General features: G+C 44.1%; 2 protein-coding genes across 4 annotated transcripts; both read left to right on the top strand.

Moving 5' to 3' along the window:
- The first annotated feature begins 28,941 nt into the window (after nt 1-28,941).
- Nucleotides 28,942-39,600, top strand: GGCT (gamma-glutamylcyclotransferase). Its single transcript, XM_087770302.1, has 4 exons — nt 28,942-29,179; nt 32,653-32,798; nt 35,956-36,091; nt 38,076-39,600. The coding sequence occupies exons 1-4, from the start codon at nt 29,063-29,065 to the stop codon at nt 38,220-38,222; spliced, it is 546 nt and encodes a 181-aa protein (XP_087626428.1). The 5' UTR covers nt 28,942-29,062; the 3' UTR covers nt 38,223-39,600.
- Nucleotides 39,601-40,001: 401 nt separating this feature from the next.
- Nucleotides 40,002-67,884, top strand: NOD1 (nucleotide binding oligomerization domain containing 1). 3 transcript variants are annotated; one of them, XM_087770257.1, is made up of 12 exons: nt 40,002-40,198; nt 48,225-48,563; nt 50,455-50,629; nt 51,874-53,677; nt 55,695-55,778; nt 56,838-56,921; nt 59,009-59,092; nt 61,143-61,226; nt 63,358-63,441; nt 64,080-64,163; nt 66,185-66,268; nt 67,702-67,884. In XM_087770257.1, the coding sequence occupies exons 2-12, from the start codon at nt 48,348-48,350 to the stop codon at nt 67,772-67,774; spliced, it is 2,856 nt and encodes a 951-aa protein (XP_087626383.1). In that variant the 5' UTR covers nt 40,002-40,198; nt 48,225-48,347; the 3' UTR covers nt 67,775-67,884. The 3 variants fall into 3 exon arrangements, 2 of the variants coding, with proteins under 2 accessions (XP_087626383.1, XP_087626390.1); XM_087770264.1 differs by lacking the exon at nt 40,002-40,198 and adding an exon at nt 40,373-40,434; XR_015707519.1 differs by lacking the exon at nt 67,702-67,884 and having other exon boundaries at nt 63,915-64,163; nt 66,185-66,249.
- The last annotated feature ends 791 nt before the right edge of the window (nt 67,885-68,675 follow it).

The raw sequence follows: 68,675 nt of genomic DNA, 5'->3' as shown, positions 1-68,675 counted from the left end.
ATAGTCCTCAGTTCCCTCCCAAAGCAAGGACAGAGAGAGGGGTTTCTCGAGAGGTGACACTGTGGGTGAAAGAATGGTATATCCTTGCCTCTTCCAAAGGGAACAAGTGCTTTCTCAGGAGGGCTTTTCTCAGCCCTCAGAAATCGGCAGCCCTCCAGTCTCATGGCTACCTCTCCGTTCAAGTTCAAGCGTAGTGGCACCACTGGTTTTGTAGTTTTGCCGGAGTTCTTACCAAACCCAGACAGCTCGGTGGTGGTAGCGCGTACCCAGAAGCCCACGTAAAAGCAGCGTCCCTGAGGTCCCGCTCCCATCACCTGTCCAACCCTGCGCCATCGGCTGCCGCCGAGGGTCACCCTGCAGCCTGCAAGTGTGGGTTTGCCAGAGACACGAGCTCTGGAAGCACGGTGAGACGCTTCAGCCGCTTCGACACCGTTTGCTTATTGTTCTAGGATTCAGGTTCGCATGATGTAAAAAACTAAATGCACCACTTTCTCATAATGATCTTGATGAATTACGGTATCTTTGCTTTTTTTAATAAAGAAAGGAGAACAAGAAACCACAGCTGCAGCCTTGTGAGCCACCTATAAGCATCCTTCCATAGTCTACTCATTTTGGGAGTGGAGGTAATTTCCTCTTTTTGATGACAACACATGATTAAAGCTGGTTTAATGATGATCTTGGTGGATCAGTTTAGCTATTTGTAGCACGTGAAGACAAAGCCTCCCAACCCTCCTGATTCCCTGTCTGTTGCATGTAAAACTCCTTTCTTTTTTTCTGTACCATTGCCATTCCTGTGGCATCTTTTTCTTCTCCTATCCAAGTGTATTTGCTTTAATGCAATTAGTCCAACTGACTGTATTGGTCTGCTCTGCTGCAGCAGAATCTGTCTCCGGTGTCCATTTAAAATGAGAAGTTAGCTGGATTGCTTACTCCACAGAAAAGCAAATTTTTTTTGCTACCATCAAACATAAACATTTTGAAATAAAAAATAAAACGTTGACACCCACTGCAACCAGTCCTACAACTAACCCCCACCAGTGACTAAAATTTAATGCTTGCAAAGAAAGCAAACCCTACCTTCTATATCATCTGCTTTTACAGAAACAGACATAAGAGGTTCTTTTTCTTTCTGCATCATTTCCAAGAGCTGGGCTATTGCAGGAGCTGCTTTTCTTGTGACATTTATTGCCCTGCTAAAGCCATGATAGCAGTACAAGTGATACGGGCTATAAAATCCCCCCAGCTGCTTCAAGGTCCTGAATCAAACAGACTAGAAACAAGATTCCCCTCCAGGCCTGCCCAGTGTCTGTGGCACGGTAACTGGCTTCATCGGTTGCTCCGCTTCAACCCTGGGGACCCACCTTAGATCCACTGCTTTATCTGCTTTTTTTCCTAAGCCTACCCCTTTGGCTTTTCTTCAGTTTCCTCCTCAGCCCTATCCTCCCTTTTATAGTTCCCTTCACCTGATCCTCAATCCCTTCCTCGCTCCCAAGCCGTAAACTTGCTGCTATTTTCCCAGCCTTCGCCAAGCCTGTAGCATGCATACCTCTCCTCTCCATCATTTCCTCTGCTGCAGCACCTGTTTCTTCTCCTCCTTCAAGTATCCTTGTCTGAATGCATTTAGTGTAGCTAACTGTATTGGTTTGTTTTGCTTGGACAGAATCTGCCCCAAGTGCCCATTTAAAAATGACAAATGAGCTGGATTGCCGACAGCCCCAAGGGAAAATGTATTGCTTTTAGCGCTACCATTGAGCACGAATATGTGGAGTTAAAAGACTGACTGACATTGGCAGATTCATATATGAATACCAGTTGCTATGATCAATAGCAAATCTCTAGAGACTAAAATATCACAGACATGAATAAGGTGTTTGTTACAGACACATTTCTGCAATGCATTTATGGTTTCACATTTACACAGGACACACAGCAGATACTGCTCCATTCCCCTATAGAGTGACAGCAGCAACATCAGGAGAGGAGATGGATGATTATATATCTCAAGAGACCACAGAACCACATCTGCTCTTTGTGTAATGCTCATACAGCATTTGATGCTGGAATATTAAGAGGCCTCAAAATATCCTCCGAAGAGACAGCAATAGGGTGAATTGGAGAGAAATGTTAATGTAGAAATGGAGGTAAGAAGACACTGGCGGCTGCAATAAGATGAGCCTGTTTTCTTGCATGGTACTTTGCCAGCTCATAGGAGCAACATCCGTCCCTCGTTTCTGTGCATTCTTTGCAAGGTCCAGTAAACAGAGGGCTTTTCCTATTCCTCCTAAGCTTTCCCTGCTTTTTTCACCATTTGTGTTGACGTCAGCAGAGGGGTGTGATGCCCTTTAGCTCAGTTCATCACTTCCATCAATCTTCCTGGACACTTTCTTCCCGGGACTTTTCATCAGTGTTGACAAAGACCCTCATTCACTAGGTTTCTGCTGCCAAACACCTCCTGTCTTCATGTTCACCTCTTTACCTCAGGATCAACTGTGAGAACTGGCAATGCAGGCAGAGCTGTCTGAAGAATTTGGGACCCTCTGGGCCAGCAGGAGTCAGGACATCTAAATAAAGTTTCTAGGCCATTTTTGTGACCAACATTTTATTCCAAGTCAAAAAGCACTTTTTCTGTTTGTTTAAGACAAATATATTATGCATCCAAAGAAGAGCAATGAGGCTGGTGAAGGGTCTGGAGCACAAGTCTCATGAGGAGCAGCTGGGGTTGTTTAGTCTGGAGAAGAGGAGGCTGAGGGGAGACCTTATTGCTCTCCACAACTACCTGACAGGAGGTTGTAGCGAGGCGGGGGTAGGTCTCTGCTCCCAAGTAACAAGCGATAGGACAGGAGGAAACGGCCTCAAGCTGCGCCAGGGGAGGTTTAGATTGGATATTAGGAAACATTTCTTCACCGAAAGGGTAGTCAGGCACTGGAACAGGCTGCCCAGGGAAGGGGTTGAGTCCCAGTCCCTGGAGGTATTTAAAAGACCTGTAGATGTGGTGCTTAGGGACATGGTTTAGTGGTGGACTTGGCAACGTTAGGTTAACGGTTGGACTTGATGATCTTTAAGGTCTTTCCCAACCTAAATGATTCTGTGATTATAGCAGCATACCTTGTTAATTGCCAAATTTAGGAAGATAGCTTCTTAGGTTTTCAAGCAAGGAAGTCACAAACCACATCTGAAATCTACATTTTGAAGAATGTCAGATGTGATTCTCCTCAGAGATCAAGAATAGAGTTTTTTGCTTCTTTTACACTAACTTTTAATGATCTTTAAAAGCATCTGCTGCCCTATAGTTTTCTATCACTGACAAAAAAAACAACAACCCATAAAGCGAATTCACACCTATGGCATGAGAAATTCAATTTGTCCCTCTTTGTTTTGAACAACAGCTGGATATAGGCATTGCCTTTTCTCTTTCGGAGTTTCACTGACAGCTTCTTCAAAATACCTTAGACAGCTACTTGTTGGTTTATGTTTTTATTCCTTTGCTGCAGCACTAAAGCTAATGATGTGTCTTAGATTCAGCTTCTGAATCTTCTGTCACACATATGACTCTGCGGTAATAACAGTTTTCTGGTCCACATCTTCTTCTTGTGAGGTCTTGAAACAAATAAGAATGTAATTCTGAAGCTGAACCAAAATGCTTTCTAATCTATTTATTTCTCTCCCTGAGACTTAAAGCTTTATACCTTGCATCTCTCACCCAAAGAATCAAGAGCTGCTTTAATCAATTAAAAACCCTCAGGGACAGCCTTGATCACATGCTTATGAGCCAGGACAAGTTGTAGGCACAGGAAAAATAAGCATGTAATTAGGGCAGCAGATTGCTGAGACAGCAGAAAAAGACAGCCCTTTGTCTAGTTTGCTATGCCCGAGTTTTAGAAAGCCAAACTAGCTGCTGCGGCAGGAGAGGGTGTGGGGAGCCATGCTACGCTGCTGGAAGGAGAAGAGCTCGCCAGGAGTAACAGTGACTGCTCCCATCCCTCTTGCTCCCTGCCCTTAAGCTGCAAGCCAAGCTCACAGAGCTTTATAGCAAACTCATTCAATTTTGTTTTAGCCATGCCTGCAAACATATGTTATGTCCTGACATATATATTCCATTGTCATAAAACTGACCACAGGAATCTGATATAGAAATACCGTACCCTTACAAGAAATGCACTGTTTTAGTCAAACAAATGCACCATCTCCAGTGAATGGGGATAAATTCCAGAAACTACTGCTTGGGACTCAATCCTTTAAAAATTGCTATGTGAAAAACTGCACAACACGGAACATTTCTGTGAGGCTGACAACTCTAAATGAATAATGTTTCACTTCTCATGGTTCAGATGTAATTGCTGACAAATTGCTAGTTCAGCAGAAGAGATTCATCCCCTATGTTTTCAAAAAAGTATGAAGTAGTCCTTGCAGCAGCATTTCTGTCACCTTCTTGTGCTTTTCCAGGAATGGACCGAATTGGCTAAGTTACTCTGAAATTCCTAGATAAAATCCTTTCCATTGCAATTCCATGCAGGTCAGGTTATCTCCTTGAGTACAAGATCTGTGGATGAAAAAAGTTCTATTGCAACTCTTTCCAAGTCCACCTGCCAGTATTGTTATTCACTGTTGCATTCATTCACTAACTCTGAATCAATGTAACAAGTTCTTTTTGTTACTTTCCATGCGCTAACATTAAACTGCAATTGTTTGGGATCGTTCATGGGCTCAGAAATGCAATTATAGCTATTAAAGTCAGTTGTACAGAACAAGAAGCCTGTGGGAGAAAACAACCAGCACACGAAGGAGTAGAATGATCCCTGCAATAGTCATCATAACAACTATTTCTAATTTGCGGAGTCACCCTTATGCAGTTCATGCTTGAAAACAACCTGCACTAAATAGCTTGTTTGTTCAGCAACTGAATAAATACAGGAACGCTTACTAAAATCACAGTTTCGATTCTAACAGATTGAAAAGCTTTTTGTTATCCAGTATGGGGGAAGAGAACTTTTTGCTAACCGGAGTGGAAAGCTGGGTCTGGTGGAGGGCTTGAGGTGCACATTGATTGGGACGTTCCTACAATCTTCACTGTGTTTCATTGTCTTCATTCACCTTTGCAGTCATAGGTACAGTACCATCTCTCCAGTTCACGATAGTAAGGGTAAATAACACACCTGATGTGAAAAATGCACCCCGTTTTGGTAAATCTGTGATTTTTCCTTTTGTTCATTCCTTTTGTTCGTTCCTTTTGTCTCCGTTTTGGAGCCCTGAATATTTACAACCTGCATCAGAGCATACCACACGCACCGTTTTAGCACTGGCTGATGAGTTTATGAACCCTCTGGCTTCAGTCAGGCAGGTTTGTGCCTTGAGTCAGCCCTGGGTGTAAGTATGAGTGCCAAAGACAACATAAAATCTAAGTGACAGAGATCCTGCCTGCAGCTGGAGTCTGTTATGTCAGACCTAAGCAATAGGCCCCGTCAACCAAAGGATTAGTTGTACATGCGCAGTAAAGCCAGAGACATTAAAGGCAGCTGATGTATGGACCAGCCAAGTGCTGTCTCTCTCAAACACAAACACTGCAGTTACTTGCTTGGCCACGTCAGCAGCATAAGCACAAAATAAGAACTAATTTTGTACAAACGCTTTGAAAGCTGGTGTCAGTCTGCCTAGGTATTCGTTTCTTCCTCTCTCTCCCCAAGTCAGGCCTAGTGGTATCCTGTCCCGCCTTTCGTCCTCCGAAGCCAAATCCACCTTTTGGCCTCTCAGCATGACAGTCATCCTGCTCCTTCTTACCCATCTTGCTTTGCTCCTTGCTCAGTCTTCTTCAGCTCTTCCCAATGGTCATGCTGTTCTGGTGAAATGGTTTTCCTCCTCAAATGACTCACCCATATAAGGCCTCTCTCAAAAATGTTTCCATCTACCAGTGGTGGCAGATTCCTTTAAATAAAGTCAGGACAAAAAAATCCTCTCTGTAAAAAAGCCTATGTGTGCCCATCTGCTGTGGACATATGAAGAGTGACAAATGGGACATGTTGTACATCAGCATGGTCAGAATAAATGTTTTTTGTTGTATCCTGAGTAAGCATGAAGATATGAGTGCCCTTGCAGCTGTGACGGTTTAAGGACATGGGGAGGACAAGTCTGTAGATGGAGGCAGTATCTTGTACTAGGCCTTGTATAAAGATGGGATAGTTGGAAAAAGTAGACAAGCTTTGAGCCCTCCAGACCTTCTGCTGGCCTGAAATAGCAACAGTAGACTTCAAAGCCAGAGACGAGTTTAGAACAATTGCTTGGATTTTAAGCAGATAGGTCCCTGGTAGACTGTTTCTGAAAGCAAAGATAATTCTTTGGAGTAAAGCAGACATTAGCAGGGGGAAGATAGACGGCAGAATGCTTATTTCCTGGGGAAATAAGAGATATGAGAATATGTCGTACGAAGGAGAGGTGTAAGGAAACAACCATGTGCCATGAACCTAACTTTTCTGCTGAATGCCTGATTTCAAAAGTTTTTGGATGACTGCTCAGTACCAGGTTACCAAAAACTAAAGGTCCTAAGAGTCATTGGTTCATTATAGTCATGGGAGCTGTGGTTGGTGGTCTACAAACTTTGGCAGCACTGGATAATGGACCAGGATTCAACGCACTGGGCCTAAACCCTAGTCAGCTACTCTCTAACAACACGCAGGGCACTGTCCTCCGATCTGCCCCCAGTCATGGTCTGTCCTGTGAGCTCTCTGAGGAAGGGATTATCTCTGAAGTGGGAGAGGCACGGTGCCAAGAACAGTGGAGCCCTCATTTGGCCAGGGTACAGGGCAGAACTGTGACAAAAGAGATGAATCATCATAAACCTGAAACGGGGCTCCATGAAGCCGCACGTGCTCATAGTCCAGCTGACTTTGATTAAGATCCATCAGCACAAGAGCTGACCTCCCTGGGGTCACTTCACATCAGTGCAAACGATTATCACCTACATAAAAACAAATCTCTTATCTACGGTTTCAAAGCTATTTTATTTGCCAGGAACAAATTAGCTTCATCTAGAACTGTATATATACAGCTTTTTATGTATACATCTAGAACTGTATATATACAGCTTTTTACATAAATCTGTATATGCAAAGTTTTAAATGTGAGAGGCTGCCAGACAGGCATTTTTACTTCTATCTGCTGAGCAAGGTTAACTGTATTTCGGGACCATGCTTATGCATACTTTAATGTTGTATTTTTCAGTTTGCTTCTTTTCTTCACCTCAGTAATTCAACCTTGCTTTCCCAAGACTAATACAAAAGAACTACAGACGTACTGGACCAGACAGAAGGTGGATGTGTCTTGTCTCTAAACATCGGTAGGAGCAGATGTCTATGAGAAGGCTGTCGGGACTGGCCTACCACACACGGGTAATTCCTCTGAAATACCCCCTCAGCTGCTGCCGTCTCCGGCCTTAGAGACTTATTGAGCCAGATATCTATCTGCTCTAATAGCCCCTGATGGACCTCTCTGCCCATGAATGTATTTGATGGCTTCTTGAGCACATGCATGTGCAGCAGTTAAATCCACAAGGTGCCTGTCTGTTTCTTAGAAGTTCAACAGCAGCTCGAATGCCAGAAGCGGTCTAGTTTAATTGGCTTGGCTCCCTCAGTAAGTTCCAGACTTGCACAGAGAAACCTTGTCCAAAAATGTCTTTTTCTAATTCTCTGAGACTTGCTTAATTCTTTTATAAACTGAAGTATATTTATCCAGTGTTACAACTGTTGGAGTGCTTTTTAGGGTATATTTATGCTTGCCTACTGCTTATGATTAGGTTATTAGTTTTAGTATAATGATGAAAAATGAAAACATGAAATGCTCTAATGTTACTGCTTCAAATTCCTAAGTCTGCATGTGTAAGCCCAAATAGGACTAGAAAAGCCTGGGCAGTAATAATGGTAATAATAACAATTATTAAATCTGCAGGCACCCGGCCATTCATCCTGTTTTGTACCAGGAGGTGCAGGTCCATTATGATAACAGTAGAAAAGGCACATGGACTCTGTAAGGTATCATTTAAATTGCTATTTATTATAGCTAACTCTATAAGGAGAGAATGGTACAGATAATCTTACGTCCCATTAGCTGGTGGGAACCGCAGGTGGTATAGCATCAAATGGGCCTCTGACCCATGCACAGCAAATAGGGCAGACACCTTCCATAGAGGAGATATTCCCCCATTTCGGTCACTGGAGCTACTATAGGGTTTTCTTACAAGAAACAACTCTATTCATCATTTCCACTGCCAAACAGAAAGGATGCTCACATGAGAACTTGGTGCTGCACACCCAGGTAACGGCATGGACATGCGGGAGGCCTAATACAGGGAGCTGCCTGCAGGCTCCTCCACTACAATCAACTGCAAAGTTTACCCTGTGGCCAAGGGCTTTGTGCAGCACGACACGGGCCTGAAGGCCAGGCTGTGCGTGCAGCAAAGCGCAGCACCAAACAGGCTGGGCTACCGGGGACACCCAGCATGGTGACAGTGGAGCATGCAGAGACCAGGAATCACATTTGTATTGTGATTCCACTGTATATTACTACTGCGATACCATGCTTGTGTTGTCCCTTCAGTACGTTGCTGCTATCACTCTTCCAAATCAAAATCACATGTAAAGCCAAATATATTGAAGAAGTCAAGCCTGGTAAAGAGAATATCGGTCAAGTCTGGTCAGAGAATATTGGCCTCTGACAGCATCACGGGCAAAATCTCAGTGTGTATATATGGTCTTTGCTGTCGGTGAAATGTCTTTTTATGGGGTACATACAGCAGTCAAAAGAAGAGCTTAATGGAGCGTGATGGGGTACAGAGGCTTTTTGCTGGCTCCCTGCACAAGCTGAATTTCATCACTACTGAACTGTCTCATAATCAGATAATTTACATGTATCACTTTTAGGGCCAGACCTTGGCAGAGCTTTCTGACCCAGACCTGAATTTGAAACTTCACATCTTTTTAAGAGTCTGACTGTCAACACTTGCCTTGGACCTGATCTGTGACCCACGGGCCACCTCCTGCAGGTCCCTCTGGCCGCTCCTTTGTGTTTCTAGCAGACCTTTAATACGCACTAGGTATAACTTTGCAAGGCTTTTGGACAATCAAACACATGAGAAAACTATGTGAATTAGGGGCTTTCAGGGTCAGAATTTGACAACCAACAGGAGTTAAAAACCAGCCTATACACTTTGAGAAACATAAGATTCACTTCTGCATTAATTTGTACGCATTTGCGTGTCTCTGCACAGACTTTAGAACAACCTGACCTTATGAGGAAATTGCATCCATTCCTGCATACAGTCATAAGAAAAATCCAGCAGGAGAAGTAACTGTTAGTGCCACCTCATCCTAATTACAAACCAAAAAAATAGAGAGAGAAAGTTCAAACATTCAAGCAAAACCACAATGATTCCATTCTGGTCTCTTTCAAAAAAGGGGCTTGCTGCTGTCACCTGGGAAGGGTCAAAAATTAACAAACTTTACACCTATTGCTGTCATGTCTGCCCGCGGGGGTTCTCCACATTCCTGATGCTAATCACCAAAGGTGATAGACTGGAAATTAAGGGTCCACTGAAATGAAATGTGCTCCCCTGAATTGTCAGGCTTCTCAGTGAGACACATTGAGACAGACACAGAGGCAGCTTTCAGAAATGAGGCCAGTGGCAGTTCTCTATAGCTGACACGATATGTATGTTTATTGAAGAAACAAGTGGGAATAGAAGAAGTAGTACAGCATGCCCAGGGCAAAGAAAAGCTTGTTTGTGCTCAGCACATCAGAGAGGTCACCAAAGAATTGTTCTGTCTGAACATATGACCTCTGTACTGCTGCCAAGGGCATGGAAGCATGGTATTATGAGAAGCAGCTTTCATTAAGCACCTCATATTTCTAAGATAAAAACGACAGAAAATACACAGCAAATTTGTTGCACTCAGTTATTTCGTCCCTTTTCCCTCCTCTTCCAAGTAATATCCATCTCATCCCTTTTACCTGGAGACATCCCAGTACACTTTCCAAGTCAGAAGGGCAATTTTGCCTCACTCAGGGTTGGGTACATTCACCCTGTAATGAAACAGAAAATCCAGGCATGAAAGAAAATAATAGTGTTAAAGCTTCTGCTAGAGTTGTTTACAGTTATTCCTGTTTTCCAGAGCAAATGCAGTTGACTTCTAGGAACTGACAGCCCACTAACAAACTGGCCTATTGACACCATGAGAGGTATTTATTCTTTTGAGGTCAAATTCTCTATTGGCTCAACTCCACCAACTTTAATTGAATTCCACAGTCATAAATTTTACAAAGCTAAACTTCACAGACAAAATTAAAATTCACTCAATCTTTACAGAATTTTTTCATATGTTGAAGCTAACAATGTGAACTGATTAGTTCATGCAACAAATTCATATAACTGTTTTTCTTTAGTGATAGTTAAGGTTGCTTCAAGATACATTCTCTCCTTCTAAGGCTGAAAATGAGACACAAAGGGAGAGTCTCATGTATTCTTCACTTCACTCATAACATAAATAACACGCTGGGACTCTCCATAATTTGAAAATATAGTTATTGACTAGGAATCTGCTTTCTGTAGAGACTTTTAAAAACCTCCCCACCTAAAAGTGTTTTTAAAAACAGCCTCCTGCTGGAAGATGAAAATTTGGCAACGGAATGGGTATTTTTGATCAAAATTTTAATTCCAAAACAAAAATATCCATTTCAGCTTATTTCGGCACCGAATGACATTAATTCAGTCCACAGGCACAATGGTGAAAATGCGAAAATGGGCTCAGTTCAACAGTAGAGACCAAAAATACTCCTTTTGTGTATGTGAATCCTCACTGGCGGAGGCATGAACTGGATCTGGGTCCCTCATGTCATGGAAGAGAGCTTTTAACAGACATTACTGGCAAAAAGGATAAAACACCTGCCATCTGCTTAGCTTCAAAGGGTGCTTTTCCTCTGCCAGTTCCCAAAAAGGACCTTGACACCCACGTGCAGGAAAGAAGGACAAGCCACTCATCCTGAGTGGAACAAGGTGCTTCGCCATGACACCAAGTAAGGCTCTTCCCTCCCAGAGACAAACAGGAATTAAGACTTACTCCTCAGTATTTTCTCCTCCATTATCTGTGGCTGATGTTTCTGAGGAGGATGTCATGAACCCTGTTTGGAGGCACTTCTCTGCCTCCGTGCACAACCTAGAGAGCCACAGGGACTAACTAATGGCTGTGAGCTTCACCAGGAGACAAATGCGTGGCCGATATCTATATTCTCTGCTGGGTCTGGACTTCTACCCTTAACCACCACCTGAGCAAGGACAGTAAAGCTTGGCACCATAGTAAGTTCTCTCTGGATACAGGTGGTAAGGAAACAGCTACGGCAAAACCTCATTTTCTTCCCAGGGCTTGTGGTCTAGGCTCTTGGGTTAGACGGGTTTTGCCAGCTAGTCTGACCCCGAAAAGCAAGATAACATGGCTGGAGCAAAGAGGAAAAACAACCTATTTTTAAATAAGTGAACAAGATTTTGACTCCTAACAAATACTTGCCTTGCAAGCATTTATTCCCAGAGGCTTTTTGTGAATGCATTAGTTTTATTATCTAGATCTTCAGTGGAAGACTACATGCAGCCAGGACAGAGCTGTGTCTCCATGAACACCCAGGAGACCAGTTATTTCATAACCTTTGGAAAGCAGAAAAAGAGTTTTAAAATGGTAGCCCCAGCTCTACCTGTGCTTAAAATACAGCGAAGCTATCCACAACACTGCCTACATTGTGACTTGCCAGGCTGGGGATTGAAATGGGGGGAGAAAAAAGGGTTAATGCATTCAAGGCAAGATGTGGGAAGAGCAAACACAGGTAGGACGGTGAGCCAAGCTAAGAAACACAAAGATTTTGCTTTTTTCCAAGAAGTTTCCTTGCTGGTTTTAGAATGTTATTTAGGCTAAGGTGTTGGGGTCAATTTGAAAAAAAAAAAATTCCTTGATACGCTCCCAACATGAAAGATCTGCTGCATGTCTTGCACTGAACCGCTGGTGGACTCTAATTCCCCTGGTGAAATGTGCTCTCAGGTGCACTAATACTGAGAAACACAGGGAAGCCATCATTGACTTTTGAGCAGAGTCCTGAGGGAGGGTATGACCAGTGCTGCTTCATGTGCATCTGTCTGTATTTCCCACTTACTTGTCTGGTTCTCACTCCCTGTGCTTTTTAGATCCCAGTCACCATATCTCTGTTTCCACATCCATCTACCTGGAGCTCGGCGGGGGGGTCCTCCAGTGTGCCAGTTCACTTATGGGGATTTAACTTGCATTCTCACTGCAGTCAGAAAAACAAACTGAGGGAGCACTGCCCATGACATGTGCCAGCAGGTACTAAGACGACTGAGAATAATATATGCAAAGGTTGAAAAAGGAAGCAGATCCTACTTTGCGGTGGTCAACTAGCACAACAGAGGAACTGATCCTATTTAAAGATTCATTTTTTTAACCTGCTGGAAAAACAGGGCAAAGGAAGCTACAGAGGGCAAAGAGGAAAAGTTAGAAAACACAACTAGAAGACAGAATGAAGGGGGAAAAAAAGGAAATAACTCTCCTTGCAATGAGAAGGCTTGCTAGAGAATTGCAGCCATTAGCTATCATGGAGCTCCTAGCAATGCCTCCTGGAAATAAATTCTGCATCGGACTTGTAGGCAAAGTTCTCAATTGATATTAAGCAACAGAGCTCTCAGCTACTACAGACCAGCACAGAATCTTCCCCCACATGGATCATACATTGATTCTGAGAAATCCCGCGCCCCTTCAGGAAGGAGACAATTTTCCCTTGCATCGGTCGTGTGCTCCACCTAGAACCTTGTGTGCTCCTTGGATGTCGGCAGAGCTCCCTGCTGCCTGCTGAACTGTCAGAGCACAGCAGCAATGCTCAGGTCTAGCAAAGAACGGTGGATCAGTCGATCAGCCCTCTTTGCCTATGTTTATTTCTGCAGTGTCTCATCTGTACATTTTTGCAAAGTCTCAACTGTATTTGTGCACTCATATCAGCGCTGTGACCTTCTCTTAGCGTGAGACCGTACTCAGATAAAAAAGCATCCCAGAACATTTTCCCACAAGCTCTTGGGAGCCTCTGCTAACCTCATGCCGGTGGCACTTTAAAATGTAAAACAAACCTACCCCTTCCGGGAAGAAAAAGGAGATTTAAATCAGAACAGGGGCTGTGATGGGAGACAGCGTTGCATTAGCACAGAGACAACTACTTAAGGTTTGGCAGCTTCTGATTAATATCAAGCTTAGTCCACCTCCCAATGAAGATATTTTCCCAATTGATTTCTATGGGGTTTGGCTAAGGCCCACATTGCGCATGCTGTGGATTATTCCTCTCATCCTAGGCACTCAAAAGTACTAAACAAATAGGAATGAAGTTAAAAGGGGGAAGAAAGGTCCCAGTTTTGCCCTCTTTTTGCATGGACTGGTTCAATGGGACTTTCAGGGGGTAGATCAACTGCTTGATGTCTTTTAATTTGATGTCTTTTTTCACAGCTTTGAGAGTAGTATCATGATATACTTGTAATATCCATTCTCTCATGCCTGACTGGCTTAGTAATCGTAAGTAATAACATTGTTCCATTGAGAAGCAGTAAAAATATACAAAAGCTGCAATTTCTCTGATCACACCCCCCTACTGTTAAAATACTGAAAAGACCAGAATCTTCTGTAGAGAGGAAAAAAAAAAATCAAAAATCTAAGCTTTCTGTATTGCTGCTGCTCACTGAAATTTCCTTCTGACACCAGTTCGATGGTAACAGAATTGAGTAATATGCTCCTCAGGAAAAGATAACAAAGAATCAATGTCTAAGCAATTTCAGGATCATCTCTGAATTTGATGTCCAGCTGATTAGTTTATATCATAATGGTTCCTTCGTCCTATTTTAAGCATTTTAGAGAAGAACACTTTGTAACCCAGTTGAAATGCTTCCTCATAGGGCAGAAATCAATTTCCAACAAGGCAGCAATGACCTCTCAAATTTTGTTATGTTCACTACAGGAGCGCTTAAAATATTAATCCCAGGGAACCTACTGCAAAATTGATCAGGTTTTAAATAACCCAGCATAGCAAAAGGAGCTTGTAACAATTCATCCAGAGAAGAGAAGATTGCCTATTCCTGAGAAGAGCCTGGGAAGAGAAGATTGCCTGTTCCTCCTCCCTTCAGCTAGATTGACCAGGTCTGGGTGGCTGTGCCTATTTGACTTGGTCCTGAGACAAGGCAACTCTCAACACCTGTGTGTTGTGGAGAGAGAAAAGGCAAGCCCCTTTTGAGACCATATTCCTTGTGTGTCAGTGCTACATAGTTTGGGGTGGAAGGGATAAGGGAGTTCATTGCTCCGTTGCCTTTAATTCTCCATAGTCCCTTTGACCTTCACACAATCTCTGTTCTTGGAAATATGAGAGACTAGCTCATATATATATCTCATACATACATATGCATACATACATATACACACACACACATATTTTTAATGTATTTGTATTCTTCATATAGATTTATATGTTCCTGTGTGCACTGGGTCTCCTTGCCTGTGCTCATAAGACAGTGTTGTGCTAGATGCCATGCATGGCTTCGCTATGCTGGCTAGACATATTATTACAGTCCAAGCTATCCAATTATTGTTCATTCCTATTCATTCCCTAGTTAAAATTATTATGCACAGACTTTCTGGTATTCAGTCCTTTCTCTGTTGTTAATGCTCACCCTTTCCATGCCCTCCTGGGTCCTAAGGTCGATGGTGCCAGTCTTAAGAGGGAAGGTTTAAAGTGAGTCACCAGTGTCCCAAGTTTTTGTTGGGAGGTACCTGCTCAATATGTGTGTGTGGGCAGGGGTATCTGTTCCTCCTTGGTTTGGTGCCCACTTAGCGTTACTTTTACATGCGCTCTGTTTTTTTGTGGTCATTCATTCTTCCCTTACTGGCCCACTAGTTATTATAACTACTCAGTTTTGTTAAACTTTTGCTTAGTTTTGTTAGACTTTTATCACAAATGGTCAAACCATACCATTGCAGAATAAGCACTAAGCTATAGCAGAGGATGGTGCAGTGGCACCCCGGTGCTTTCCTGATTCTTGAGCAATGTTTTGCAGTTAGAGCTGAACAGGTTCATAACCACCCACTAAACTCCTGACAGGCTCAGAGGCCCGAGCTGTAATGTTAATAGAAAGCCTGTGGCCTGCTGCTAGCAACGGCCACCCCGTAGTTAGTGTGATTGAGAAGAAAGTCTCTTTTGATCTCCCTGCCAGGGAGCCCTCCCAAGGCAAGGTAAGCTCTTGACCTTATGATATAAGGTATAAGTGTGAATGACACGTACAGTCCATGCAATGTGGTATTCCTTGAGGACTTTCTTCCTCCTTTATGTCTACTCCCTTGAAAAGGACAAATGGTAAGAGTCAGAAGCATCATTAGGCAGAGCTTGGATATGTAGCCATTTATAATGTAATATGAACTCCTACATGACCACAATGAAGGTGTCTGTGAGAGAAAGAAATCCTCTCACTAGAAGACCCATATGGCACGGAGTGCACTCTTGGATAAAGTTCTTTTACACAGCCCCAGAAGTGGCACATACTTACCAGTAAGTCAAGGCACCTTGAATCATGGCCAAGACTCAAAAGCAGATACCAAGAAGCAGCATATCACACATAGCTCTCTTGGATTAAATCATCCTTGACTTGATTTCATTCTTCATTATACTCATTTTTCTTAACATTTTGCTGAAGTCCACTCTGCTTCTACATACAACTTTCTGACCTTTACATTAATGACCCTCATCAGCTGGTGTTTTTTTTTAATTCAGAGCAGCTCTAGCTACCTCCGTTACACTCTGCAGATCTGCATTCTAACTTACCTGTATTCTTACGTTCCTGGGCTTCATCCAATGTGCTCCTCTTGCCTAGCTATACCTAAGAGTAGCTGGACCTAGAAAACCTTAGTGCAGTTGTGCTCCTGCCTTCCAGGGCCTTGTCCCTAATACTGCAAAACACAATGTGTTCAGCCATTCAGAAATTCCTCACTCTCCTTGCCTAACGCACCTGAGTGGAGCACCAGCTGGCTATCAGATAATTTTCCAGTCCTAGCCAATATACAAAAGAAAAATGAAGGTAAACTAGAAGAGAAGCATCTGGTCTGAGTCAGGCATAAAGAAGCTCACAACGACTTGAAGAATGGAAGAAATTATCTGCTTTGTTGATTTAATGGACCAAAAATTACTAATCTGGAATGGTGTTTGCACAGCGAAGTGGTCACAAGGGGAACGTTTCTCTTCCCTCTCCCTCTCTAAAACAGAATGGATGGGGGCACTCTCGTGCAAACACTGCAGGAACAGAAATGGGATTCTCCTGTCCTGATCGGTCGAGAACTCTTTATCTGTGGCAGCAGAAAAAAATGAATGCTGGAGAAAGTATTGCACAAACTAGGACTTCAGGGGCTTCATGATCACTCTTGTGTAGTACCAATTGTTTTAAATGATCCGTTGGATTACCGCAATCACAGGTGGAATGGAGAATTAAAAGTATGGTAGGGTCACTCATTTGAGAGATAAAAGGTACATAGATTCACCTATTTGGTGTTCCAGGACACGCACTGAGAAATTTTGTACTGCTTAAATTAGAAACAGACAGACTCTGGTCTTTTTCCTCAATTGCAAGGGTGGTTAAATTCTGAGCTAATTAGACTGGATAGTAATTACTTTGCTTGTTTTAATGTGCCCTCTGTGTATCATCGTAGTCGTCAGACTGGTGAGTACTTATACTTCTCTCTTTTGCTGTTGATCATCAGAAGGAGCTCCTGGGGGCTCCAGTGTTCGCATCCATCACTGCTCAGACGCACTTCTGCTGGGAGCCTGATGTCCCTGGGCAGCAGAGAAACAATGAGCACCAGACGTTCAGGAACAGAGAAACCCCCAGGAAACCTGAAGAGAAGGAAGTTCGGTGACCAAAGAAAATTCTCACATTCAGCTGGTGAATCTGGAAACAGCAAGACATGAATATTGTCTCCACAAGGAGGCAGGTACGAAATTCCTGGTGTAAAGTCAGCTAGGGGCTTCAACTGCCTGGCCCATGCAACTGCGGGGCTCACGTGGCGTTATTTGGGTGGCACCACTGGCCTTCACACCCTGTGCCTGGGGCAGGTGTCTGAGCAGGGGAGGACCACGGCTTGCTCCTGTCCTCCTCCTTGCCATATTTGACCCAGCTGATGACCACAGGGCTGGGAGGGCAGAGGGGGAGGATGTCAGCCAATTCCAGTGAGTCACCCTCTCGCTCCTCTCACAGGGCAGGGAGTTAATACTGCTTTCATGCTCTCCCCTGCTTATACCCTGGCTTGCTCCACGAGCCATCCCACACAAAACCAGCCTTTCCTCAGGTAACATCACTCTAGCTTCAGTGGGAGTGGAAATGGAGCAACAATCCAGATTTGGGTTATAGCTGTGGGAAAACAATTTCATCCTCATGAGAGTTTGGTTATAACCACATCTTCGTATCAGCAAGCTATTTAAAGCATAAGAGAAAACATCTCTCTTCTTCTCAGCTCTGGTGTCTTAGTCTGTGTTCCAGCCAAGGAGTGCCTGATAAAGACTCAGTACTTTTCCATTAATTAAGATGCTTCAATTAGTTGAGACAGCTAATTTAAATTAGCTCTAGGAATAGATATAGCCCTCAAGAGAGCAAAGGACAATGACTGCAATTAATTCAGAATAGTTTGAGGGAAAGTTCTGCTTTAGGAAAGGCACTCAACCAGGTAGACCAAGGCATCATTGGATGCACAGCTGGTCACTTAAATGCATCAGGTTTTATTTTATTTTTTTTGCAGACAGTGCCTGTTGGTCCTTTCTGGAGTTAGAGTCACAGTTTTTTTCCCTGTGACGTGATCCCAGCTGGATTTTTGCCTGGACAAAAAAGATACTTTTGACAACCCTGTATTACCTTCGTACAACATGAGAACTAGAAAGAACACCCTGGCTGTGCCTTTCCAGTGATGGCATACTGCATTTCCCCCGCCCTGAGACAGTCGGGCCATTAACAGTTCTTTCCATTACTGCCTTTCTTTCACCACACCGAGGAACCACGCCATGTGAAAAACCAACACGCTGATGGCACATACCAGGGCTGGCTCACCCAACTTGTCAGCGCATGGAGCAGGGGTGGAAGATGAGATCAGAAGCCTACAAAGGAGCAGGAGATCCAGGGCTATAGAAGATCACCTGATTCCTCATTCAGAAATGGGCAAAGAGCCTTTCCAAGGAGGCAAGCTGGGCTAGAGGTGCACAAAACAATCATACATCTTTTCTTTCTCATTTGCACAAGCACACTTCTGTCAACAAAGGAGGGAAATGGGGAAAACAAGGTGCAAATTTTGATCGGCCGTTGTGATTATTCTAGCAATAGCTTTGCATTTTAAACTCCCGGATGTGTTTATCCCTGCAGGAAGAACTTGTTCTGCAGAACATGTAGGGCCATCTGCAGGTGCAGACAAATCTATAAATTACTGTTCTCTATACTGAAACACGCCAGTAGGCTGGCCTGTGGAAGGATTTTGACACTAGATACAAAAAAAGAAAGTGTCCACTGAAGAGTGACGTGTTCTAGCTAAACAAAACCTGCCAGAGCCAGGACAGAGTCCTTATCACTGTGGCACAGATGTGCAGATAACAGCTGCCTCCAAACAAAGTACAAATTTTAGAAATAGCAGCAGCTTCTCATCCATGTACAAACTGCTGCAGTTGGAAATTGTTTGCAAGGGCACAAGATATTTGCTTCTTCCACTGTGCTTCACATCAGATCCCAAGCCAGCGACTTGGACTCCTTGAGACTATGCTGCTTTTTTCCCAGGAAATACCACTTTGAGTTTAACAAACACATCACCCTGTCCTAACAGAAGCATAGGTTCTGCAGGACACGCATGTAAAACAAGACAGCAGATTAAATTCGGTTCTGCAGATCAGCTGATCCACTTTCCTCCAGGGAGCACATCAGAACAGGGACATGAAAATACACTTGCAAAAGTCTCCATGGGGTTAACCACCCTACATTCAAATAAGCGTGTTGCATTCCCCACTCTCCACCCTGTCAAACGTTGTACATCTCTATCAGCCCTATATGAAGTACCTCACTCACCACTTGAAGAACCCCGAAGAGCTGGCCAGCATCAATGCAAGGCTGACATTTTTCAACACATTTTTCAGTTCATCATTTTTCCAGGAAATCTGGATTTGTCTGGGGGCTGCTTTGTTGTTATTTTTTTTTTTTTTTTAGCTCTTGTGTTTTAAAACGGTAATCTGTTGAAAAACCCGATTGCTACTAAATACACCAGAAAGGCCTCTTCAAGCAAACAATTAAACAATTACAAAGGAAGATATTAAAATAAGGCTTCTGCGATATCATGGGATTGATTTAAGAGGGTTACAGGAAGCTGGAGCCTGCTGTTCTGTGACAAATGATTTCCCTGAGAAAACCCAGTAAGCAAAACATAATCACATAATGGAATTGGTCTTGAAATATCACTAGCTCCAGGGTTTGGAAATCAGCAGCCCCCAGTGACCTTGTATTTAACATCTTTATTCATGATCTAGGAAAAGAAAAGGTAATCAGCATAAAGGATAAACCAGTAAACAAGGAGGGCCTTCAACTGAAACAGAGGCTGGCAATGTCAGGTTTGTTTAGTCCACAGGGAACTCAAATGGAAAGAGCTCTGATTGGAGAACTTAAGCGAGATGTTACAGGCTACATCAAAAGCCAAGTCTGACGAGTCATTTAAGGGCAGAACAGAATGGAGGGCTGTGGAATGGGAGAGCAAGGCAAGCAGAAGCAGACGAAAAATTGAGCTTATTGATGTGATTTAGGATCATGTGAGTAGTACACATGCTGCCCACCTGCACCTTAGAGGTATGGAAGCCCTTTGCTTCTCAAACACCTCTGCACTCAGACATCAGCCCAGATCACCAAGATCAGACAATCAAGAGTGGAAGTGCAAATTGTGCCCTCCCACACCCTTCGTCTCAGAAAATGAGAGTGGTTAGCCCATCACAATGCCATCACGATGGATCACCCCATCACGAGCCGTCCCCTGGGGCCACTGGTAACGCCAGTCAGCCTTCAGGGCAACTCTTGTGGTGGCAAGCTGGTAGGAAAGCCTACTTCCCTCCAAGAAAACCAAAGTGTACTTGGGGCCCCAGAGAGTCTGGCAGTGGCTGTGGCTCCAGAAGGGATTGATCTCATTCACAAATGAACATGAGAACAAGGAAATGCCAGGACCCTGTTCCCTAGGATACAGAAAACTGTGCCCAGAAGATGAGCAAAACCAGGGAGGCTACATTGTGGAAACCTTAGGCTTGAATTCCATGGCCAAAACTGCAAGGGTAACTATTGTGCTTAAAGCAACTACAAAATCTCTGTTCGGTGCTAAATAGCACCATAGGGTGTTCGTCCCTCCTGGATAGGACACAGGCTGGAGGAAGAACCGACTTTTCCCATGTACGGCAGAATGAGGAGACTGTGAAAGATGCCACAGCCTTCCCAAGCAGCAGCTTTCCATCTACATCCCTCCCTCCCTGCACAAAAACACTGCCGGCAAACTGAAACTTAGATGGGGGTCAGCGGGACCCACGGTTTTCCAGTGTCAGGGGTTTTCCAGCGTCCTCCTTACTGCAGGGTGAAGAGAGGCTGCTGTCCCAGCTATAGGCCGTAGGAAAATCCAGAGATGGACAAAATGAGTCATGGCTGCCTGTTTTGGCTTTTCCTGCAAACCATGACCGGCCTTACAGCCACCCTGTATTCCCCGTGGAGCGAGAGTGGCACCTGGTGGTCACATCCCCCTTGCGCTAGCCACAAACTCATTACTATTTTTTTGAATGCTCGGTACGGTGGAAAAGACGGGGGAGCACTTTGTATAAAGCAGTCCTGATTAACTAGATCAGTGACAAGTGCTGGCTGCAATTATTCCTGTAACTCACTATTTTTCGACGCCCCTCGGCATGCAAATAGCACCAATTCACAATCTGTTGTTGCAGCACGCCCGCTGCACAGGCCTCTCTACCCACATCATTATGGTTCTGTAAGTGGGAAGGAAGGAATGAGCACCTGTCCTAGCTTGCTGAAAACATGTATTATTTTTTTTCCTGACTACTTAGGTAAAAAAAAAAAAAATCGGGGCTTCCTATGCAGGCAGAGATAAAATGAGCCTGTTTCCAGTCAGCTACCAAATGTGCATCCCTAGAGATGCTTAGGGCCACATGTGCCTTGGAAGAAAATGTTGTTATGCTCCTTCTGTCTGCCTCTGAGACATTCTGTGCCTTGGCAGGACATGACTTCTGTAGCTCCCTGCACTCTGCAAACCCTGTGAATAATAGATGTGCTCTGAGGCAGAACTTCTGTCAGGGGTGCTCCTCACATCACTGACTTGTCTGGCAAGCTGAATTCTTGGTGCAGAAGGGCTCTTTCTGAGGGATGAACAGAAAAATAAGCCCACACAAAGTACTGAACCCGAGACAGCCTGTTTTCATTGAATTCAGATCTTGCCGCTGAGTGATTTTTGTATGGCTGGAGTGTGAGTGCTTCATTAAAGATCAGAGACTGAGGGGTTACTTCTGACAAACATAAGCTCCTACTGGAAGATTTTCTGCAACTGGGCCACCGTCTCTCTCCTGAGCAGGGTCTTTGCTGTCTTTGAGCTGTACTCAAACTGCTGCCTTTCCCTGTTTGAGACTTATTTTTTGCCTAGCTGTATTTTTAGCCCTTTCCTAAAATTCACAGGAACATACGGTCTCAGAGATCGGTACCCCTCTGCAGGCTTGGTAGGAGTTGCCCAACGTGTTCAGCAGTCACTGATGAAGCAGTTCAGGATGGGCAGCGAAGGATGCGCACACAGTGGCGTAGGCACACGATGTGATAGCACGAGCTGCCCTTCCTTAGGGAAACACACTACAAAGTCTGGGGCTGCATGAAACAAAATCCAGCTCTCCACAGCTGTTTTTCTGCAACAAAATGATGAGAGCAAAGATGAAGCAATTATACAGCAACTGCCACAGAGCAAAAGCTACTGGGGTTGGCTTTTCTATGCGCCAGGCTCACCTTCCTGGGCACCATAACCGCACTCAGAGAGGGTGCACACACCACCATGCACCAACATAGGCAGAAACCAAAGAAAGGGTGGCTTTATGTGAGCACTACCATCAATTTTAATGAAGACTGGGATCTGCAGGTACAGCCTGTGGGTAGCTTCTCTGGCTTTTTTACCCGAGAGACCCTTGAGGTAACAGAAATGTGATGGTACACGATGCATCTCTGATGTATCCTGGAAGGTTCAGCCGGTGAAGAAAGCAAAGAAGCACTAGCTTCTCTCCGGTAAGTTTTTTCTCCTGTCCTGCTCCAAGGGTTGCATCCCTGATGCAATGGCAGAGGCTGTGGAAGAAAGAGGTAAATGAAGGGAGAGAGATGGCAGGCAGAGCGCTCCATCGCTGGGAACAAGCGCGAAGAATATGGTCATTCAGAGACAACAGCGTAGGAGTGCAAGATGGAAAGAAAAACAGCTTTGAGGGACAAAGGCTTCATTCTTTCTTGTTCCTCCTTGAGATATGCCCGCAGATGGCAGAGGAGCATTAATATTCTTGCCCCGTCTTCTCCACAGATACAGAGCTTGCCCTCAGGCTGCTCTCTTCCCCTCTTGGTTTGCAATCATATGGCCAGAGTGAGGAAAACACTGCCAACCCCCTAACCACCGTCAAGTCCTGTGCAGCTGAGCTGGACCAGGTCTTGCAGCTGGTTCAAAGATCTGCTTACACAGAAGAGCAGAACAATGGTAAGCCACAGTGTGAGCTCAAACTGCTGTTGTCACACCAATGCAATGCTGAGGGCCGACCTCTTTTTCCGACACACAGGGATTTTTCTGGTTTAGCTTATGTCACGCTGAAACGAGTTTAAAACAAGTGAAAAAAAAGTGCCACTTTTATTCCACAACAAAAACATCCATGCAGGCCACCAGCCTAGTGGACGGACTGAATTAAATTTACCAGTAATTGCTAAAACATCTCTGCCCAGAATCACTCAGTGGGGATTTGTACCATGTTTTGCGAGGTCTGTGCGGAACGAGGAGGAGCGGTACAGCCAGGGCCTGTTTTGGCATCCATGTCACATGCTTCTGCCGCAGCACGAGCACTGCACATGCAAACAGGGAAATGCTACTGCCTTCCTCCATCCCAGCACTTCCCAGGCCAAAGCTGCCCTCAGAGCTCAAGAAGGGCAATGGTGCTGCTTCTGGGAAAGCACGTGGCCACGAGCCACGTTCCTGCACGGTGGCTGGAGCTGTGAGATGTCTTCTGCAGGCTGAAGGTTAGCAGCACAGAAATGGTTACAGACACGGCAGTGCAAAAGAAGTACCAACCTACTTCGTGTGAAATACACTGCAGGGTTCAAATGTAAAGCCATAGGGTTAATACAGGACTGGAAAATACCGTCTGGAACTGAATTTATTTCATAGTTCTCCTGTGCTGAAAGAGAACAAAAGGAGGAAGAAAACAAGAGTGCTCCCAGCCTATAGAAGGTAAAAGAATGGGAAGAAAGCAAATTAACATTAAACTGTAAATAATAATGAATATTAAATATAATAAAAAATCAGAAAAAATTGTAAATGGACACTAAATAGCAGGGCTGCCTAAAGATAGCAGGATACATCCCTTTCATCTGCCAGTCTACATTCAATAGTCGTAACATTCACGGGAAAAAAAAACTTCTCAAGTACTCGACAGCCTGGAGAGACAGCCTGCTTGGTGTTTGGTGAGGCACAAGTCCCCACCAGAGGCAGATGGCAATGTGAGCTGATTCTCTGAAAGGAGCAGTCGCTTCTGCAGTGGGAGACGCTAATGCATCCTGAGACTACAGGCCACAGAAACGTCACACTGACAAAATCCTCTTGATGCAGCAAACAAAGAGATTTCAGTAACAAGGGAAACTATTTTGACAAAATCTCCTGTAACCGTTTGCTTTGTATCACTAGAGAGTTGTTATCATTCAGAAGACCTTTACAGTAAGAGAAGTAAAACACTAGGTCATAGGAAAGAAGCCAGATTTTTAATTTACGTACACAAAGATGAGCAGAAATTCAACATTAAGCTGTTCCCACTGTACACTCATATACAAGATAAAAAACTGGGCCCCAGGTACAGCCTGTGCAGTACAACCCAGCATTCTTCCTTTGAAAACTGATGTAATATTTGGCAAGATTTTCAAACCAATTGCTGAAGTCACACCCACAAGTACCTGTAGGTCCGTGAGCAGAGTGGATGCCCGCACAAGCCAAATTGACTAAGGCCAGCTGCATGCCGGGACTGCGTGCACCGGGATCTGTTTGCAAAAGCTCCCTCCTACTTTTCATGTGTCCAGATTTCATGCACACCATTGTTTGCTTTTTTTTTTTTTCAGTAGGTCCCATACGTTTTGCCCCTCCAAGAGTTAAAAGGATCTCAGGTGGCAAGAAGCCTGTCACAGTCTGTCTGTACAGACCTGGGCTCCAGGAGGTACAAGCAAAAGCAAGACATAGATAAACAAGCAAGACATAGATGGAGGAGGGATTCGCACGGCTCTCCTTTCCCTTTAGCTACTTCTTCCACCCCGAACAGCACACAGCGCGCAGTGACATCTCAGGACCGCGCTGAGTGGGCAGCAGCCAGGGAGAGCTTGGGGCTGCCTGAGGAAGGGCCCAAATATCACTTTGGCATTGGCCAGAGCCAAAACAAAAAGGCAGGTGTTTACAGGCACAGACACAGCCACTTTAGTAGCTCATCTCTCCTAAATGAATACACATGCTATTTGCAGAAACATGCAAAAACAGAACTGCAAAATGAACGGTGGATGACATTCCTCCTGGTCAGTGGGGTTACGAGCCCCGCGGGCCAGTGGCTATTCTGTCAGGCAGGGTAGGGAAGGAGGCTGGGTTTCTGCAGGACATCGTGGTCCCTGTTTTGTAGGGAAGGAACAAGCACTGCAACACCACAAGACATTGTAAAATCATTTGCATTCATTTGCATGAACATGAAATCTCTGCAGACCCCCAGACCTTGCACACCGTATTAAGAAATAACCACCAACTGTAACCATCTTGCAGCAAAAAAAGGTATAATTTCAATGAAATACTAATTGCAGAGCACATCCGACTATGGCTCCTCAGGAGGAGAGAAAAGCTGCGGGGAGGACGGCACATGCGGTTCATTTGCATCAGTTGCCCTTATTATTCCTCCAGGTTCTCTTTTTTTTCTTCAATATTAATTAAAGCTCATGCTGTGACAACCATGGGGCGGAGAGGGAGTGATGGGGAGGCACACTGAGTGACTGGCAGACATTTCAGCAGGTTTAACTTATCCCACTACATCTTATTTTTTCCCTAAACACCCAAGTAGCATAGGCTCAGGAATATATTGCATCTAGGGATAAAAACCTGATGGAAACAAATTCCTGTTTTCTCTGCATAAATAACCCTGGTGATCTCCTCCATGGACAATGCAGAAACTGCTGTGGATAGCCAGAGCTTTCCTCCATGTTTGGGAAGCTCCCAAACAGGAGGCGTACTCCTGACTGCTTACTCTGCGCAGGTTTTGCAGTTACGTCCAAGGGGAAACAATGCCTCCAAATTGTTTGGGGCTTCAAACAGGTTAACACAGGTCTCATGTCAGCAGCTCTGGAGATAGCCTGTGACTTCAGAATTGATTTAACTTCAAAAAAAAAACAGGGTTTCATTTAACACCCTCCTCTCCAGGAGAGTTAATTGTCACCTGAAAGGGTCATGAACCAGCAGAAGTGTGAGATCTAGGAGTACCACCAAAGCCGTGCAGGTTTCTACTCAAATTGGTACAGGAAAGGTCCTCCCCACCCTCCGCCCTCTTTTTTCAACTGGAAATTTGGTTTCAAAGCAAGCTCTGCCCACAGTGCCCAAGTATTTCCCTATGCACACACAGCCGTTTAGCCATGATTTGGATGTACATCAGCAGAAAGGCTTGCAAAGCTTTCCCTCCAGACCAGATTCACTTCCCCACGCCGCCGTGCTGCCTTGCCATCCGACCTGCCACACTGCACCGAGGGCACCAGGGAGACCCCGGCTGGGGCCCCTCCAAGGGTCATACCTGCAGCGCATCTCAGCAGGCCTGCCCGGGGCTGTCTTTCCCTTTTCTGGCTCATGGCAGAAGTATTTTTTGTCCATCTCAGGCCTGAGAGTATGAAAACAAAGAGCAATCTAAGCTGTGCCACCTCACAGTGCTCACAGACAATTCAGAGGCTGATCCCTAATGAACACGAACACTGGCCTTTGCATCTTTGGATTAGCAATGAAAACCTAGTTTTTTTCTGACAGTAGGTTTCAGAGTTAATGTGCCTTCTTTAAAGTATGCTTTGTGCTCTCTGTAGAGTCAGGAGGCCTTATTTCTATGAGCTGCTCAGCGTTCTGCAGTAGATACTGGCCATCTCACTGCCCACTGGCTCAGAGCACACAGTGCATATTTGGGTGCTCTGTCAGTTATATTTTTAATAAAGGCTTTAATAAAAAAAGGCTTAATAAAAGCTGTTGGGAGTAGAGGTTTATATTTTCCAGGTAGTTTAAAACCAAAGCTTACTGTGACACTGACCCACACCGTCAGTGTCGGCCCTTCCAATCCAACTCTCACATCTATCACCCTCATCAATAGTTGAGAGGCTCCATGTGCTGTTTCTGAATTGCCGTGGGCCGTGCTGGGGAAGAAATGGGCTTCAGAAGTGCAAACTGATTGGCTCAGTTCAATTAAAAGTTAATCTAAACACCATAAATCTAGGTTTTACCTCAATAGCATTTGAATTAGCATTATGCTATATCTTGACTAGGTAAAACCAACTTACACCATGCACACCAAAAACACGCTCCTGGAAATACTGGCTACTGCTCCTTGGTCATAGAACAGGCCTGGTATTCAGTACAGACCAAAAAAATGGAAACCTCAAGACATTTTAATTTGAAAATGCCTTTTTGAGTGATTAAATACTTAGAATTGCAAGTGGCAGTGTTTTAAATTAATTCTCGTCCCATAAGTTTGACTGTAATTTTGCTAATAAAGGCTTCCACATGTGCAAACCCAGCTATGAGATCAGGGACTCGGTCTCCTCATTTGTCAGTCATCTAACTTTGTAACGTGTAAGTCTCGATTTGAATAGCATGAAAAAGGACACAAATTTAAGAGTTTCTCCTTCTTCAAAACATACATGCTTTTTGAATGAAAATCAGAATTGTTGTTGAAACTCTGGAGTGTTGAGAAAGAATGGCATTTTTTGTGCAGAACGTCCAAAGATTCAACAACGTAAAAAGTGTTATGATGAAAGGCTGCTTGGGGATATTTTTTTAGAAGAAGGTTGTTTTGAGATTAAAAGGTAACAATTGCTACATGCTTCATTCCAATTCCTACATAAGATTTTTTCTGTTTAGAAAGAAACGTCAAGCTTGGCTCTCAAGGGACAGCTCACAGCAAACCCAAACGGGCAGTTCAGCACACACCAGTGCCTGGAAAACCTGTCCTCCGGCAGGCTTGGTCCCCGGGGCTGCCTGATCTTGGGCTACACGAAGCCGTGAGCTCTAGTTAAAAGCCGGGGGCCCTCCAGAAGCCTCTCCCGTGGGACCCCCACCATCTCACAGCCATCTGTGCCTGTTTTCTTGAAAGTGGCAGAAACTTCGCTATCTCTGAAAGCTCTTGCTTTCTGTCACCTCTGGTTGAAATTAGCCAATGGTCCAGAAGCTGCTGGAAGAGGAGAGAGATACACTTCTCCCCACGGAGTTCATATTTCCTTAGGGAAAGGAGACTAAAAGCATGTACCAGAAGCAGATTTTCAAAAGATACATTCAGCTACTCGCTGTCGTAAGGAGTAAGATTGAGGAACTCTTGCTGTTTAATCCTATGACCTGTGTAACAAGTGAATATGATGGTTCCCTCTCGCCCTAAAATATTTATTCCTACATAAGAAAAAAAAACCTCTAAAACCAGAAAACTGCTGGTCGTGAAGGATCAGAACCACATTTATCACTTCACGTGTTTTATGATGAATCAGAGTTTGCCCACACCTGTGCTGGGAAAACTAAAGCAGGGAAAACTAAAGCCGGGATTCAAACGGAGCGCTGCACATGTCATTAAAGGAAGGAGCTGCTTCAGCTCTCCCACTCGCTGCTTTCCCCTCCGTATTGCACCGGCGAGGACGTGCCCACAGACGGGGCGTTGTGCTGGATCGATCCCTTGCTTCACCATTAATTGTTACACTATCGTTAATTACAGCCTTCTGTGGCTGTTTTGCTGTATTGTACGTGTACATACGTATATATTGCTTCAGCGGCTTACGCTTAGGGATAGCTAGAGACAAGGGCTCCTCCTGTCCCACTTGAGCATCACTTATGGCAAGGAAAGGGAGGAAACACCTCCGTGGGTCTCCAGTTCCGCCTGCCCGCACCTTCTCGCCCTTCACTCCTGTATCTTCCCAGCTCACTCTGCTCTGAGCGCTCCCAGCTGGGAAAAGTTGCACTATTTTACTTTTCCTGGAGTACACCTAAACTTCGGCCCCGTTCACGTTTCTCTGGGAAGGCGGCCAGGAGGCTCGCCAGCGAAATGCACTGGCTTGAACTTAGCAGGGGGGACTCCGGCCCTCCCCGCGTTGGCACAGGGGGCCGCAGGCGCCGCTGGCCGACAGCCTGCGCCCCCACAGAGGACCCCTTCCCATAGGGAGCGGCTGACGCGCCGAAACGCCAATGCACCTTGCTCTACGTCACCCCGCCAGGAACCCGCGTGACGTGTACCAAAGGCGTTCCCCGCCGCTGCTACGTCACAGCGCCGCTACATACCGGCTCCCACGTGGCGGCGGAAGTAGCGAAAGGGGGCGCGGCGCGCAGGCGGCGGCCAATGGCGGGCGGCTCCGCTCAGAGGCCCCGCCCAGGCGGCCGCCGGCGGGAGGGGGCCGGTAAAGCGGCGGCGCGGCGGGGCCGTGGTTGTGGCTGTGGCGGGGGCCAGGGCCGTGGCCGTGGCGGTGCGCGCCGGGCCGATGGAGGCGGGCGGCGGCGGCTTCTTCCTGTACTACGCGTACGGCAGCAACCTGTTGCGGGAGCGGCTGCTGCTGAGCAACCCCTCAGCGGCGCTCTGCGCCCTGGCGCGCCTGCAGGTGCGTGCGGCGGGCGGCGGCGTGGCGCTGCCGCGGGCGGGGACCGGGGGCCCGTGGGAGTCCTGCTGGAGCCGCGGGCGGGGACCCGGACCGGGGGCCCGTGGGAGTCCTGCTGCAGGCCGGCGGGACCCGGTCCTGCTGGAGCCGCGCCGGGCCCCGGCCCCGCTGCCCGGCGCTGCAGGCGGGCCGGCCCCTGCCTCCCGCGGTTCAGGCGGGGGGTGCCATCAGCCGTAACGCCGTGCCGCCGGGGCTGGGGGCCGCCGGGGCCTGCTGTCCGGGCCGCCCTCGGCCAAAGGCAGCGCTTGCGGGAGTCCCAGCTGGGTGGGTGTTGTCTTCCCGGGCCCGTAAGGCTGCCAGGCAAGACCCCGGGCGTGAGGAGTTACGAAGCTGAAGGCGTAAGCAGCAGGTGCTCGGTTGGGTTTATGGGACCAGTTTCTGGCAGTTTTAAAAGGATGATGCTTCGTTAAAAAAAAAAAACAACCAAATTTCGTCCTACCCCTCTGCCACGCTGGTTGCAAGCGAGGAGCCCTGCCCGTGCTGCGCATCAGGTGGGGTGCAGGCTTTCACCCCCGCCTGCACGACTGCCGCGGACACCTCCGGCAGGTCTGCCCTGCCTGGCCTCATTCAGTGTTGGTGTATCGGCTTGGCTTTAACGGCGACTTGGAAATAGGAGCTGACGGTCATTAAGCTGTTGATGTACAGGTCTGTACAGCTGGAAGGGTCCTCGGAGGAGCAGAGCGTTGCCTGATAGCACTTAAGGGTGCCTTGAAGGCTCTCTTGGGGTAACTGGCAGGAGATGATCTACGTTAGCGTGTATGAAGAAGTTCCAAAAACTTGTAATTAATAAACTCCCTGTAGTCAGATACTTGGTGTCTCTTGGGGCTATCAGCCTGCCAGCTGAGGCCTGCTCCTGTAAAGCATGTGGCGCTTACAGATACCACTGAGGAGCTGAACGTGCCGAGAGCCCAGCACCCTGCCGGATCAGACCTTGGCGGTGAGGAGGAGAGCAGCAGTATTGCACGCTTACTTTTGAATAAAAGCAAGCCCTACCCTTCGGCTCTCCTTCTGGGTTTCAGGCAGATTCCCAGGCTGCGCAGTCGGTGTCTTTCCACGCTGCGGGTTAGCTGCCGGAGAGCTGGCGGTCAGGCGCTAGCCTTCCCGGCCGGCCTTCCAGCCGCTGCTGTGCTCCCTGCTAACACCGGGTGGCTTCGCTCCCTTGCTTCAAGCTGGAAAATCGCTGACGCTTGGGAGCGAGGAAGCCCTCGAAGCCTGGAGCTGATTTCTGTTAATTGCTCTATGGTAGTACCACGTTGGCCTAAAAAAAGGAAAAACAGCCTGTGAACAGAGTACTTTGGATGCTAAACTAGAATATTAAATTCACTTCCCTCTGTTTTTATTTTTGAAAGTTTTGTTAATCTTCAATCAAAAGCTGTAAGAAATGGGATGTGTAACAAGCACGGAAAAGGTGTGACACTGGTGCTTAAAAGAAGGGCCAAAGACCAAGCTCTTGACCCAAGAAAATACCTAGCGTGTTTGTTCCCTCTTGCCTGCAGCGCCTGCTGCAGTTGCCCGCATGGCGTAACGTGGGGTTTCCCGCTTCCAGAACTGGGGCTGACCACGCGATTTCTGTACGGTCTCTGTTGCCCGTCTCGGGTGGTATCTGACTGGTTTATATACCTCCATGCAGGTGTTCAGTACAGGTCAGGTCCAAGAAAATATAACCGGAGTAATAAAATAGAAATTGGTGCCTTTTTTTTTTGTTGTTTTTATTAACTAGACTGCTGTGAGCGTGCATGGCTCTACGGGAGCATTTCCTTGGGACTGCCCTGCAAGCACTTGTCCACATCTATAACTTCATTCTGCGACTCGACTGGACTATTTACTTGTGTGCAAATTACTCGGGCTTAACTGTCTGCAGGGTCTAGTCCAGAGTCCTCCTTGCACAGTAATCCTGCGACGCGAATATTGCAAAGCTGTTTTGCAGCAGCTTGTCGAATGGTTGATGACTACTCTGTCTAATTAAACTTTTTTCTAGTGAAATTAGTTTAATGGGGCACAGTTTATGGGGAAAGAAGATGACTGTATTGATGGAGTAAACAGTATGGCTTTGCAAGGCTGCAGATTATCATTTACCCCCAAAAAACCCCCTTAGTGTTCTGATCAGTGCTGTTCTTCTGTGTGTAAGCCTCCAGCTACTCAACTTTTGCAACCTTTTCCCCGTATCTGTTAGGACATATTACAAGAAGGTAATGTGTCTCAGAAAGTGAATATTAATATGTACATGCATATATTTCAAATCAAAGCTATCTTATAGCTTAAAGAAGGTGATCATGAAAAATAAGCAAAGCTGTGGGGTTATATAGGTTTGGGGTTTTTTTGTTGTTGTTTTTAATCCTTTTTTGCCTTTGCTAGATTTTTGTTGTCGTGGTTAAGCAGGTAGTCTTCCTTGAAGGTGGTTTTGTTTTGTTGTTTTTCTTCTCTACTGCTAGGGAAGGATCCACAAATTGACTGACCAGTAGGAGAGAAAACTGAGTGTATGGAGTCAGATGGGAAATTACACTAGAAAAACGCAAGAACCTGTTATTCTCTTTTGCCTATGTCGTAATATTTGATACTACTTGTAAGAAGTTCTAAAAGAATGTTTCAACTTGCAAAAACCTGAATAAGCTCACTCAAGGAGGCATACGCCTTGGCTTAAAAATACCCAAGAATGTTCCAGTTGAGTGATGAGATGGCACAAAACACTGGAAAATACACAGGATGGTATTTTATAATTAGGCAGTTGTATGAGTGCATGAGGACAGGACCCAAAGCTCACCATCTTGTAGGCTTTTTTACCCTTACTATTTTCCTGGACCCTGCATGGTAGCATTTAAGTCTTGTAACAGCACCAAAAGCTGCAAAGGAATGGGCACCAGGTAGGCGTGTCTTTTGAGGAATGGCGGTAGTCAGTTCCCGCCGCCGTGGTACACCTCAGCCCAGGGCCCTTCGGATTGTCTAACGGGAAGCACATCAGCACTCCTGTCCCTGCCAACTTGGACAAAAGTCAAGCTGACATTTCTTCAGCACTACTGTGTTTACTGCAGAATTGGGTATATGTGCCACTCTTGAAAAAGGGCTACCTCCACTTTCTTCTTGCCGCTAGAAGTTGTTAGCTAATGTTTAGGCCAGGCTACTAAGAGGTTTGGATGTTGATCCAGGTCTCCGCAGACCCGAGACTTTTATCAGTAGTCCTCTCTGCCAGACCTCTCTTCCCATTGTCCCAAGGCTGCTGTTTCTCACGGGGAGGTGGAAAAGGCTGACTTCAGCCCCTCGTGAGGTGGGAGCTGGATCAGATCCCGCCTGTCTTCCTCCTTCTGTGGCTCCAACTGACTACTTGTAGACTCTCCTTTAGCTGCCCCTTTCATGTCGAGAATAGCCAACAGCCGTTACCTTAAGTGGAAACTGATTCTCTGCATTGGTTTCGTTTGCAGGATTTTAAGCTCGAGTTTGGCCACCATCAAGGCAGGACAAGTTCCGTCTGGCATGGAGGTACAGCTACCATTGTTCAGAGCCCCGGAGACGAAGTATGGGGAATAGTGTGGAAAATGAACGCTAGCAATTTAAGTTCACTGGATAAGTAGGTGACTTAACTTTTGCTGTCTTCTACTATTTTAAAGAGCAATTGAATAGTAGTAGTTAATTTTTGGTAGAGAGCTGTGTGGAAGCTTTGGTGTTGGAATCAAGAAGATGCTTTGAATATGTGAATTTCACTTCACAGTACACGTATTGACTTCTAACACATTTGTGATTAAAATGGCTTTGTTTTCAAGCTAAAGCTACTTAGTGGTATTTTAATAAGGTGTGGACCTTGATTTGAAGCTGATATATTGGTCAGGCTCCTTTTTTTTTTTTTTTTTTTTTTTTTTTTAATCGCTGTCCTCACAATGTCCTGTCCCTTAAATTAGTCTAAACTCTGTATTTGTCCTGTGACACTTTTCCCGTTGCTTCAGGGAGAGTTTCCTTTGAGACCGACATCAATTTCTGTCTCTATACATCTGTAGACTCCAATTGTAGTGGAAAATGAAGAGATGAGGATGAGACTTTGCAGAAGACGAGATCTTTAATACAGGCAAAGGGACCTTTTGAGGAGGTTATTTTGTATGTCGTCTTTTCTAAGGATTCAGACTTTTGTGAACCTGAGCTGGGGTGGTTTTGTTTTTTCCTTTGAATGGGAGAGGCTGCCTGCACCATTACAATGCATGGAGGAGAATGTTCCACCTCTGCCTGACAACTAAGACAAGTTTAAGGCAACTTGAGCAAGTTGTTCCCAGGCTGAAGTCTGGAGGACCACCTGGGTAAACAAATCAAGGAGCAGCATAACTTCTTGCAGGGTCTAAGGCATGACTTAAACTTAAGCTCCAAAACTTCGGCTGGTGAAATGTGCTTATTGCAGCTTTTGGGATGCGCCTGCATGGCATGGTGCTTCTGGTACACAAGGATTGTTTGTTCAGAGCAGTTCATCACTGTCAATTAATTCCAGCAGAAATCTGGGCTAGTGAGGCTAAGGAAGCAGGGCATATTAAACCCATTGAAAGCGTTACACTAATACAGTTGTTCTGCCTCTGGTACTGTTGCAATTTTGGTTATGGTTGCACTGTGCTGTGTAGACGTGTCCTCATAGCCTTGGCCATGAAACTTGGAAGTTCCAACATGCTTTTCATTGCCTACAGTGAACCTGAAATACAACCGAAACTGTTGCCCAAGTTCTGTTAGCATATCCTGGGAATAGGCACTCTCAGCACTCTCAAGTCCTGGTTGGGAGTGTTAGTCCCAAGCAGGAGGGCATCCACCTGGTATGCTTCTGGTTGGGGAGAGCTTCATGTGTCCCTGCTTTATTATCTCCTCAGGTCCCCCTCTGTTGCTTACGCTGGCACTTATCTCCTGGGCACCTGTCTGCTGGCCTTTACTGAAATCTCCTGATTTACCATGCTTTCCTAAAGCGTAAACTTCAGAAGTATAAAGATGCTGTCTGGTAGCATCTGCTTTGACAGTAACACTGTGTTCCCCCTACGGGGAGAGCATTTTGTATTTTAACTTCTAAAGTGTTGTTTACATACTATAGCATTGCAGATCCCTGGCATTTGTTGGACGGGAGATAAACCTTAATGCTGGCTAAGATGCTAGAGACTTGAGCGCTATACTGTCACCAAAAACTGCAGGATGGACAGTAGCATTAAAGATTGCTTTTTCCCAGCTGCCCCGTTGATGCCATGAAGGTGGACTGGAAATGGAAGGAAACAGGATGGTGTTCTTGGCTTTTGTAACGATAGTCAATAGTGTTCTTCTAAGGATTGCTCCTAACCAACTCAAAAGAGCTTGCATGTGTTCCTGTTGAAGATCTTGGGATTCTTTGGCTGTGCGCAAGCAGATATATTTGTAAGCTCTCAACCAAGTTATTTCCTGGAATTTCCATGTATCAAGACAAATAAATTTCATTATTTGTCGTCCCCCCTTCCTCCGCCAATCTGGATAAAGAAGTCTGTGCTTTGTTATCCAGAAGCAGAGGAGGGAATGTGTAATTGATGCTGCATGTCGATAGTTGAAATACTAGTAAAACAACATAATATAGAGAAAACAAATGCGGGAGGGGAATCTTTTGCTTAGATGGCTGAACTTTTTGGCTTCAAATGCATTTTGGTGCTGTTTTCATGGTCAGATTTTTTTTGGCCTCTGTACTTCACAAATCTATAAGTTACAGAATAAATCGTGACTTTTCCTCATATATCCTAGCAATGGACATTACTTAACTATAATATTTTTCTTGCTCTCACACACCTATGTGACTTATTTTGCAGTCTGTTGGCCTTGAATCCGCAGTTAGCTTCCAGTCTCTACTCCCACTTAACCTAGTTACTCATGTGACGTGGCCCGTGTTACATATGTTAAATAACTTGAAATGGTAGTAAGTCTTTGAAAGAAAGATAAGTAGTCAAAACTACATTTTGATGAGCAGCATTAAAACCCATGTTATCACTCATATCTAAAGCACATCGAAAGTTAATTGTGCTATGAAGTCTGTCTTGTATTACTTAAGCTTCTTGTTTACTTCTTACTATGTCCTCAGACTTTTATTGGTGACTAAATGCTAATGGTTAAAGGGAACAAGTAGCCTTGTTTTTGAGTTTGGTTTTGTTTTCCTAAGACAGCATGATCTTGCTAATAAAAAAATAACAAAATGGGTTTTGCTCTGATCTACCTCATTGCGTTGCTGTACGCATCTCGTACAAATTAAAGGGTGTCTTGGATTATTCATGGGAATGTGCATTGCAAGAGTTGTGCAAGTTTCCCCTTATTCAAATGTAACACAATGGGCAAGGTAAAACTTTGCAATTGTTTCATTATCTGAGTGGAAGGTACTGAATGATATGTGCCTGGCTCATTAATTCTGATAATCTTGGTTGTGTTTCTCTTGTAGATTATCAGACTTGCACAGTAATTAATTCACAAGGAGTATTCTCTCTCTAACTTTGCAAGTTAACCACTAGTCATCTTTCTTGCAGAGCTGTAAGTGAATGCTGCTGCTTCTTTAGAAGCTTATTGTTGGATACGAAACAAGTTTGCACAATAAGTACTGGAATATGTTTTGCTTTATTTGTTTTGTCTTAAGTCTGTTAACAGTGCAGACCAGTGTCCTGCCTTGAATTCTGTTACAATAAATGCATATGTTTAATTGCACAATTTGTTTGAAAGATGCATCAGTTATTCGGCATGAAAGGAATATATGTCCTTTACAGGCAAGAGGGAGTTGAAGATGGCATTTATGTCCCAATAGAAGTTAATGTCCACACTCAAGCAGGAAAGGTACTGACCTGTCGAAGCTACCAGATGAAGGACTATGTCTGTGGTCCCCCTTCTCCTCAGTATAAAAAGGTATGTGTTGCATCACTGTAATTTTGGAAAGAATGAACAGAAATAGAAATGCAGTACTTCTATTTAATAACTACTTTATTTACAGTGCATGGAAGGCATGAATAACTCTAATGTAAAGGTATAACTTAATCTTTGTGCAATGTAATAGTGTAATGATGCTCGCAGAAGATTGCTAGCTCTTAAAGGCCTACTAAATCAGTTTTATTTTTTGGCTTAGTTATGCCTTACATGAAGCCTCTGTTTAACTTGTGAATTAGTTATGACTGACACAAGGATTTCTGAAGGGTGTTGTTTACATATATGCAGCAACTCTCCGTTTGAAAAACGAACGTGCTCTACTAAAAGGACAGAGGGAAGCTTCTGTGGGGAGAGTACAGCGCCTGGCTTGTAGTCTCAAGGACATGGATTATCCCTATTGTCTTATGAAGTATCTTACTATCATTTAATACAGGAGTCCACCTGCCTCCTTTTACCAGATGCATCATCAGTATATCACAGGACTTCCAGCAACATTGCAGAGCACTGCAGGGTTCCCACTTGATGGCTGGTGAGGCAGAGGTGTTTCAACACTGTTCTGCAACACGCTGACTCTATAGAGACATATGATCCAGTCACACAGCAGGCCTGACCTGCTTAGCTTGTGAGATCTGATGTGGGCCTAGCCTCGGGTGGCATGACTGCATGTCTGGAATTGTGCAGCTATTAGCAATTGCAGATAGACGTAACTGTAACATGTTGACTTTTTCTACTGAAAGCAAAGAAACAGGGCTTGAGCTTGTTAAATCCCAAGTGTGCCGCCTTCTCTTAACTGAGGAACTCGCTTCTGTGAATCAGCTTCCAGGGGCATAGCTAAGGCCAGCTATGGCAGGACTTCTGAAGAGAAAGCTTGCTTAGAAAGCAGGCTCTGCTGCTTCACAAACCTCCTCCCTGCCAACCCGCTTTCTGTCAAGACAGATCTTTAGGGCTTTTCAGGGAGTTAATACGTAGTCTGCTGCTGTGTGTCAGCTCTCACTAGTACGCTGCAAGAGCAGACCTCCAATACTGGCAACTTTATCTAGCTAAACATTCCCTCCTGCTGTTGTCAGGGTCAGTTGTTGGTTCTCTTCTCCTCCCCCTGCTCCCAGCTTTTATTTGTTTAAGTTAACCAGGCAGGAAGGCTAAAAATTTAGTACAGGTGACTGCATCGGCACAGAGTGATCTACGTCCATCTACTGTTGCGTACTTTTTGTGGCAAAGTTCCTCCTTTCTAGACACCTCATCCTTGAATTTCCTGGCTGTTGAATGCATGAAAGAATATTTACAATAGTGTCAGCTTTGAAAATCTGTGTATTTATCTATTCATTCCTATATGGGAGCTTGCTGGTGTCTCTTTCGAGCCTTGGCTCCTACAGCCCGCTCTTTTCCTCTCACTGTCACTTCTTTTCTCTTGCACCAATACTTCAGTTTATTTTGGATGTAGAAGGAAAGCTGCAGTAACAAACTCTAAGGAATTTGTGCTTTTTCACTAAGCTAAGTATCTGTTTCTGTTACTCCTATAACCTGTCTAGGTACTCACTGTTGTGCTTTGGATTCGAACAGCTTAGTTTTAAAAATAACTTCAATAATATACACTGCTTCTCACTCAGATGTGATACTAAGGCTGGCTAAAGGCATAAAAAGTAGTTCTCATCTTCGCTGGAAGAAAGAATGGAATAACTGAGTAACAGCTTAATTGTACAGTCTTGTGTGCATTAGTAACATTTCAGAATCTTAGGGGTATGCCTTAATAGTTACAAGCCTTTTCTAAGTAATTTTGTTGACACTATTAAGGTCTTCAGTGGTCTTCCAGAAGCCTTTGGCTATCTTTAGGTACAAATAGCATTATTTGGGATTAATTCTCTTGTTACCTTAAGTGGTTCTTCCCCTCCGAGTAAATGTTTGGAGGGGGTCTGTCCTTCCTAACACTATTACTGAAGGATTTTTTTTTTCCCCCATTTGATTATAGGTTATCTGCATGGGTGCGAAACAGAATGGCTTGCCAACTGAATATCAGAAGAAATTAGAAGCTATTGAAACTAATAACTATGCAGGGCCGCTGCCAATCATGGAAGAGATTGAAGCTGCTATTGAAGCAAAGAAAAGTTCTGCGTAGAATACTTCTGCACTTCCTTGGCCATTCACCTTGATTTAGATACCTCTCCTCACTGTGCTGATCAGCAGTTTCTTTATTTATCAAGAGAAGATGAGTTTGCTGTGCATCTACAGTAAGCCATTAGACATAATTTGCAGTCTGAAGACACACAGAGATTGGTAACTTCTTCGCTTTGTATATATAGCTTGAGTACATGCTGAAGTTTTTGCAGATTTGGAAATTACCTTTTTGTAGTTGTCATGCAGTGCTGCACGCAAGTTTGTGCATCATGTCCTGTTTACAGACCTTTTTAAAAGAAGGCGGCCATCTTGCCGGGTATTGGCATCTGTTGCCTTCTGAGGAATAAGGGCTGCAGGCTCAGGCCCTTTGTTTTTAAATGTTGTATACACAATTATCAAGAATTTCAAAGATTTGTTAGAGTGGAAAGTAGACTCAAAACTCTAAACCAAGACTAAACTTTTTTTTCTCTGCTGCTTCTCTTAATGGTTTAAAGCCCAACCTATCCTTCAGATGTACCTTCAGTATGGAGCTCCTGTTTCTGTTTATATAGTTAGTAAAGAAAGCAGAGTAATTTTTGGTAACTGTCTCTGTTTTTAAGTGTTAGTCCAAAAGGCAACCAAGGCCTGAAGACAACATTCAGCAAAGGGTCTCATTCAAAGCATAATGGCCACCTCCTTTCTATGTCTAGTAATCATTATAGGTGAACTGGTTAGGTATAACCAACAGATTTTGAAGAATTTGGTTCTTTTAGGTAATTCCAAGGTTTTTTAAATTACCTTTTTGACTGGCGTGTTGTAGGCCTTGGTCTCATGTCCAGTGAAATCAGGAAGTCTCCTGTGAGTCCTAGTGCTTTTGTTTGTCTATTAAACCCCAGATGAACAGACTTCACCTCTCTTTCCCCCTCTGCCCCCTGCCCCCAGCTTTGACAATCATCTCCTGCAAAACTGGAAGCTCTTGTAAGGTTTAGAGTACTTAACTTATCTTTATGGTACTCAGCAGCCCCTGTAGGTAGTCTATGGGGGACAAGGAAAATTTGACAACCTGGAAGATGTCAAACAACCAAACTTTGGCTTATCTTCTGTATGGTGTATTTTTTTTTTCTCTTGATGTACAGAGGGGTGTAAGGTCTAATCAGTGTCACTGTGCGAATGCTTAGATAGACAAATGACAAAGTAACAGACTTACCATGTCTTCTCTGCATAAAATTTTTCTGTAAACTTCTGCCAGGGGTGTCTAGGTGCTGTCCTGATGCCACACGCCCATTTCAAGAGTTGGGCACTGTGGCTGCAGTAAAACATGGTACTTTCTGTATTAGCACTGTCTGGTCTGAAACTGGGTAAATAAAATTGCAGTTACCAAACCTCTCCCGTGTCTGTTCAACGCATGCTTCAAGAATATTGGTGTGGCTTATGTAAGTGAAAGCTGGCAATATGGAAATGTAACTGAAACGTCCATTGGCTATTTGCATTTTGAATGGATGCAGTTTTGGTACGGAGGGCAAAACTGTGCACGAACACGCTCCTCAACATCACTTCTTTTGCTTTACCCTTACCAGGCTCCTTTTGGCCTTTTGAACTTTTCCATTTTCTTCTTGCAACAGTAAAATACCTATGTAAAATAATACCCTGACAGCCTCCTTGGAGGGAGCTGACAGGAGGTACTTGATGCCTCCCGCTGAGGAAAATGGTGGGAGCTCCTGAAGGCCGGGGGAAGGCCGCCTCCCCTGAGGCGGGACCCCCGGCACCTCTCTCGGGGGAAGAGGCCTTCCGCCACGTCGGTGAGGAGAGGGAAAGGCGGTGTTCGTGAAGGAGAAGAGGCCTTCGGCCATACCTGCGTGGGGAGGAGCCGCTTCCCGCCGGGGAGGAGAGACCGTGTGTGGGGCGGGAGCTGCTTCCCGGCTGGCCGGGGTGGGGGGAAGCACCCGCGGGCCGGCGACGCCCCGCTCCTCCCCTCGCCTGCGTCCCTTCGCCGCCGCGGTGAGTGCAGGGGAAGGGCCGGGAGCGGAGGAGGGTCGCCGGGCCGCCGCCCGCCTCGCTCCCCACTCACGACCGGCGGCTGCGTGCGTGTGGGAGGGCGGCCGCCATGTCGTGAGGGGTGGGCGGCGCGGAGGGACGCGGGGCTCGGGGCAGGCGGGAAGGGGGGCGTTAGGCGGCGGGTCAGCGGCCGGCGCCGGGGGAGGGAGTGAGGCCGTACATCAAAGTTTCTGCTTTTGGTAAATCAAAGTTTCTCTGTTACCGCGGGAAGGGCTGCGAGGTGGAAGGGGAAGGGCTGCGCCCCGGCGGCTCCCGCTGGCGTCTGCCTCTTGGTGAACTTCTCGCGCTCCCGAATTGAACGTTTTGGCACTTTTTCGTGTTTCTTCAGCAGGGGCCCTTCCCGCCTCCGGGGAGGAGGTGTCCGTGTGACAGGCGGTGTTAGGCAGAGAGCGAGGAGAGGGGAGCGGGGCCAGCCCGGCGGCCGGGACGGGCAGCGGTGCCCCCCGCAGCTCCTCGGCGAGGGCAACAGCGCCTTCATACAGCAACGCTACCAGGAATAAATACTGTTACAGATGCTGGCCGGTGATGTCATTTTCCTGAAGGCCGTTGGGGAAGGGTGGCGAGGTCCTGAAGGGCGGAGGAGGTGGGAGGGAGGCGGCGGGCATGGCTTACCTGCCGCGGGCCCGCGCCTGCCTCGCCTTTCCCGTGAGCGACGGATAAAACGGGGGGGGGGGAAGGCCATTTACTGGCCGTAAGCCTGACTGAAGATCCGTATCCATGCGTGGACTCAACGCCGGAGTCGTTTAGGCCTCGGTGCTTTGCTCACTTTAACGGCAAAACAGCTGAAGGAGAGGGAGGCCGGAGCGGTTTGCCTGGGCTGCGCTGGTGCCCTGTGGCTGTGGGGAGGCCGTGGCGTGGCATGGCATGGCGGGAGGGTGGCCTGCCTCCACGCCAGGGTGTTGCTGGCACCGGCAGTTAACGCTGTCCCACGTTGGTACCCAGGCAGTTCCCGCTCAGGACCCCATTTTGCTGGATCGATGGATGCGCAGGCACAACCGAGCGGTGGTCTTTGGCAGGTGAAGTGGCTGTAGCTAATTAGGTTTGCTGTTAATGACCAGAAGAAAGCTTGGGAGATAGAATTAGGAGAGCCGTGAATATGCGATTCCATCAATTGCAACTTTAATTGTAGAATTCACTGCAGGTTGAATGTGAAAATAGTAAATAATAGTAGAGAAGCGGTTCCATTTTTTAGATACACCAGTAGATTGTTCCCCGCTTCCATCTCTTAAAAAAATCCCCGAGATTTCTCTGATTGAAGAAAATTTCCTTGCTTTTTAGTAGTGGTTCCTTCTTATTTATTGAACTTTTCCCACCAGAAAAGAGTTATCAGGAAGGCACATAAAATCTTTTTGACAGGGGCTTGTTAATTCATCCAAACATTGTATATAAAGTTCTGTTTCTTTAAAAGTAAGCTGTTAGGAAATGTAGCAGCAAAACCTGTGAGGGATATGAATATTTCTGTAAAAGCCTGGGCCTTTTAAACAAAAGCTTGTCAGTTTACCAGGTGGAGGCAGAAAGAATTTCTTCTGTGTTCTTTTATATCTGTTGCTCTTCAAACAACTAGGGATGGCTACGAAAGTTTATCCTACAGTCAAAGGAAAGAGAGACAGGGGAGGGGGGGGGAAAAATCACTGAAAGATGCTGATATCAGTGACCCCAGAGCAATGCAAAATCACATGAGTTGTAATGGATTTACACTAGCGTGATGTTAACGTATGGCTCCCAGGGCATTTATTGACATATGTAGCATTGATAATGATAGTTACACAGAGATTGTAAACTGGGGTATGACGAATGTGTTTTACCTCATAGATACAGAGTATCATTTAAGATCACTACAGGGACTCCCTACAAGCTCTACTAATGCACCATTTGTGCTATGAAAATAAAAGGCTATTTTTTCTTACCTCTGGGAAATAAATACATTACATCGCTTCTCGTCAAAACATGCAGACTTTTTGTGTAGTATATGTGCCCATTTGCTTCCAACCTCTACACTTTTTTTACTGTTCTTGAACTATGTAAAATAGTTGAGGTTGTTTCAAAGGTGAGAGCTGCTGTGTGGAAATACGTTCTGTCTTTTTCCTTTGTTATGAAAGACCAGCTGCTGTGGCACACATGAAATAAGATGTGGAATATCAGTCTCTCTTCTGTCTCTCCCGGTGATAGCAAATAGTTGAGTTTTGACTGGCCTGACTGAGTCTAGATTCCCATTATTAACGAAAAAGTGCATCAAAGTCTCCAGTTCTCCTCTTCCTGTACTGACTTTGCAGTTGGGTGGCTGGCACTGTAAAACAGCTTTTCTCAGGAAACAAATCTGATTTGGAGACACAAAGGGCACAGATTTTCATGTGAGATGGGGCACTATTTTCATACAGCCACTTCCCTAAGAGTAATTGCATTTTGAATACTAGAGACAGAAGGCTATGCCAACTGGGACTCCACTAGCTCTGGGCTGGCACTGTGGTTTGTGTGTGTGCTTCGCTGTTGTCCTGCCAGAGCTGGCTGCTAGGTGCTGTGGAAATCCTGAAGATATTCCAGCTACTGGCTGCTGATAGCTAGGTATGTGGCATAGGACTTTTTTTCACAGGCAATTTAGAGAAACAGTTTTTGTCAGAATAGCAAGACTACAGAAGAAGTAGTATTGACTGAGTTTTCAGCTCTTCAGAAATATTCTAGTTTGGTCTTAAATCAGCTGCTCTAAGGAACAGCTGTTAATTGATTTGCTCCTTGTATTGCCTTTACTGCTTCATCCTACGCAATCTCCTTGGGAGCAGCCAGCTCAGTGATGAGTGAATTCCATAGTTTACCCAAAACTTTTTTTAGCTGTTCTTTAAGATCCTTCAGCCCCTTTATCTATAGTGTCTACACTTAGTATGACCTTGTTGCGTTACATGTTAATGCTAGTGATAAACCAGAGTATCCTTCAAAGCTAGAGGAGTTGCAGCACTGGAAGTTGAACAGGCGTAGCAGTTTTGTTAGAAGAAGAGCAAGGAGATCTTAGTGAAAAGAGGATGTGAGAAGGGCAGGGCCAGGAAAGATATAAATGTATAAATGCTTGCACAATGCTGAGAATAGAGGGAAGTCAGAAGAACTGCTAGATAAAAGTGCCAGTGCCTTCATGCAGAGGCCATCAACACCGCTGCAGCTTATTGACATGGATTATGCAAAACCTTGCTGTAAGCACCAATACTTTTACTGTACCTCTCACTATGACAAATCTCATTTCCCTTTTTCATTTCCCTCCTTCTCCCTGTCCTGATCCCCATCTTGGTTCCTCTTTGTTATTCTCAGTTATGCAGGCTTATGGTATGCACCTCTTGCCAGACTTGCCGTTGCTTCTTACATCCCTTCAATCCCCATTGACACTTCATTTGGCCAAGGCCCTGTCTTCTGTCTCTTCTTTGCCTTTACAATTGATGGGTGAGCACTCTGCGCTCTGGTTCTTTTTAATTCCTGGTAGTCTGTTTTCCGTCTTCTTCACTTGACCGAGGCTGCTGTCCTCAAAATGGCTAACTGAATTTCCTCTCCAACATCATTGGCAGCCTGTTGAGTAAATCATGGGGTTTTTTTATTTTTTCTCTCAGGAGCAAGAAGTCCATTCTGTTCCCAGGTAGGAAGCTTTTCCCCGTAAGTGTCTCTCCTGTTGTCTCCCCATACTAGACTCCTGCTTCGCCCAGGTATCATCTCTCTTTCCATTGCTCCTTAGGTGTTCTGCTCCTTCAGGCTTGAAAAATCTTTCCGTTTCTCCCCATGTGTATATATACCTTTATACCTTTCTGTTTATAAACCTCAATGCTAATGTTCATTTCTCTAAATAGATGTGTTCACAAACCGTTGCTATTAGAACAGGTGATCTCTCTTTTATCGTAACTTAGTGATATTTTACAAAGGATTGTAAGAGCCTCAAGGTGGACTCCACGAAAATTATTTTATTCATTAGCCCTGTTCCAGAAATGGAACAGTTCCAGAAATGAGGCAGTAGTTCTCAGCAGTGGATGCTTTTAGACCTTGGTCAGTGCACTGAGGTGTCTCACGTTAATGTATGTCTCAGTCTTTTCTACCGGCGTCCCCATGACTGATGCCACATCGGTCACAAGAATTGCACTGCAATTGAATCCAGCATCTGGAGTGCCCAAGATAAGGCAAAGAACACTCTACGCACTCTAGCACACAAATGCTTTCAACGCATATTTATAAGCTGCATAAGCATTTACCTTTAAACATACCAGATGTGTAACCTAGCATTGTAAAACTAACAGATTCTTGTAAAAAGAGACTTAGTACTTTGTAACCCTGTGATCCCTCACTGAAAAGACTAATGTTAAAGCACTATGGAAGCTGGGACTCTTTCCAGAAAGAGAGGTGATGGACTTGCAGATAAGTTGGAGACCGCATGATGTCAACACGTTGGCCTCGTGTTTAAAAAATAAAAAAACCCCAACCCTTCCCTGCCCTGCCCCCAGCAAAACGGAATCATGTATGTCAGAATCTTATGGACAGCGTGTTTCTCTAAGACAACATGCATGTTTCTCATGCTGATCAGGACTTTAGGTGCTGTTGCACCTATTACTGCTACTGTAGAAAATTTTTGTGTCTACTTTAGTCTGAGTAGGACCTGGAGTTTCTTCATAGAGCTGATACACTTTGCTACAAACATGCACATACCTGCCTTGCTTTTAACTATGTTTGGCAGGAGCTCTTTCTGTTTCGGCACCGTTTAAGGTGTTCAGCTGCTCATCTGATGTGACATTTTCTTAGTCTATGGATGGTGGAAATTTCCATTTTTTTCTTATTAAAAGACACTGATGAAAATTACTATTTTCTCCAGTACTGGGTGGTGTGGTTTTTTTGCCTTAAAGTTAATATTGCCACTGAAAATACCACTGAGCACGTCATCATGCACAGAATTCATATTGCCAGCTCTGACTTCCCTGCTCGGCATTTTTGCTCTTTCTCCTTTTTTTCCCCTGATGCTTAGCCTCACTTTATATTTTTTTTTGATTGCTCTCTTGTTTCTCCACTCTCTTGCAGATCACCCCGTGTGAAAGGGAACATGCTCTCTCCTGCAGCATACGTATGCACACCCCTTCCAATAGCAACCAGGTTCTGTACTGACTCGGACTTAGTCAGATGCAGGGCAGGCATCTTTGAGACCTTCTGATCTTTCCATATTTTCCATGTTTTTGTCCTTTTGCTGTATTTCTTCTCTCTTTTGCTATCCTCTTTGTATATGGATCTCAAAGAGTGAAGAAAATACTTATATTAGTTTTGTACACATGACAGCACTTTGGTTCATTATTATGGTTTCCTGGATGTTTGTCTCGGTTCTTCTCACAAAGTAGGTTCTTCTCACAAAGAAAGAAAATGCATTAGGATAATGTGGTCCTAGAATAACCAAAGCAAGCAGGGAACATTGGGTAGATGCAGTATCTTGAAAGAAAAGGGTTAGTATTTCTGTTGCATGTGTTGTGAGGTGCCTCTATCTCTTTAACTAAAAGCTTGTAAAAGCTTTAGAGTAAATGATGTTTTCAACATTGCTTGGTCTTTATGATAGAGTTCATTTATGGAATGAGCTTTCTTGAACAAAGAGATGTGCCAGTGTGGCTTCTAGGAAGCCGAGTGACTCAGAAATCAGCCACTTCATCCGGTGGGTCATGTGAATGGTGTAATGAAAGGTTGATTTGTCTGAGTAGATGCAGTCACTTACTCATGTGGCAAGAAAGTCAGATCACTTGGTTACATTCCCTTTGGTTGAGAGAGTTTTGCAGTTGGCTGTGATCCAAACCAGTTGTGCTGGGGATTTACAGAGTTTGCCTTTGGAGGGCCCAACTCTTAATGCAGTTACCTGCATCTGTGCAGATCATCAACCCTAAGTTAGGACATCTTGGTCTCATGAAATCAGAGGAGCTGAGCTGGTTTGCCCTGTGGTTATAACTGTAGATAGGTAGTATCACTAAAATGCAGTGGTATAACCTGTGTCTTTCCCCAGCGTCAAGCAGGAGAAGCTACGCTGATGCAGACTACAGCTTCTGGTATGGAAAACCCATAGAAATGAGTTCGTTCCAGTAGCAGGTCACCTAGAAGAATCTGTGAGCTGGCAGGGCTCAGTTGTAACTTGTCAGGGGAGTGCTGGGGAGCATGTGGAAAGTTTGCTCGCACTGTAAACGTCTTGGGAAATTGTGAGAATTTTGTAGCAGCACAGCTGGCACTTTTACAGAATTGCTGAAGAAGGGCTTTGTGTTTTGTTTTTATTAATACGATTGTAATCAGAATCTAAGAACATTCTTCCAAATATCCCTTGACCTGCTGAAGCAACAGCAGGTTTTTTTACCTGTTACTGGAGGGTGCCAGTAATTTGTATTAATCATGCAAATTCTCATTGTCTATGTGGAGGTGGTTCAGTTGTGGTCTTGCAAAAACTCTGCTTTTTGCACGGGAAATCGTATGTGAAGGTTTGTACCTAAATAATACCTAAATTAACTTATTGTTGAATTGTAATTACAATATAACTTCATGCCTGCTATATGGTATATTAACTGCAATTTTAAAAAAAGCTCTTTAGTAATACAATAGAGAGCCATCTGATCCTGATTCGTACTGCTTTCTTTTTTTTTTTTTGTAAAGAAAAATGGGAATAAACGGCCATCTAAAAATAGCTCCCAAGCGCTGGTGTAGAGAACAAGAGCATACATCGCACATATATTTGTAGACAGTGAGAGAACGTTCCTGCTAAAGAGTATGGTTTCTAAACAACATCTCTACAGCAGTGAGAGGGTTTCCTGATCCCGTAGCTGTCTGAGTTAATGATCATGTGGTGTCTCTAGGTGTACATACAGGGGCTGAGGTCAGGCATTCAAGCCTCAGTGTTTGCACAGGTTTTAAACTGATATCTTCATTACAAGCTGTATTATGTGCAATCTCTTGCTTTTATGAAGATAGAGGTGGGTTGGATACCAGGATGCTGCCTTCCAGGCCTAGTTCATCATATGGAGAAAGAATCTGCGAATTCAGTTATTCTGTGCAATTCCTGCGCAAGGAGAGGTCTAGATTTTTTGTGTGAATCGCTAGAGACGGGATCTTGTATATTTACAATCACTTATTTCAGTCCTTTCTCTAACGTTATTTTTCAGATTCTGAAAAACTGTATTTTTAACTTTCATGGTTACTCACTTGAATTTGATAAGATTAACCAAATTAAACAAATGCAATGATATTTTCGCCGTTTCACGCGCTGGCTGAACCAGTAGCTTTAGAAGGTGTGAAGTGCGCTGTGCCCTTAAGCAGTGTATTAGCTCTGAAATCTAAGGCAGCATTTTCACTGTTAGCATCATTTTACTCTTGGCTGTCTTAACAGAAACATCTGATCAGTGGTTTTCCCACAGTCTCACTACTGCCGCTCAAACCTGGTGCCCTGAAGCTAAACGCTTTTTCCTAGCTTAGCTAAAACTGTCTCAGAGTTCGCAAGGCCTTGCTTACAAGGACAGTTATCATATTGGCAACACTTTATACAGGGTCTGTTGTTGTAACAAAGGAAAAGCAAAGTGAATTGCTACTATAAATTAATTCTTCCTACAAAATTAATTGCTATGAACTATAATTTTATTCCATTTATTTCCTTGTCCAGATATGTTTGGACAGATGCCCTGCTTTGTCTATTGAAACATGAAAAGCTAATAAAAAATATTAAATTATGCACTAAGAACAGGCAGTTAATAAAGCAGCGTTATTTGAGGCAAGCTACAGTAAAGCTGTGGTATTAGAGGGGAGACTGCATGCAGTAGATAATTTTTTTCCAAAACCTGAACAAATAACTGGAAGTACCTGAGGAAGAAATCAGAAATTTTTCTTAATAAAGTTGGCCATGATATTATGCAGCGGTTGAAAGTATTCTTTGATGGCTAATTGAAGGATGTATCTGTATAGGATGAGATTTTAAATTGAGGTTCTATACAATTACTTTTTACAGGCTTGGTAATGTGAAGGACAGATTGCCTGTTTCCCCAAAGTTAACTCCAAGCTGACTTCTCACTTCAAATGGACAGTTTGTCAAAGATGAGGCTAGGTGGAGCAGCTTCTTGCTATCTCAACTATGGAAGGCCAACTTTGTGCTAACGTGGAGATTTCTGTGAAAAAACCTCCAGGAGCAAGTCCTCCATCCTTCATTGCTTTGTTGAAGGTATACCGAGAACTTCTGGTCACTAGAATCCGAAACACGCAGTGTTTGATTGACAACTTGATTAAGAATGACTACTTCTCCACTGAAGATGCAGAGATTGTTGTCCAGTTTCCAACTCAAGCAGATAAGGTATTCTTTTTATTTCACTAGCCAGCATAAGCTTTTTGTTGCTTTCAATTTACCGCTGGGTTTTATGGGCTTACCTGGCAGTTTTACGTCTAATGTCTTTTCTAGTCTTTGTTATTTTGGAGTTTCCCCACCCCGTTCCTTCTGGACAAGTGTCTCCAGCACATCTCTTTCCAGCATGGCTGGCACTGCTTGTAACGCCCATTGGCAGCTGTAAGAACGAGCAGGGTGGTAATTGCTGTTCTGTCCCAGCAGCTGCAGCTTCGTCCTCTGATAAGGAGGTGACTACAGTGGCTGTTAGAGTGCAGCTTCTACACGCAAGCCTTCATTATTGTGCAGAGTATTGCACTGAAAATCTACTTTAGGATGCTGTGGGACACATCATCCTGCTGTAGAGGGGGAGAGACAGAAATGAAATATTATTTTAGAAGTTAATGATTGTGTGTTGTCCATGTGCATGCGTTCCCTTCTCTTTAAAGACCTAGGTACATTGTAAATGTTTGTGTGGAAAATGGATATATCCTGACATATTTGGGGTTTTGATTCATCTTTTGGCATCAGTAGCAAAAATTATTTCCTGGTCTTTTGATGGGAGAAAATTATCACATGTACACAGTCGCTCTTTGCATCATGACTTAAAGCAAACTCCTGATCTGGTTTCCTGACCAACCAGTCATTCAGCGTCAGAATAGTGTCACAGTTAGAGGCAGGCGAACCATAAAACATTCAGAGACCTTGAACTTCACTAACAGTGCCTATTTTCATAAAATAGTAATTCTTGCTGGCAAGTTGAAATGGTGACACAGTGCTCGCTCTGTGCATAGGGTCAAAGCTGAATAAATGCACTCTGTATGATCATCTCCATTTCTTATTGTTTAGCATAATATACATGATTGTTGTAACAAAGCTGAGGGGGAGGCAGTGCATCAGGACTCCAAGCAGAGACAGAGAGCAGGCCACAACAGTAAGTGAAGTGGACTCTGTGGGAGGTTCTCTGGAAGGCATAAAATTGCTTTTTAGAGCATACAAATTGTCAAAAAATACCACACTTTTGCTATGCTGTATGTACCTCACCCTGGTTTGAGCTCACAAGAGACCACAGTCTCTAGAAACCTTTGTCTGGTTTAGAACTGAATTTTTCATTCATTTCCAGCAAGAAGAGGATCCAGACATTCAGCATGGGCCTCCAAATGATTGCTCTGTCCTGCAGAGCGTTTTGTACTAGGGTTGCCCTGTACTGGTTGCACAAGAGGTCAGATTCTGCCTTGCTTTTAGAGGTAACGCTTAGTCTTGAGCTGCACCAGCCACTGCCTGGTAGCCATTAGTTTTAGTAACAGTTGCAGGCAACGAGTCCATTGTACAGAGAGCGCCTGCAGAACTGAGTTGCTCTGTTAAAAGGAAGAGTTGTAGGTTTTTTGGAATTGCATTAAGATCCAGGGAGAGATTCTGCCTACCTCACTCTGGATCTGGCTGGATCCTGAGGTAAATCTAAATGTGACTGGAATATTTACAAACCAGAGGGTGAATTTAGGGCACTGAGAAACCACCCCTTTCTTTTTTATTTCAACCAGCATGGGATTTAAAATATACTATCTCGCCAGGCTGAGGAAATCCTTTAGGTTCCCTATTGAGGAGCTGTATTTGTCCATTTTTTTCCTGGTTAGCATACGATTTTAGACCTTAACTTGCAGAGCCAACTTTCTTGCAACATCCAAATACAAAGTCAGTTTTGTGATGGTTCAAATTCAGAGCTAGATTTTGAATTCAAGTTTTTGAAGCACCAGTTTTGATTTTGGTGCCCTGTTCCAGTCCAAAAAGGATCCTAAAGCAGTCTGCAAGTGTAACTGTGGTAAAATGTTGTGCATCAATCATCTTTCACGTGGTGTTTTTTCAGGTTCGCAAAATTCTAGACTTGGTTCAGAGCAAGGGAGAAGAAGTCTCAGAATATTTCATCCGTGTCCTGCAGAAAGTCACTGATGCTTACTATGAACTTCAACCTTGGCTGGATGAAATAGGTTATGAGCCTTCAGAGAATATTTGTAGTAAACCTGTGGTAAATACAGATCCAGGTAAGGTCATGCATCTATATACCTTCCCTTAGAACTACCCTGCTATGTAGGAAGCTCTAACCAGGTAAGGTGAGAGTAAGAGAGTCTAGGCAGGCGCAGCCAGGGAAAATAAATGCATGCATGCTGTACTTGCTAGCAGTGGTAGCCAGATAATTAAAAGGCACACTGTATAACACAACAGCCATGTTGATATATTACATCCTGTTTTGCTAATGTCAAGCTCTTTCTGCGTTTGTTTGTGGGTATGTAGCATAATGGCATAACCACCTTGTGCCAGCTGTAGTATTTTCTAGGCCTCTGCTACAATTTATTAGCAACACTGTGATGTTTTGGCAACAGAATAGCCAGTATTTCATGATGAGGACAGTCAAGCAATGAGGCAGGCTGCCCAGAGAGGCTGTGCAGTCTCCGTACTTGGAGGTTTTCAAGATCCAACTAGATAAAGCCCTGAGTAACCTCATCTAATCTCATAAATGACCCTGTTCTGAGTAGGAGGTTGGACTAGAGTCCTTTTGAAGTCCCTTCCAATCTGAATTATTCTATGGTCCTAAATGATGAGTTATACCAAAAGTCAGAGTTAAAGTATTGCAGAAAAAAATGTTTTCCTTCTGAGAGGTTTTTTTATACCATATAAATACAAGAATTACTTTGCCCCCATCTGAAGCAAAGTTTCTGTTGCAATAAAAACACAAGCCAACATTGCACAAGAACTGAGACTCTTTTTTTGTCACCTTAAAAAAATCTTTTGAGGTGCCTGGCACCCAGTTTCTAAAACGCATGCCTTCTATTTACAATAATAAAAATTACCAAACAGGTTAGGAAAGAATAACCACCTACCTGATAGAAATTGCAGGTAGAATATAAATATAGTGAAAAGGCAGATGCGAAAGCTAATCAGTGACCACCAACCCCTGCCTTTGCAAAGAGTAAAACAGTCTTTAGCAAAAGGTCAGGGGCTTGGCTTTGAGTCTCAGCTGAAAGATAGCAGCCCCTTAAAGCAATGCAGCGTCAGGACTGGCTTTCAGGAAATGGTGGCCCATACATTACCTCTTTCATTACCACCTGAATTACCCAGGAGAGTGATGATGGCAGCACAAATAAATAGAAGTAATCTGCCAAAGAACCAATTTTACATAAGAATTTTTTTAGTTTATTACCCCCTCTCGGTTCCCACAGAGGTGTGTCATCATATACATAGGCTTTTTAATAATAGTCTTTTAAATAATATTTCACTGTCTTTTTAGTTAGCAGGTATTGCCAGAAACTCAGATATGAACTGGGACGGGACTCCAAGTTTGTTACGTCATACGCTCAGAGGGAAGAGATGCTGCTTGAAGAAATCTACTCTGACAGTATTATGGAGCTGGTCAGTTTTACCAATGAGAGTCTAGGCAAAGTGTGTCAATTAGAAGCCCTTTTTGATGATGCAGTTGGGCTAATTAATGAAGATGGAGAGACTATTTATGTCTTTGGTGATGCAGGAATTGGAAAATCCATCTTGCTACAAAAGATACAAAGCCTTTGGGCCAGAAAAGAATTGGACATAGGGGCCAAATTTTTCTTCCGTTTCCGATGTAGGATGTTTAGTTGCTTTAAGGAAGATGAAGCCATATGTTTGAAAGACCTGCTCTTCAAATATAATTGCTACCCAGACCAGGACCCCACAGAGGTGTTCCATCACATCTTGCAATTCCCTCATACAGTTCTTTTCACATTTGATGGCTTCGATGAGATCTATTCCAACTTTGATCTCAGTAGTGTTCCTGAGATGTGTTCACCCAACGAACCCATTCACCCCCTGGTGCTGCTGGTAAGCCTTCTCAGAGGAAAGCTTCTTAAGGGATCCAAGAAAATTCTTACAGCGAGGACAGGAACTGAGATCCAAAGAAACATCATTAGAAAGAAAGTGTTGCTCCGGGGTTTCTCCAACAACAACCTGAAGGAATACACAGCCATGTTTTTCAAAGATGAGGGGCAACGAACACTGGTATTGAACCAGTTGGAAGCTAACCCCAATCTCTGCAGTTTGTGTTCAGTGCCTTTATTTTGTTGGATTATCTTTAAATGCTATGAACACTTCCATTCCATGTTTGACAGCCACGAGCTTCCAGACTGTTCTGTTACATTGACAGATGTATTTTTGCTCATGATTGAAGTCCATCTGAACCGCTCTCTGAAAACAAGTTTGCTGAAGAACAACACCAGGAGCCAAGCAGAGATGTTCAAATCAAGAAAGGAAACTCTTCTAGCTTTGGGTAAAATGGCATACAAAGGGATGGAGAACTCTTTCTTCATCTTCGAGCAGGAGGAGGTCTCATCAGTGAACATCTCTGAAGAAGATTTGCAATTGGGCTTTCTCAGGACAGTTAAAGGTTACAGTGGCTGTGACAATCAGTCCACCTATGAGTTCTTGCACTTAACCCTTCAGTCTTTTTTCACAGCTTTGTTCCTGGTTATTGAAGAGAAAGTGGGTGCCAAGGAATTACTTCAGTTTTTCAATGAATGTTCTTCCACTGAGACTGCCCAGCATACCTGCCTTCGTATTCCTTGGTTGAAGAAACAACTAGCAGGGGAGGATCCTTTCCGAAATAATGAGCACTTTCATTTTACCAATCTGTTTCTTTGTGGCCTGCTTTCTAGATCCAAGCAGAAGCTCTTCAGACATTTAGTTTTGCCTGCAGTCATTAAAAGGAAGAGAAAGACGCTCATCACATACCTTGGGGAGAGCATGAGATCCCACCTGAAAGGCCTCACTCGGTCCAGGCTTCCAAAGTACAATCAGATCCAGGTCCAGCCCAACTTTGTTTGGATGCTGAGGTGCCTTTACGAGACTCAGAGTGAGAAAGTGGGGAAGCTGGCTGCCAAACGCATGCATGCCAATTACATCAAGCTCACATACTGCAATGCCTACTCTGCTGACTGCAGTGCTATTTCCTTTGTTGTGCATCACTTTCAAAAGCGCCTGGCCCTGGATTTGGACAACAACAACATCAATGACTATGGAGTAAAACAGCTGCTACCTTGTTTCAGCAAGCTTGCAGTGATCAGGTAGGAGTCTGTGCAAGCAGGTCCTTGCTTATCCTTGGTTTATTCCGCAAAGTGCTGGGCTGGAGGAATTGATCTTGAAGGTGGAGAAAGACAAGGATTCTTACTGCTGCTGGAAATTAGTTTCAGATCTTCTGAAATCTTTGTTCAGCCAGTCAGAGGAGCAGGGACAAGCTGTGAATTTGGAAACCCATATGGAAAGGGTGGTAAGTCCTTAGAAGCCAGGACGGTTTAAACCTGTAGGTTTAGTTAGCTCCATCTCAAACTGTTTTGTCTCAAAAGAGGATTTTTATGGGAGAAAGTGCTTAAAGGAAAAGAAAGGAAACAGAAGTACTTCCTCCATTATCTCAAGATTGCTTGAGCCTGTCTCTGCCCTTGGTCATACGGGGTAAGAGAGGATCTACTATTCACAATAACCCTTGATCAAAAGCTCTGAATTTCTTGCTTTTACATCCTGCCAAGATGTCTGGCTTTCACAGGACAAAAGCTAACATGTAATACTCCATGACAGGATGTAGTTGAAGTCTTTAGATGTGGTGTTTCCCTGAGGTGATCTAGAGGGAGGACATGGCTTGGTGTGATCAGGGAGAACTAGCTCCACCTCTAACACTGCAGGCCAGATTGTTCCACCTCCAGTCCTTTGAGGTTGTGCCATGTAGCTATACCTTATTTGTCTAAACACTTAGGTGTAGAAAACCAGGAACTTCAAATATACCTTTTTTAAAGCTCCTTCAGCCTCATGAGAATATTTTTTAATAAATGGATTTATTCCTCCTGGTTGGCTGTGCTCTACCTTGTTTTCCTCTAGGACTAAATCAAAGCAAGTGACACTTGTTTTTTTCCAGTTAGTTGCAAATCAACTGACCTCCCAAGAGAAAGCAATGAGGAAATTTGGGGGGAAATGTGTAAGTATGTAAGACAAAACAGAGAAGAAAAGGACAGACTTTCATTCGTTGTCCGTGTCATATGATCATGCCATACCCAGCATGATCTTAACACCATCCCCAGCACCAAACCGGTCTGTTAGGTTGTCTTTTTGTCTTTATGGCTCTTCTGATATTAGGATTTTGATTTCTAATGACCAATTTCTGCAGGTCAGGAAATGTTGTTTCTAACAGCTTAACCATCCCTTTCAAAGAAGCAGACTGTTCTGAGCTGTAGAAATGGGCTCTGCTTTCTCCTATGTGCTAGCGCATTCCAAAGTGACCAAGTTACTAACTAGCAAGAGCCAGGGAGGCTGTTGGTGATAAGGGACTCTCAGCAGTGAATGTTCAGCTTCAGAGTTTGTGTAGAAACTAAAGCTCGTCAAAATGTTTTCATGGGGACACCTTTACCCAGAAAACGTGATTAATCAGAATTGGAATGCTTCATGGGAACGTGTCCATTTAGGCCAGGTGAAAAAGCTTGAGAAGTTTAAAAAAAAAAAAAAATCTGTGAAAAGAAGTATTTTTATTCTGTGAATGACTGACATTGATTTGTTTCGTGTCTAGTTGGGACAATAAAATCAGAAACATCTAGCACGCCCATGGGACTGCAGTTCTGTTTCCTGGCCAGGGCTTTTCACAACCTTTATTCAGTGGAGCCTGAATGTGTTGTGACTTTCAAGATGCTTGGCTTTCACTAGGTACTCAGAGAGAAGGATGCAAGAAGAGTAGTTTGGAAAGCTTGCTTTTGCTAGGGTGTCAAGCAGAATTTATTCCTGCAATCACAGTAAGCGCAGGAGGAGGATGAGGTGTTTGTGTCTGGTTTCTGACTTACTACATTTTATTGTTTTCAGTTCTATGGACAGCTTCCAGAGCATTACCTTGGAGATTTGGGGCTTTTTGTTTTCTGTTGTTTTTGAAGTGAGCCATACAAAGCTGAGCTCACATTTCCCTTAATGGCTTTTAATATGTGGCATAAGGACCTGTTAAAATATCAGAGGAAAATGCATAGACCTCCAGTCATTCATTAACTCATGGGTGATGAACATTTGTAATCTGTATTGATTCAAACTTTCTTTTCTTTCCCTTCATTCCAGGCTCAGTGTAAATCAGGTCACAGATCACGGAGTAAGGATCTTGTATGAAGAACTCTCCAAGTACCAAATTGTGACTTTCTTGGGGTACGTACCAATTGGGAGCAAAACACTAGATATTGATACTAGAAAACAAAACTGCAATGCTGACAGTACTGACACAGCAAAGGTGGGGTGGAAACCACAGTTACCTCCTCATTTACTGAACATAAGCAAAGCAGCGTTTTGTGTCAGCAATGATTCAGCGGCCATCCTGTAACAGTTCACTGGGAAAAGGACTACAGCTTCCTCTTCCATTGCACTGCCTCTCACAGGGTGGCCTCCGCTGACATCAAGCCCTTCTATAACGGAGTGCGGACCATTGCCAGGTTACTGAACTATGCGGGCATGCTAGTTTTACACCTAAAGCCTTCTGCTAGCTGTGGAGTGGGGAGAGAGCACGAGCAAGATCATGTGTGCTTTATATATATTGTTTTCTCTGCTGTAAACTGCTTTATTTCAGCTATGCAAAGCAAATACAGCTTGGTAGAGACTAGTATCAGAAATACAGTTTAAAGTGTCATGTTCGTGGTACCAATTTCTTTAAGACCTTAATTAGTTCTTAATCAAGTTGAAGCTGGAAGGCATGTTAGCTCTGACTTCCTGCTCTTCGTTAAGTAGCTACGTAAAAATGACTTTTTGAGAAGTAAACATGAATACCAAGAATTGCCTCCTTCCTCCAGTGCCCTAATGTAAGTATATGTGCTCAGGTATCTGATCTTCAGTAATATTTGCAAGGGGATTTTGTGACTTTTAAAAGACCAAAAATACGTTCTTTTGGTGTTTTCACTTCTGACTTCTCTTCTGGCAATATTATTTCTGTACTAACCCAAGAATAAAGGGAAGCTTTGTTTGCTTGGGAAGACCATTTATTAAAAAAATCATATAAATATTTTCCCATGATTTACAGTCTGGTCTCCTTGTATTTTATATCTAGCCCTTCACAATATGAATTATATATCAAAACAGAAATACAAGCAACTGTGAATATGTACAAAGCTGTACAAAAAAGATAGATGCTGCCTGTGCATTATAAAACATTCATGTTTTAAATATTAAAGTAACAGCAGGAATAACCTATTTTTACCAATGTGATTTTTCTTTAAGCTTATACAACAATCAAATCACTGACGTTGGAGCCAAATATGTTGCAAAACTAATTGAAGAGTGTTCAAGCCTTGAATACGTTAAGTATGTTGGATTTTTTTTTTTCCTTTCTACAGCATGCTAGTTAAGGTAAAGAAACTTGAAACAGGAGGGAGAGTAGGAAAAAAGACAAAAATTATGTTTCAAATAAAATATAACTTAGGTGGCAGTTGTATATTCTTTTATAGCAGTCTAGCAGTGAATGGCAGCAGGTGAAACTCTCGAATCCATAGTCTTTACTGGAATATAGTAGTAAGCAAAAGGAGAGCACGAGACCTGAGATCCAGTCTGAGCACCTGAGTGAGGCTTAAGTGGTGCATGAACCTTGCTGCCCTTTGCAATAGGTGAATTCACCTGGATTTAGTACCAAGCTTCTTCGTATCTTGTCTTCTCTGGGCCATTGGAGTCAGGCTGTGTTGATGTCATACCTCAACTCTGTAATTCCCCAATCCACTTGGTGAGTTGTTCCCTTTAATTCCTGGAACTTGCCCAGAGAAGAGTGCCTGGCCACGCACTACACTGGTTTGACATAAAGGTAGGTCATTAACCAATGGTTTAATTGTGACCATAGCAGAAAATAGAGGTAACTACAGCAATGTCAGCTGCTGGTGTGAATGTAGCAACCAGCAGCCAGGGACTTTTGGGTTATAGTCCTTGTTTTACCACTAACTTGGTCTGAAACCCCACACTAGCCACATCCTTCCCACTTGAAATATTTGCAGAGTTGTGAAACCCAAGAGCACTCTGGTTCTTTCACTGCTTTGACACAGTGCTTTGCTTATTTAATCTAACTTTCACAAAAAAGCCTGTTGGAAGACTTACTTTCAGGCTGCCTAGTAACCCCAGAGATTATTTTGAGATAGAGTGCATATTCATGTGCCTGAAGTCAGTCAAACAAACCAGTTTTACTTTATGTAAATGTAGTGGGTTGAGGGGGTTTTGGTTTGTTCTTTACACCAATGTATATGCAATTAAGACTTACCTCTTCCTTGAACTCCAGCCATTTGATATCCCCACACAGGCCAAAAAGAGAAAAGGTCTTCTGTAGAGTGCCAGCCAGAGACACTCACTGCTGCACTGACGTATGCCACTACCTATAGCCTATGCTCAGAACAGAAAGATTTAAATTATTACAATATGTGCTTATCAGCTGCAGTCTCCTCTGGAGCCACACAGCCAAGAAATGTTCTGTTCCCTGTGGCATCATGAAACATGCTGCATGTAATTCATGTACCCTGTAGCAGCTGCTGATATTATGAACTATATTAAAAACTAGGCAGGGGTCCTTGTCTTGAGGATCAGTTCCCAAAGCTCATTTCTGACATACTGAGCACCAAAACCAAGGCTCTACAGTAATACTTCTGATTCAGAGGGCTGACATGCAAAATACGTAAAAGACAACATAAAATGATGTCTTTTAACCAAAGGTCAAATGCCTGCAGTATTTTTTTACTCTAGGTTAATCTTTGATAACTATAGCTAGCCTTCAGAGTTAATTAGCCTTAAATAGAACCATAGAATACCAGGTTGGAAGGGACCTCAAGGATCATCTGGTCCAACCTTTCTAGCACAATCTAGATGAGATGGCCCAGCACCATGTCCAGCTGAGTCTTAAACGTGTTCGGAGTAGCGGGGTTAACCACTTCCCTGGGGAGATTATTCCAATGATTGACTGTTCTCATTGTGAAAAATTTACCTCTCGTGTCCAATCGGAATCTCCCTGGGAGTAACTTGTACCCGTTACCCCTTGTCCTCACCATGTGACTCCTTGTAAAAAGGGAGTCTCCATCTTCTTTGTAGCTCCCCTTCAAGTACTGGTACATGGTGATGAGATCACCTCTAAGCCTCCTTTTCTCAAGGCTGAACAAACCCAGCTCCCTCAGCCTATCCTCATACGGCAGGCTTCCCAGACCCTTGATCATCTTGGTGGCCCTCCTCTGGACCCTCTCCAACCTGTCCACATCTTTTTTGTATGACGGGGACCAGAACTGTACACGGTATTCCAGGTGTGGCCTGACAAGCGCCAAGTAGAGTGGGATAATGAGCAATACTTGCATTGCTTTCTGAGCTGGTGTTCTAAGAGCTGTACTGTTGTAAGTGATGTACTTCATCCATTCGTGTATTTTGTGCAGAATAGGAGCAAACAAAATAACGAGCGAAGGAGGGAAGTGCCTTGCCCAGGCCATCCAGAAGAGCAAGACAATGTTTGAAATTGGGTAAGTTCAGTGCTATGGAGCAGAGCTCAGGGCTTGGTCTTGTCAAGGCATCTGTAAATCCCTTTGGATTCCTTCTTTCATTCTTACCTTTCCTTCTGCCATTCCTCCCCACAGTGGCATTAGAACAAACTGCTGCAGAAGCATTTTCCAAGAACATTTTCCATTCAGAGGGAAAAGGAGGGCTGCTTTATTGTTCTCCAGGTCACAAAATGTTTGTTTTGGGGTTTTTTTCCCTGTTCTGACAGAACCTTAAAGGAGAGACAAACTAACAAGAGGACAGTATGTAAAGATAGCCACTTTCCTTGCAGCAACACAGCTGTTCTAGAGATATTTGCTGATTTTTAAAAGTCTGGGTGGCTTTATGACTATTGGCAATGTACCTAGCTATTAAGTGTCATTGTTACAATTGTCAAACCTTCTGCATCAAGTCCTGATAAAGCTGTGAGAGCAAGAAGGAATTTCTGTCATCCTTCTCTCTAGTTTGTCCCAAACCAGAGAGTTTGCTCTTACTGGAGAGAGGTCTGAATGTACTGTAAACGTTTAATCCCTGTCCTCTTTCTCAGGAGAGATGCTAGACTTGAGGGTTTGATTCCGCCCGCCCCGCCCCCCCCCCCTCCCCCCCCAGCAAATCCCAGTTTCTCTTTCCACTCTACAGGAGAACATTTTTCTCAGAATCTAATACTCAAATACATGGAATTAAAACCTCTGTTTGGCCATTGTGAATATCACAATAACCCTGAAATACAAAAATCAGACTTGAACAATCAGATTTTTGCCCTTTAATTTTGTTGTTCTACAACATTTCACAAGTATAGTCAACAGCATGCATGCTTCCATTGTCATATAGCTGGGTCTGCTGTGCTGTACTTGCTGTAATTTCAGTGAAGGACTCCTGTTTTCTCCTGTGGAGGAAATAATCACTCCAAATGGATTTCGGATAGCTTGGAGAGAAATGTTTAAACAGGTATATATTCAGCATTTACATAACAAACTGCATTGGAACTGAAGGACAAGGAAATTCTAGGGAACTTACTGGAAGTGGATGTGTTTAGATACCACAAAGCTCAATTGATTTTAAAAGAGCTGCCAACTAATTACCCATCAAGCTGAGTGTGGCTCTGAGTCATCAAGCCATGATCCTTGTAAAAAAAATCTTATACCTCAGCAGAGGCGCTTTCAAGCCTCATAATATAGGGTGAACTTTCAAAGTGGTTGGTCTGCATAGAAAAGATTTGACCAGATACTTCTATTAAATGTTGATCAAATCTCTGCAGCATTACTTTCTCTTAACCCTTTGTGTTACCAAGGGATGTTCTGCCATTGGAAATACTATTCCTTACAAATGTGTGGAAGAGCCCAGGGTTATAGTGTCCCTGTGAGATTTTGATCTTTCTCTTGGCAGCTGGAGAGAGAGGAGATACCACTTGGGTGTAACGCTGAAGGAATTGTAACTGTTTTCCCAGACTATTCTGAAGGAGACGGGGAGCTTGTAGAGCAGTTCCCTTCAGAAAGTCACCCATTTGTGTGTGGGTCCCTGTGCAGTTGTGCATCTGGGGAGTCTTTCCCAAGACCTGTACTTTGCACTGTGTAAAGGCCAGTCTGTGCCCAACAGGTAACAGGAAAACTGCAGCAGGGGTATGGGGAGGAAACGCTGAGCAGGGAAATGATAGGATTTCAGACTTGGCGTATTTCTCACAGCAGCTCATTGTACAAGACCACAAGACTCCTTTACTCCATAAGGGTACAGGGCTGCGGAGGGTTTGCCCAGCAGAGCAAAAGCACTCCTGCTGCAGCAGGCTGTCTCCTAGAGCTGCTGCTTCTGTGCTCTGGCCTTAGGGTACTGGTGAGTCAGCAGAGGCTGGTGGTGTGATGTGCAGGGAGTGGAACGTGCCTGGCTCAGCGGGGAGGGTACCTGCCAGGTTTCTCACAAGCCTGAAAGACTGTGAAGTAATCACGGGGAGAGGGGAGGGGAGAGAAAAAGGGGAGAATGCAATGCCGAGGGGCAGTAGGGCAGCACAGCTGATATCTCCTGGTTTCCTCTCTTCACCAGGATGTGGGGTAATCAAGTTGGAGACGAAGGAGCAAAGGCGTTTGCAGAGGCCCTGAGGAACCACCCCAGGTTAACAAACGTGAGGTAAAACACCAGCGGAGCCAGGCAGCTCAGCGTAGCGCTGGCTTTCCCATTGTGCTTTGAAGCGATGACTCTTCCCACTAAGCGTTGGCTTTGAACACCATCTGGTATTGCAGCCTTTGCTGTGTAACCAACAGGCTCTTGGTGCAAGCAAGAGGCCAGATTGAATCAAAAAGCCCTGTGCAGCCATTAAGCAAGTTAAAAATATTGCAGGGCTGGCATCGTTTCCTCTGCACCTCCTCCCCTCATGCTGCACAGAGTTACTGGCATTTGTGAAAGCACATGGTCAGTGGGTGCCATTTTGATCTGGGAGCATTAGCAGAAGGATGCACCAGCTGTCACAGAATCAGGCTCCCAGTGAGCTCAGTGTTAACAGTTTCTGTTGCAAAGGTACAACAGCTTTTACCAAAGTAATTTTTAGGTGATAAACTGTTTGGGTAGGGACTGGAGCATTCTTAAATTCAGGCTCATCCTGTACTCCAGTGGAACTATGACACCACACGTTCAGTGCTAATGAGATGTAGTTCTCACTGGAGTTCAGTGATTCATCTCAAATTAGCCTTCTGGAAGCCCTCGCATGGGTGAAGTTGGTACCACAGTACGGGGAGAAGCCAGCCCATCCCCTGCCAGACTTTCAAATGCTGGCTCAGGATTTAAAGATGCATATTGTGGCAGCTGCCGCTGTTTTGGAGTCCCTCCGTACAGCTGGAGCACTGCGTTCATGGTGATCCTTTCCATTTGTCTCCCAGTTCCACTGGCCTCCACGGTGAAGGAGCAGACAAGGCTCCTTGGTTTCCCCACAAGGTGGCACATGGCACTAGTTTCTTTAGAAATACGGTACTTGGGGAGTTTGGGGATCTCTGGAGAGCTTATTGCCGCCACTTCAGATCCAGGGATTTCAGAGCTGGTGTCTTGTCCTCCTTTCTGCGAGCGGATAGCTGGGCTTAAAAAATTAAAAGCTGAACAGGTGCAGTGACCTAGATATATTTAAACTTAAAAGCTATCATCTGAAATAGCCATCTTCCCATAATTGCAGAATCCATCCAGACGCATCAGACTTGAAAGAAAACATTTTGAACCTGAATCAGAGCTGGGTTGCACTTGGGATTCCCAGACGGGAACAAATATGCTGATTAATGTGCTTGCAAAAATAAGGAGGAGTAACTGTGCTGGCCAGGGCTAGGTTTTGCTGGCACCTGTGCAGGGTGAATCTTCTGCTCTGCAGTGTACTTGCACTTGGGTTCATTTCTTATCTTCCACTGGTTAATCCTGCTTCATGATTTGAATTCATAGTTAGCACCAGTGGTAGCTTTATGCGAAGATTAAGGGAAGATAGTCCCTACTACATCGGTTTACTTCAGCGTATTTGCCATTTTTAGGCCCAGTCATGATGGACTGAGAATACCTAGTTTCAGCTGAAGCTAGGAGGGACTCATGCTAACACATATTCCTGCCATTGCCCTACTTGATCCCCCTTTCTACATTTTTTTGAGACCTTGCATTATTTTCAGGCTCTGGCCTGGCTTTTGAGGGGGGAAATGCTTTTTGAACTCTCAAAGCCTGGAGCATAACTTTTAACTGGATGATTCTGCCAATGTCTATTCAAAGAATGAAGGGCAGACTAAGAAATGTTTGTGGTTTGTAATGGAAAGCATGCATTTACAAGCTCATCTCTCCATACACAACAGAAGGTGCTGTGTTTGGAAGAAGAATGAGGTATTCAGGCATCTGAAGGACTTAAAGGACAAAGTGCCCAGTTTGTACCGGGAGTTGGGATGAGAAATGCATGTAAATACCTGTGTACTACTAAGTACAACTCTTTGTCCTTGTTAAAAGCCTTGACTCTCAAATCCCTGGGTGCAACTCTGCTGTCAGTCCCAAGAGTACAACTCACTGACAGCAAACCTTATGGCCTGCATGACAGGCCTGCACTCAGGCTGCAGCCTGTGAACTGTTCTCACTTGTAAAAGTTATAAGGACTTACTGGTTTGCAAAGTACGTGAGCCTTTGAAACACCCAAATGCTGCACTGTACAACGGGGAAACAGATCATCCACGATATTCATTAGTATTTGGCAGTGGAAGAGCCAAGTGATGCTGGCTCTTTCTTACACCTTTGTATCTTTACTTCACAGTCTCGCGTTCAATGGCATCACGACAGAGGGAGGCAAAAGCATTGCTGAAGCTATGCAACACAACAACTCTGTGAAAATATTCTGGTAATTGACAGTGTGGTCTACTTCTCCGCCTCTTCTTTCTCCAGAGAAAGCTGCAGCCTAATTTTCTTTCTTCCCATCCCATTGTCTCCTCCTACTCCCCCCTTCTCCTTCTCTTCCTCCCCCCACCCCCTATGCTTTCACTACCAGCAAGCTACAAGGTGTATCCCTCTGGAAGAATGTGGACATGAGTAATGGATCAGCAGCATGTGTCCTTTAGGACACATTCCAATGCCCCAGTATCATGCTTTGCTCTGCTCCCTCCATCTTGCTTTCCCCATCTTCTCTCACTTCCATCATCTGATGTCAAGTTCTTTGTCCTCAGTTTTTGCACCTCTTCGGTGTTGTCTCTCCCTCTCTACCTTTTTGCACCACACCTCATCCACCTTTGCGATACTAAAACATCATGAGAAAGAATCATTAGAACATTGCTCTGAGAAATAAAGATCTGATACTCTTGTCTCTTTTACCTCCAGGGCTTCTCTTCAGTATCTCTTTGTGCCCAGCCTTTAGAAACTGCTCAGGGCAGGAACAGCACATCCCCCTTTGGCTGTCTAAAGCTAAGTCACAGACAAGCTGGAAAAACAGGGGGCTGAAAAATAATGGTAACACCCTAAGTGAACATTTCTTCTCCCACTTAGGTTGACTAAAAATGAGCTGGATGATGAGGCAGCAATGAGTTTTGCAGAGATGCTGAAGGTCAACAAGAAACTGGTGCATTTATGGTGAGTTACATTCCACAGAGGCACAGGCTCTTTGGCAGTCACTGCATTAAAGCTTCACCTTCCAAGTCTATGTAGGTCACCGTAAGCTTTCTGTGCATGGTCTGGATGCTGCTGACTGGTTGTAGACAGTTCTAATGGAAAGTTAATAAAGCTGCTGTCTAGCGTTTTGAACCTGCTTTCATACAGGGAAAAGTTTAAGCTGGTTGTGTGTCCTGGTAACTTTTGAACTACTAATTCATTTCATCGCCCCTTAGGGGAACGGTACTGGCCTCAGACACAAAAGCTTCAAAAAAAAAATACAGGCAGACAGCTAGAATAGAATAACCTTATTATGATTCTTACTATTTATCATCATACTATGAAAGTAGCAAGCTCAGCTCTTACTCTTCAACCAAGAACCTACATGGCAAACATGTAAATGCATGTCCCATTTGCCTGATGTTTTCTTCTAGGGCTAGCACTTTCACTCATGCAAGACACTCATCTATAAGAGAGAAATCCCCAGGAACCCGGGGATTAGTTCTAGCAATCACAGAGAGACTTGCTAAACTTCTAAGAAAACACAACACTGGCTGTTCTAATCCAGAGGTTCACAAGAATTTGTCCATGGATGGAGTTGGGCAGATGTGGGCTGTGAAACAAACAGCCGTCCGTTCATTCCAAGCTATCAAGAGACCATAATAAATGGAGTCCCTTTACAAGCTTATACAAAGACATGATGCATGCCGGTTGTCAGAGGTGCCAAGTACTTGTAGCCTCTTTTGAAAGCAGTAGAAGGTCTGGTGCCCATCACCCTGAAAATAAAAAAGTGGGGGGAGGGCTTGATTTATTTGCACACAGCTGCAGATATGCTTCACGGAGCAGTTTGGTTTGAATTCATCGTAAAACTTACCCCATCCAAAGCAGGCATAATAATCTAGATACATGTCTTTACCGTGGCTCAGTATTGTCCAACAGACAAATTTCTATCCTACTTTGTTGGTTATACCAGTGGATACCTCCAAAAGGCAGTGACCTGTATAGATAGTTGAACTTGAGGCAGAATTACTGTGTTTTTCCAGTAGCTGAAAGAATCTACTGGATCCCTTTGCATTTTGATTAACGTACCAAGTGCAGGAAGTCCTTTAATAGGAATGCGTCCCTGCTTCCTTCCTTCCCTCCCTCCCTAAGAGATCATTCAATGCACTCCAGTTTTCAGCCTCATCCTGAATCCTGTGGGATTCATGCAGCCAGTCACATGGAATGGTACAACTATGGGGCACACCATGGTAGACTGAAAGGTAAGTACTGAATTAGGCGAGGCTGATGAGTATTTTTATACTCATGCAGATGAGGAGGCTTTGTTCATTTTTAGCTAGGGGCATGGTCTATGGTGGTTAATAAGAATTACCTAATGCTTCTTCAGTTGTGCTACTTGAGGATCTTTTGTTTCTTTTTTTTCCCCTCAGCTCAGATTAGACATACTTTATAGCTGCTAAGGTGGCTTCACTGGGACTTGCACCTGCTCATACTGGAGTCAAATTCAGTGCCTTATTTTTCAAAGATCTGGCTGGTCTGATAAACAAGACAGGAGGATTTGGCAACCTCTAGATCATACCTGCTAAAACACTAGGCTTACACAGGTTCTGTACTCAGAATTTTCTGTACCTCACTTAAAAATGTCTCGCAGTGTTCTTAATAAGAAAACAGAGCTAACAGGTGAGTCTGTCTCAGAGTCCAAATATCACAACCTCATACCAGTAGTAAACAGTTCTCAGCAGAAATTTGTCAGCTATGTAATTAAGCTCAGTATCTCCAAAATGCAACCACATGCAAGATGAAAAGACTGATACTCCGGGCTCTGTTTCTGAAAGTGCATGCGGGGCATTTGACCAATACTGTGTACCACCCTCACAGACAGAAATCGCAACCGTCTTCTTGTGGCAGACAGCTTTGCTCCTTGACGTCAAGCTGAGCGTAGGTTGTGCGTGCGCTGTAAATTAGTTTGCATGTTAGTTTGACATGAAGTGCTTTCTTTTTAGGCTTATCCAGAATCAAATTACAGCCAAAGGGGTGAAGTATCTCAGCGAAGCTCTCAAGGAGAACACAGCCATTAAAGAAGTCTGGTAAAGATCCCCTCCTCCAAGCCTCACTCTGTAAACTTTCTTTCCCTCTAAAACACTTTTGGCATTACTACTTTCCAGCCTAAAAAATTCAGAGCAAGTTTATGTGAGGCAGGGGGTTGTAGTTCCAGCTGTGGGTTTCAAATAGGTAAAAAGCCTCTGTCATTGAAACACTTCCTTGTGTGTTACGAATGACAAGCAGTTTTTTTAGTTCACATCTGTCTGTACCACTGACTCGCAGAATGTGTATGTTTGCAGAATTGAGGCCTGAATTTATAGACCAAGTTTTGCTTGTCCTGCTTTATTTTTAACGTCTGAACATGTTCAAGCTTTTCAGGAGCTAAATCCCAACAAGCAGGAGATGGTTACGTTTAATTAGCATACTAATTTGGTTCATAGAATTTGTGCTTGGGTTTTCTTTGGGTGGTGCTCCAAACACACTGAAAGTGCTAAGCTAGGAGAAGATTAACTTTTTGTAGGATTTGCTTGGTTTGGTTTAGGTAGGCATCACGTAGTCACACGTGTGCATTGTAAGGCACAAAGCCAAATACCACACTCCTTCCCTCACCTCAGGGAGCTCAGGAGTCAATAGAACCGTGCTGGTTTTAGCACCACTGCTTTATTATTGAACATGAAATTTATTTTTAAATATATATATTTGTTTTAGTGAGAGGACACTGAATTCTTGCTTAGAAAGATGATGACTCACTATCTGACTAGTGGGTTCCCTGGAGATGCAGAAGAGATGCTTTTTTCAAAGGCCACTGTCAGCTTTCGTCTACAGAAGAGGCATCAATTCCCACTCGAATCGTTCTGAATCTTCAGACTGAAATCTGTCTTTTGATTCGTGCCTGAATTTTCAGAGGTGTTCATTAACCCCAATAATTTCATGAGTCTAAATGGTTTAATAGATTTCAACATTTCTGAAAGCTGCACTTACCAGGCTGCTCATTTTCAGGGGTGTAAATACCAGTGTAGATTAACTTTATGTAGCCAGACTTGAAAATTTTGCCGTATAATGCCTGAGTACTTAACAGAGTTTTCTTCCCATGCTGTCATGGAAGACACAAAATGCTCTGAAGAGTGTTCAAATTTCTTTAAACTAGCCCACTGCAGGGTAAGAACCTTTGTCAGCTATATGCTGCTTGCTGAAAGGCAAACAGCTGGGTATCCAACACTGATTTTAGTTCAGTGAAGTTTAGGTATTAGTTCAGGTTTTATTTCTGAAGAAGTAGCCTTGTTCCTCATATGTGCAGTGGGAACAGCAGTGCTGTAGCCTACTTGTCTGAGGCCGGTTCCCGGCCGTGTGCCCTTGAGAAGCAGGCAGCTCACATGGAATTGCAAATCTGTAATCTCTGCTCCAAAATCTTGGAAAAATGGAAGATAGGCAACAGTCACTACCTTGCTTTCACATCCCTTTTCTTTTTCCCCTCCAGTTTGAACGGGAACCTGATAAGCCAAGAAGAGGCCAAAGCTTTTGAAAACGAAGAACGGATCATTTGCTTTTAAATGCGGACTTTCCCATTTCGACAAGCTTCATGTTACAAAGGTTACTCCTACGCTTAGACTGCAGAGTTTATAAAGGTGTAAATCTGCCGTGCTCATGGCAGCTAATCATGTATCTCTCTCCTGCCTTTTTATGAACATGCTGCGCTCCCTCAGCTCCATCCCTTACCCCGCCTGTTATTCTTAATCCTTTTGGGGAGTGGGAAGTTGCCTGGGTAAATAATTAATGTTTGCATGGTGCTTTGAAGATGAAATGCAAAGTGTTAACAGACCAAATCCACTGGCATTTTGATAGCTGAGTTTAGATTTATTCTGTACACTGATGTAAATAATCTCTAACTTATTTATATACATAGACACGTACACACATAGATATGCAAGAAGGGGTGCAAGATGCACAAACTCCACAAGCTCACAGTATTATCTGCCTCATAACTGAAAATGAATATATGTAGGTTTACTGGAAACATAATCCATCTATAATAGTTGCATGGTACCAATGTTTTCAATATTAATACCTTTCTCCTGCCTAGAAATTAGGCCCTTATTTCTCCAGTGACTATAGGCAGCATTGTAGACATTGCCTTTTTTTTTTTTTTTTTCTTGGAGAAATGGATGCATCAGGCTCAGATTACTTTCAATAATCTTTTTTTTCCATATTGAAGCCAATACATTTTCTTTTATATAACCAGAGGTCCTTACTGCCGTCACTGTAAAAGCATAAAACTGGCAGTAAAACACTTCTGCTTAAAATTTCTTGAGGGCTGCATGGAAACTGCTACCTCCTGTTTTCACAGTGTTTGTTCTGGGGAGGGGGTCTGGAGATAAATGTGAAATATTAATTAGCAGGCTGTTCATTGCCTTGGCTCTTGGCCTAGACACCGTGCTGGTGGCAGTACACCAA

The sequence above is a fragment of the Nipponia nippon genome, unplaced genomic scaffold, assembly GCF_047370975.1.
Source record: "Nipponia nippon isolate SJK-2023a ecotype South Korea unplaced genomic scaffold, ASM4737097v1 scaffold_1, whole genome shotgun sequence".
Taxonomy (NCBI): domain Eukaryota; kingdom Metazoa; phylum Chordata; class Aves; order Pelecaniformes; family Threskiornithidae; genus Nipponia; species Nipponia nippon.
This window is presented reverse-complemented; position numbering and strand designations above follow the sequence as displayed.

Excerpts from the sequence above, each read along its gene's own strand:
- GGCT (XM_087770302.1), top strand. The coding sequence starts at position 29,063 with ATGGAGGCGGGCGGCGGCGGCTTCTTCCTGTACTACGCGTACGGCAGC. Across the intron at positions 29,180-32,652 it reads GCGCCCTGGCGCGCCTGCAG|GATTTTAAGCTCGAGTTTGG; the intron begins GTGCGTGCGGCG and ends TTTCGTTTGCAG. Across the intron at positions 36,092-38,075 it reads CTTCTCCTCAGTATAAAAAG|GTTATCTGCATGGGTGCGAA; the intron begins GTATGTGTTGCA and ends ATTTGATTATAG.
- NOD1 (XM_087770257.1), top strand. The coding sequence starts at position 48,348 with ATGGAAGGCCAACTTTGTGCTAACGTGGAGATTTCTGTGAAAAAACCT. Across the intron at positions 48,564-50,454 it reads TTCCAACTCAAGCAGATAAG|GTTCGCAAAATTCTAGACTT; the intron begins GTATTCTTTTTA and ends GTGTTTTTTCAG. Across the intron at positions 53,678-55,694 it reads AGCAAGCTTGCAGTGATCAG|GCTCAGTGTAAATCAGGTCA; the intron begins GTAGGAGTCTGT and ends CCTTCATTCCAG.